This window comes from Styela clava, chromosome 6 (genome assembly GCF_964204865.1).
Source record: "Styela clava chromosome 6, kaStyClav1.hap1.2, whole genome shotgun sequence".
Taxonomy (NCBI): domain Eukaryota; kingdom Metazoa; phylum Chordata; class Ascidiacea; order Stolidobranchia; family Styelidae; genus Styela; species Styela clava.
The window spans coordinates 9453363-9525451 of NC_135255.1; the positions used below are offsets into that span (position 1 = coordinate 9453363).

At 34.3% G+C, this 72089-nt stretch overlaps 4 protein-coding genes and 2 long non-coding RNA genes across 10 annotated transcripts in view; 4 read left to right on the top strand and 2 right to left on the bottom strand.

The window, feature by feature from the left end:
- Positions 1-4838: 4838 nt before the first annotated feature.
- LOC144424472 (uncharacterized) lies at positions 4839-8565 on the bottom strand. The gene is made up of 4 exons (XR_013476727.1): positions 7704-8565; positions 6816-7007; positions 5889-6047; positions 4839-4870 (listed from the first exon to the last, which is right to left on the bottom strand). It is a non-coding gene; the product is annotated as an uncharacterized LOC144424472 (long non-coding RNA).
- Positions 8566-13165: 4600 nt separating this feature from the next.
- On the top strand, positions 13166-20777 carry LOC120331690 (uncharacterized). The gene has a single exon (XM_039398815.2). The coding sequence runs from the start codon at positions 13286-13288 to the stop codon at positions 17333-17335; it is 4050 nt and encodes a 1349-aa protein (XP_039254749.2). The 5' UTR covers positions 13166-13285; the 3' UTR covers positions 17336-20777.
- Positions 20778-20905: 128 nt separating this feature from the next.
- On the top strand, positions 20906-43308 carry LOC120331720 (serine palmitoyltransferase 2-like). 3 transcript variants are annotated; one of them, XM_078113563.1, is made up of 12 exons: positions 20906-21046; positions 22090-22249; positions 22514-22690; positions 24483-24637; positions 26253-26401; positions 35451-35631; positions 38152-38295; positions 39157-39376; positions 39914-39991; positions 41291-41466; positions 42183-42312; positions 43019-43308. In XM_078113563.1, the coding sequence occupies exons 2-12, from the start codon at positions 22136-22138 to the stop codon at positions 43121-43123; spliced, it is 1629 nt and encodes a 542-aa protein (XP_077969689.1). In that variant the 5' UTR covers positions 20906-21046; positions 22090-22135; the 3' UTR covers positions 43124-43308. The 3 variants fall into 3 exon arrangements, with proteins under 3 accessions (XP_077969689.1, XP_077969691.1, XP_077969690.1); XM_078113564.1 differs by having other exon boundaries at positions 20909-21046; positions 22130-22249; XM_078113565.1 differs by lacking the exon at positions 22090-22249.
- Positions 43309-45457: 2149 nt separating this feature from the next.
- LOC120330937 (ATP synthase peripheral stalk subunit d, mitochondrial-like) lies at positions 45458-48430 on the bottom strand. The gene is made up of 2 exons (XM_039397928.2): positions 48107-48430; positions 45458-45804 (listed from the first exon to the last, which is right to left on the bottom strand). The coding sequence occupies exons 1-2, from the start codon at positions 48338-48340 to the stop codon at positions 45529-45531; spliced, it is 510 nt and encodes a 169-aa protein (XP_039253862.2). The 5' UTR covers positions 48341-48430; the 3' UTR covers positions 45458-45528.
- Positions 48431-56618: 8188 nt separating this feature from the next.
- Positions 56619-67528, top strand: LOC120330728 (VWFA and cache domain-containing protein 1-like). Its single transcript, XM_039397632.2, has 24 exons — positions 56619-56816; positions 57113-57175; positions 58472-58630; positions 58951-59162; positions 59517-59676; positions 59915-60056; positions 60595-60669; positions 60789-60971; positions 61052-61125; positions 61470-61608; positions 61809-61961; positions 62041-62158; positions 62343-62454; positions 62920-63088; positions 63286-63419; positions 63903-64081; positions 64337-64447; positions 64644-64742; positions 65183-65366; positions 65451-65603; positions 65748-65848; positions 66370-66530; positions 66661-66737; positions 67094-67528. Exons 1-23 carry the CDS (start codon positions 56631-56633, stop codon positions 66729-66731), a joined length of 3138 nt encoding a protein of 1045 aa, XP_039253566.2. The 5' UTR covers positions 56619-56630; the 3' UTR covers positions 66732-66737; positions 67094-67528.
- A 1652-nt stretch (positions 67529-69180) lies between these two features.
- The window catches only part of LOC120330730 (uncharacterized), a 5080-nt gene continuing 2171 nt past the window's right edge, over positions 69181-72089 (top strand). Inside the window, exons 1-3 of one of the 3 annotated variants that reach the window (XR_013476624.1) lie at positions 69181-71316; positions 71403-71561; positions 71892-72017. This is a non-coding gene — a long non-coding RNA (uncharacterized LOC120330730). The remainder of the gene's footprint in view (positions 71317-71402; positions 71562-71891; positions 72018-72089) is intronic. The other 2 variants (XR_013476625.1, XR_013476626.1) reach the window with 2 other exon arrangements.

A 72089-nucleotide genomic window follows, 5' to 3' on the forward strand; every position in this document is an offset into this window, starting at 1 on the left:
TTTGATGTTGTCTAGTCATGAAAATAACCATAAAAAATCTTTTGACATATTATTACATCACTAATGTCAATGAATTGACTGTTGTAGGGTTACCATATCTGAAAAAACATTGTGCTCAATGTTTAAGACATGGGAACTAAACCCTAGCACGGAATAAAGTACGTGTAAAGCTAAAAGTAGTGCAACCAGAATACCGATTACAAAATGCTGGCAATTCAGGTCATACGTGACATCACAATTATCTGAATGCAATCCGTGTTGCACAAAAATGCTAGAATGAGGCTCATCTCTGAAAAATGGGATTTCATGGGTGCGCAAAATCCGAAAACTCGAGGATTTGTAGAAGAGGTTCACTGTATTCGAAAATCCCTGACATTTAAGCACTTTTTAACCTTTTTCCCTGACGCAAATTTGACAGGGGAAAATATGGCGTATGGCAACCCTGGACTATTGTTAGGACTAGCGAAGTTGAATGACGTATTTGGCTAGGCTAAATTGCTAACTGGCATTCTATCTTTTGGGTCGGGAATATATGCTAACAATATAGGCATCATAAAAATAAATCGAATGCAAGACTGGGCTGGCGTATGCCTGATAACTAGATATTAGTGTTATAGCCTAACATTATAAATCCTGCGTTTTTTTCAGCCATTCTAAACAGTATTTCAAAAAATCATGCTTATCACATTCGGTAATCAATCAATTGGCATTTATTCGTAAGTTATTTTGTAAACACGAGTTTGAGAAAGAAAGCCGACCAATTCAAACAGATTTTAACTGGATATGGGAGGGAAAATACCACAATGCTTGCTTGATATGTCGGCAAGTTCTGTCGGTGACAAAAGACTATGATCTAAAACGGCGTTTTAGAATCTCGTGAGCAATGAGCATTTTACAAAGTTAAGGGATTTTGCTCTGAAAAGCTTATCGATGACCGAAGAAACTTAACATTTGCGGAAGCCCTCCCTTCGTTGTGAAAAGTTTGAAATCTTGAACTAAATGTAGATATAGAAAGACTTTTTGCACGTTTTAGTGAGTTTTTGCATGTTTTAGCTCCATAAATACCAAATAATGGTCAATATGTTTGCACAATAAAAGTGTTTGTTAGGTATTGCGCTGTTTTCCTATTCTTGGTCTTATTGTGGCCCGCGAACAATGCAAAAATAATTTTGTGTCCCCGAAGCGAACAGACAACCTTGGACCAACCCGATCTAGATCATTAGCGTGACTACATGTCCATCAAAACCAGTCCAGTGAACCGGTTCGATTCGGAAATGTCAAAGTAGTCTCGGAGACCACTTAGCGCCCTCGATTACATGTCCAAACTAACGAGATCAGAACAGTTTTAGATCTGTCGGACTAAAGCAAATGAGTCGTGATTTGCAAACACTGCATATATTTTATTTTCAATAAATCCATAAATTCAATACAAATGTTAAATAATTGAAGGTCAAATTTATATGCACGTCCTTGATTGAAGTTCTGTGAAGTTATTTGCAAAATATGATGAGGTTAGTTAGATCATTTTGGCCGTCCATTCAGCGTTCAACGGCACCTTATGTCACACGATCCATTAACAAAATATTACGACAGGCCTACAGTTACCAGTACAGTAGTCTACTGTGAACCAAATTTAAACATTTACAGTTTATCAATCGAACACTTTGTGTGAAGTGGGCTCATCATATGTAAATAGAAGCACTTTCATTATTTAATATCGTCCTTACTACTGCGACGTTACCGACACTGAAGCATTGAATTTGACCGGTATGTGAAGTTAGGGTACCGGTGACAGCTAGGATGAGGTATGGCTGTATGGTGAAATTCCATAAAATTTCTCAATGCAAACTGAAGTTTATCAACATATGTCGTATTGCGCTCAGTTCCTACCAATGATCTTTAGACATTAAGATTTGATTCTTTATTTCAAAACAACAACCCAGCATGCCGCACCGGGATCCCACCAGTACAGGTACCGGTATTTCAAATTTGGGTTCAACAGCGACGCAATAGATGCGGAAGAGATATAAATTAAACTTGCACCCTCTAGATAAATTTTCAATTTGTTGAAAAAAGCAACTCACTTACCAGAGAAGAAAAGGAAAACAACTTCCATACCCCTTCGATCAACGTACGTAACTGCGATTTCTCGAGTAGCAGGACGAAGCAACTGAGCAAGACCAGTGCAGCTAACTTCCAGACCTCCCCGATAGGTGGTCTGATGTTGTTGACCGATAGCACGGATTTGAATCGCAAGCGAACCACTGAAGCGTTAAGTAGTTCCCATATGTGGTCTGCTGGACCGGTCCCAGTGGACATATAATCAGATGAGGTATTAACGTGTTTCCCTGAAAATAGGACTGACTCTTATTTCAGTTTTATTCCGAAAAGTTACATTCGGGGATGTCCTATATTTTCATTCATCAAAAACAAAATTTCAAATATATATACAAAATATGAAACCGATATCCATTTTCCATTCAAATAACACATTTTTTCTTCAAATAACGGCAAAACATGGATTGCCAATCGTTCAAAACGTCTAGGAACAATTTCTTGCTATCGACTGGGGCAAACAATTTTGGCGTTTTTGACTAGGTCTCATTTTAAGGGGAGGGCTTATATTAAAATCATTTCTAAAATTCAGGCTAGGTCTTATTTTCGGGTCAACACGGCAATTGATATTACATATATATATATAATATATATTATTCGAATGGATGTTTTCCCGAAACTTGACAAAAACTGTATTTTGAGAAACCAATATTATGTTTCATCAAAATTTGATTAAATTTTTAATGATTCAATCATTGATGACTACATAAGGATTCAATACTAAAATTTAGGAACAAAAATCCATTTGGCATTGGAGTTATTTAGAAAACGGAAATTTATCGCGTTGTTGTTCTTCAAGGTGGAAAGAACTTCCTTCAATTCAGTCTAGCTAGGCTATGGCTAGCCTAAATTCATGCAACGGATGGATTTAAATTTGGCTAAACAAGGTTGCGTTGAATTGCGTTTAAATTTAAAAACCAAAACATGGAAACGAAAAAATTTTGTATTCAAAATATATTAATTCGATTCTAAAATCTCAGTACAAAAATTCCGTTTGGCATTGTAATTTATATGACACAAAAAAGACTTGCGTTGTTTGCGATTTGAAGTAATCAATCAATCAATTTTATTTGGTCTCTCTGATAGAAACAAAACACAAAACAACAACAAACGGACAAACAAAATACAGAGGACCTGGAGGACGGGCATAACTTAATATTTAAAATATCGGTCGGAGACCGAAGACTTATCGATCGGAACTGTGGTTTCGATTCATTACTCTATAGTGACACCGCGTGTCCAATAACTAATTAATTAATAACTCGCTAATTACACGAAGTTTCATCCAAAATAATAGGCTTCTGGTCCGAGATATGATGAATGCACATGCAAAATTTGGAGCAGACTCAACCACGCCTCCGTGAGATATCGCGTGCATCTAACAGACAGACAAACGAACAAATACCTATCAACATACTTACCGATCTAAAGATCGATAAGTAACAAGAGAGCTATGCTCAAGTATATGGGCACGTTTAAAGTAAATGAAAGTAATAGCCTTCTAAAGAAAATTTATATCTTTAAGCACTGAAAATTTCAGAGCAATTGGTCCAGTAATTAAAGACCGATTAGTTATTACCGTATCATTCTGCCATTGCAGCATAGCATAGGAACCATCGCTCATCTGTTCATCGTTGGCTCGAGTACCGTACCGGTACCGGTGGTGTACGATACGTACGTACTGCATAGACCAAGGATGCCCAACCCGCGGCCCGCCCGACTGTTTTTGGCGGCCCACCCCATAAAGTTGTAAGCAGACTTTTGATGTATTTACTATGTTCCATCAGGTTCCATATCAATATATAGGTTAAGTATGTTTCGTGGTTTTGGTGTGATTATTGATGTCATCTATCTGCATTCAAATGCCGGTTCTTATTATTACGTATGTGCCAAGTCTTGCTCCCTGGTTGACATCGACCGACGTCAGTTTTATTTTCTATTTTTCGCAGAACTGAGCGTTCTGTTCGGCGAACTCGAAAGATATTGTGCGATCATTGAGGACGAACGCTGAGCGGAATTATAGGAATGAATTTGGAGCCTAAATTTGCAAATTAATTTCATTCTGATTGTTTTCTTACGTGTCTGCTTTGATCCTCTTTTTCGCCAACGTAAAATAAAAAGTCAACAATATCTTTGATACTTGTCCCGGGACTCGTTCTCTTATGTTTTTTTTTTATCATATGTTTGGGTTAAATTAAATTTCGGAAATGTCGTCACTGCGTATCCGTCAATAATTCTAATGAAATTGACATTGCAGCATATTGGTCACGAATCAGTAGCCTATATATAGCCCAGATAGCACAACTACGTCGGAACAACCATGGCCGAACGTTGTTCGAACCACCGGCCCAATAATGGCGAACAACCATGTTCCAGCGAAGATTTGGCCGCTGGGCCAACGTCGGTCCTTTCGCTGTAATGCAACCGTGGCAAACGGTCGGGCCAACGTAGGCGATACGTTGTAACACAATCGTGAAATATGGCCGGTCCAACGTGGGCGATACGTTGTAACACAATCGTGACATATGGCCGGGCCTACGTAGGTGACACGTTGTAATACAATCGTGGCACATGGCCGGGCCAAGTTAGGCGATGTGTTGTACAGACAGGGTATGGATCTATACTACATAGAAATTTCCCACTAATCTAACATTATTTATATAATAAAAAACAAAAGATAACAAAATGTCTTTATTTCACAAATATGTATACATGTAATAAAATTAATCAGAGTTTGTTGCCAGATCATCCAGAGCTGAAAAATATAAAAATTCTGTGTTAAATTGCAGTATTAGCAAATTACAGCACCAGAGTTCAAAGCCTAGTCTAAATGACTGCATCCCAACAAATTTTCAGAGTAGGAATCTTAAGCCAAGTTTCTGCAGTCGCAAATGTGTGAGTGAAGCTTACATTGACAAGACAATAATAATTGAGAAATACAGAAATTCTTGATTCCGCAAGGGGGGGCGTAGACATTGTTTTGAGGGGAATATTTGTTGGAGGGAATAATGATGATTTGAGATTTTATCTGACTAAAATGTCTTCAAATATTCCTTGTTGAAATTCATCTATCTTATTAGAAACATCATGCACCATGATTAGTCTATTTGTTTAATTGATTTACAATAAATTTATTTGTAACTTCATCATTTGCTGTTGTGCTAGGGGGGGTACTGTAAGGGAGTGATGATACAAATAAGTTTGAAAACCACTGTTCGCCATTATGCACCAAACTCTGGCAACATTGGATTGGCAATTTGGCACTTGACTCTAACCATAATCAGCTTGGCGATATCTCCTTAATAAATATTTTTCTATACTGTTCACTTTTGTATACAAAATCTACATTCAATTTCTTTACTGTTCACAGTTGTTTACAAAATCATTATTCAATTTGACAATCATAATGATAAAAATGAATGGTGTGGCAACTGGCAAGTACATTTTGTTTACTACCAAACTTATCTAAATTTTCTCGCCTGTTTTTATTTTATTATATCTCTGTTGTTGTTGTGTGTGTGTAACTTAATTTAATTCATGAACACGATAGGCATCTTTTTGGCAAAACCTTATATTCTTTACGCTTCAATCTTAATTAAGGTTTTGTTTTCACTCCAGATTGTCAGATTCTATTTAATCAATTTTTGTTCATTTCCCTTATGAATTATCTTAAGCTGATTTAGAGTCAAAATGATCTTATACTTATAAAATAGAAGAGGGCAGAGCAGAGAAAGATGGTGGTACAATATGATAAACATATTACATACCGGTACCTTTAATAGCAGAAACTAAGGGCGTCCCACTCACTCCTTCGTATCCACCGCATCCTGCACAGTTGAAAGACCGGGCGAGTAAATTTGTTATAACTGAGCTCATGATTGTCCAATCCAGTCTTTCTTGGAGCAACCTCCGAGACTTGACAAATATCTTATCTGGAATGAGTAAATAAGCACAATTATAAGAATACATCTAATAAGGTTTCCATCCGTTGCAAAAGCTCTATGTTAATTATCGCGAGTATCTACTCTAAAATATACACATATGCGTTTTGTCCACATCCCATTTGTATAAAAGTGAACAATTTTAATATTGCAATCGGATCGTATTTAGACCTTTAAATAATCTTCCTTGAACACGATATGAAAATATGGGGCATATTGTATTTCATACATAAATTTGAAGCGCTTCATGCAGTCAAAAACAAAACGACAAAAAATAAAAGGCACTCAATAAGATGAGACCCAGCAAAGGTATTTTCACCTATTTTACTTTCATATTCTGTTTAGCTTTCGAATTAATTATGGAGTAATCTGCAATATTTTAACATTGTACTAAAACTAAACAAATATTCTGAATCTCAGAGATTTTTACATCGTGGTCTTCATACGATGGCATGTGTTACCGGTCAGCGAACTCTTTTAAATTAATTTTGCTTGCCCGCTGGCCGCAGGGGTAAAAAGGTTGGGAACTACTGAACTAAACAGTTAAGTACAACCACGTTACACCAACGCCCCGCCAACTTACAGTCGATTTTCAGCAGAATGATTAAATAGAATAAATTGATTTTTAATGTTTTCTCGTTGTGGGGTCGCAAGTATCTGCAGTCTGTGATTTTACAAAAATTGGGGTCGCGGAAAAAAAAGTTTGGGAACCACCGCCGTAAAGTGTATTTAATCAGCCTATAAAAGTATTCAACTTACGAGCCATTTTTTCATCCTTGAATGTATTCTGGATCAAAATGTAATCAGACAATGAATTTCATCAATTCCTGTATGTCCGAGTCCACACTATAATCAGTGGAAAGTTGCAGATGCCGTAGCTTGTAGCATAAGAGTTTCTACCGCCTGTCCCAACAATTTTTTCATGGACTGGATTGGAGCATGGCTTGATCTCTGAAAATCAAGTTAGTATTACACAATATATAGTACATGATTGTCTTTCAGATGATAAACGTGAACGAATGGCCTATACTAATTACCAGAATATAAATTTTTCATTAATATTAATTACCGTATTTTCCGGCGAATAAGACGAGGCCTGTTTTTAAGCCTGAAAAAATAGGTTTTCGCATACAACCGGCCGATAAGTCGGGGTAGTGAAATCGCATCAACGTCGGGAATCTCAAGTTACCATGCAATGCCTTTCGAGCGGTCGCCGCGTTTGCGCATTGGTTAAAATAGCCTATAATGACTTTTTTTTGTAGCGTAATATTCAGTCCATATATGATAATGCAAATATGATAATCACAGCATTGAAATTTCAGATTCACAGCACAAGAATGTCGATTTATTTAAACTAACCTGATGAGGACGTGGGGGATGCTATCGCCGAAGGTATTTTATTGTCCGGATTCAATAATAAGGCGACAAAAAAATGAAAATGATCATACTCGCCTAATAAGACGACCCCCCCCCCAAAAATCAGGCCAAAAATTTGGGTCTAGAAAAGCGACTTATTCGCCGGAAAATACGGTATTAACCACATGATGTTGTACTAGGTAATTATTCAACCGATATATCTAGCTATTGTGCAATATTTTATGGCACAGATATGCAAGGAGCAACTATCAAACTATAAAACAAAAACACCTGTTTTGGGCATTGTCCGCATTGAAACATTGAGATGCTTGAAATGACACAGTATATGATTGCGTGAAAGAGGGAATTGAAGCAGGTGAATTTTCCAGTCCATTGTCATAGGGCCTATTATAAAAATGGTATATATCATTAAACTTACAATGGTAATATTGACACTTGACAGAATATCTAATCGGTAATAATTATTTAGAATAACCGGAAAAAAATGGATATTACACAAAATATGTCCAAATATTTGTAAAGGATGTGTCGTACAATACTTCATGTTTTTAGAGTCGCTTGGCATTGCACAGTTGCATGCACATTTGGCAGTCATTGTACAGAGATGGGCTTCCCCCCAATCGCCCGAATCTTTTTTGCTAGCGGTCTACTTTCCAATTCACTTTAAAATATAATAACATTTAATTAAGGTTGGTTGGGTAAGCTTACATAGCATACATACTGAAAATAAATCATATTAATATATATGATTACCCAATATAATTCTATTGAATTTTAAAACAAAATAGATATTATTCAAAAATCAGTAATTTTTTCTCAACAAAGCTGAAAATATGAACTAGAGCAGGGTTGGGCAAAGTTCTCGGACCACGTGCAAAAATTTTGCGCACCTAGACTGGCGGGCCATGTCGCATTTCGCATGTGTGGCGTAAAAAGTTATACTTTAGAAACAAAATTTTATTTAAAGTGTTACAAAAACAAAAAGGGAAAACAATAATCCTTGAGCTATTTTTTACCCAAAAACATCAAATTTTAGTTTCAGTTTGATTGTGGCAATAGTTAAAACATATTTTAGATTTCAGCCAATTGAGATCTGTATTTAGATTTGTTGAAATTCATCAGACAGAAGGTTCACAAATGTACAACTATTCAGATTACTGGATTAAGTCGTTCAATGGGTTGGATTTGGGCTGCGGAAATATTTGCACTTAGACAAATAAAGTAAATATAAAAAATCATACCGGTATCCAGGGATGAAGGACCAATACCGGTATCGGTACTCGATTACGAATACTGGTAAATAAGAGATGGCAACCTCAGAAAGTTTAACAAAAAAATGCCAAAAGCCAAAGTACCGGTACGGTACCTCATCTCGTTCTGTCGTTACCGGTACCTACGGTGTCCAGGGATGAATATGTAACTTTTACCGGTATGTACCATAGTCCATAGGTACCGGTACTCGATAACGAATACTGGTAAATGAGAGATGGCAACCTAAGAAAGTTTAACAAAAAAATGCCAAAAGACCAAGTACGGTACAGTACCGGACCTCATCTCGTTCTGTCGTTACGGTACCGGTACCGGTACGGTACCTACGGTGTCCACTGTCCAGGGATAAATATGTAACTTTTACCGGTATGGTACGGTACCCCTATCACGTCACCCTTATGAACCGTGACCTGACAACGCACTTAGGGTACCGGTACCATGAGATTAACTTACACGGTTACAACTAGGCTATCTCTACTTTCGCCATTCTAGTATGAAAGCATTAAAAGTTCAATGTCACTGTCCCATACACGGCAAAAACCTCGTAACAGGCTATCGATTACGAGTACCGCCAAAATGAATGGCGACCTCATGTGCTATATTCGAATCGCGCGCCCATTTCTTCGCATAATGGCGTGTTTCGTTGAAGGCCAATCATGGCCTTACCATGGTAAATGGTTGTAAAACCGCGTACAACGGTTGCCGGCGGATTATAACGTTGGCCCAACGTAGTTGTGCTATCTTAAAAACCAAAACATGGAAACGAAAAAATTTTGTATTCAAAATATATTAATTCGATTCTAAAATCTCAGTACAAAAATTCCGTTTGGCATTGTAATTTATATGACACAAAAAAGACTTGCGTTGTTTGCGATTTGAAGTAATCAATCAATCAATTTTATTTGGTCTCTCTGATAGAAACAAAACACAAAACAACAACAAACGGACAAACAAAATACAGAGGACCTGGAGGACGGGCATAACTTAATATTTAAAATATCGGTCGGAGACCGAAGACTTATCGATCGGAACTGTGGTTTCGATTCATTACTCTATAGTGACACCGCGTGTCCAATAACTAATTAATTAATAACTCGCTAATTACACGAAGTTTCATCCAAAATAATAGGCTTCTGGTCCGAGATATGATGAATGCACATGCAAAATTTGGAGCAGACTCAACCACGCCTCCGTGAGATATCGCGTGCATCTAACAGACAGACAAACGAACAAATACCTATCAACATACTTACCGATCTAAAGATCGATAAGTAACAAGAGAGCTATGCTCAAGTATATGGGCACGTTTAAAGTAAATGAAAGTAATAGCCTTCTAAAGAAAATTTATATCTTTAAGCACTGAAAATTTCAGAGCAATTGGTCCAGTAATTAAAGACCGATTAGTTATTACCGTATCATTCTGCCATTGCAGCATAGCATAGGAACCATCGCTCATCTGTTCATCGTTGGCTCGAGTACCGTACCGGTACCGGTGGTGTACGATACGTACGTACTGCATAGACCAAGGATGCCCAACCCGCGGCCCGCCCGACTGTTTTTGGCGGCCCACCCCATAAAGTTGTAAGCAGACTTTTGATGTATTTACTATGTTCCATCAGGTTCCATATCAATATATAGGTTAAGTATGTTTCGTGGTTTTGGTGTGATTATTGATGTCATCTATCTGCATTCAAATGCCGGTTCTTATTATTACGTATGTGCCAAGTCTTGCTCCCTGGTTGACATCGACCGACGTCAGTTTTATTTTCTATTTTTCGCAGAACTGAGCGTTCTGTTCGGCGAACTCGAAAGATATTGTGCGATCATTGAGGACGAACGCTGAGCGGAATTATAGGAATGAATTTGGAGCCTAAATTTGCAAATTAATTTCATTCTGATTGTTTTCTTACGTGTCTGCTTTGATCCTCTTTTTCGCCAACGTAAAATAAAAAGTCAACAATATCTTTGATACTTGTCCCGGGACTCGTTCTCTTATGTTTTTTTTTATCATATGTTTGGGTTAAATTAAATTTCGGAAATGTCGTCACTGCGTATCCGTCAATAATTCTAATGAAATTGACATTGCAGCATATTGGTCACGAATCAGTAGCCTATATATAGGGTATTTGTCCAGAAATCTTCGTAATATTACTTTATTAAATATTTGTATGGGTGTCAAGTTTTACGAAACGGCCAACTTAAACTTGATATTCTCGCGACATTTGCCCACATTATGCTCATTTAAACATTGAGACAGTATCATAGCTACTGAAAATGAATGAATAAAAACACTATATGATGCAAAGATAACACTCAATTCAACGTGATTTGTGTGCTCTCGTGTGGTCATCAAAGAACCACAATTGTCATGTCCACGCCTCGTGTTACCAGATATTCGAATAGTAAACTGCTATTCTAATATTCGACTTGATATTCGAATAATTTGCCATCCCCACTCAGTAACCAGAAAGCAATTATTAAATTGATTGATTTGATGTTAATAAAATTGCTTTTTATTTATTATCTAAATCACCTACACCGAAATCAGGGCTTAGCTGGTATTAATGATTGGTATAAAGTTGAACATTTGCGGCCCGCAACGAATTTCGTAACTTGAGATCGCCCGCAAAACGAAAAAGGTTGGGCAGGCCTGGCATAGACTCACCAACGACATACCGTATAAGTAACAATTACTATATGTCATTTGACTCACTGACTGACTGACCGCCGGCAAGGATTTCAGAGGGGTTGGCAATCTAGTACCGGTACGGTACGGTACCGTATAACTCAGCCCAGTCTGATTGTTTTGACTCCTTCATTCCTGTTTAACTGTTTCAGTGTTTGTAGGTAACAGGTTTTTGCGTTTGTTCCTGCAGCTACGGTATCAGATTCAAGGTTTTTTCCGTTTTTATCAGTTTGTACAGTTATACAACAAACTGACAAACCCAGCAACCCAAATTGCAGAATTGTGACTCGGTTTACTTACATCTTCCCAAATTCAGGAATTCCTTAATTCAGAAGTTACTATAATTTTATAACCCCTGAACCCTGTTTGCCTGTACCGGTGAACTATCATACCGGTATCAAGATTATGTTTATTATTATGTTTAACGTTACATGAAGCTGTGCAGTGTCATGAGTGTATTTTATGTTGTGTTGTCTCCCTGTCTCTATTTATAGATGTTGTTTCGTCTTACAAACGCCTTTGAACAAACAGTTTTGTATGGTATACTTCATCCTTACCCCTGTTACAGTGTTACCACACCCACCCACTGTCTTTGCACAACTCTCTGTACTGCTGTATAAAGTACCAGACCATATTATATTATACTGTTATATGTATTTGACATATTGTATTTTATGCTTATCATAAGGCAGTAAGGGGTGTATGCCGCACATTCGTGTGTTTTAGGTCAGGATGGTATTGTGCGATCTTCAGTATTGATAATTACTAATTCCCTGAATTCTTTTATATTGATTCTACGAGACGAATAAACATACATAGCCTACATACATATATCTGTATATACAGACATAGGCCAGCTAGACTGTACCGGTACTGCATTACTGCATTAGGAGCTTCTGGCTACAGGGCTATGCTACTCATTCCAATATTAAATCTACTGGTATTTATAATTGTTTACTCCGAAGTTAGTGTTTATAGACTATAGCATTCAATCGGTAGTACTACTTACTGAATACAGCGCGAAACACCGCAAACTGGCAAAGAGCGCAAAACAGAGGGAAACAGCGCAAAACAGTGGGGAAACAGCGCGAAAGATCGCAAAACAGACGGAAACAGTGTGAAGCAGAAAAAAATTTTGCAATGAGTTCGGGGCACCTTGTTTTGAGTTGGAGTACCACGGCAGCAAATTAAAAACACAAACCAACGTATGTAGCCAGTAATGCTGTAATGGCAAGTCTGCCCCTGCTGGTGACACATTTTGGGTACCATAATTTAGAACATTTTCCATATGGATATGGTTGGCTTTAGGGTTAGGGTTAGGTAAAAAAGGGACCTCCAGAAGTATGTGCACCAAGATGGCGCACAACCTGAAAATAGTATGTGTGTGTGTGTGTGTAGCAGATTCAGGTTGTGCGACATATTGCTGCACATACTTCTGGAGCACCAAAAAGGTAGATAAAATTTCGCATGATGACCTATAATCCGGTACATAACCTTGTAAATATAACGGGAATAGTGCCATAAAACCATGGCGAGAGGCGCCGTGGTTCTTTCGTGGCAGGAGGTGGTAATGACTGCGTCTCCCGTTTTGCGTTTTTTCCCTCTGTTTTGCGCTGGTTTCCTTCTGTTTCGCGCTGTTTTCCTCTGTTTTGCGCTGTTTCGCGCTATTTTGCGCTGTTTCGCGCTGTAATCAGTAAGTAGTAAGACCCGCGTTCAATTACTGAATTATTTTGTCATGAATTGTTGTGCCATTGTTATCTAACTTAGCATTTGATTTTATAATATGCAGCACTGCAGCAGTCACAAACTTGTTTTTTTATAGACTAGATATTATATCAAAGTAGTTTGTTCATTATATGGTCATGAATGCATATGCATCACAATAACATAATTAGAGATGGCAACCATTGAGCTTACACCGGAGTTGATATTCGAGCGAAGAGATGATGTAACTACGCCAGGCTCTGAATTATGGAATTCGACTGGTACCACCCCTCGTGCAAAAGCTAAGCCCAGAAACCAGGGTCGTGGTTATCACTCGCTTGGTTCTGCTACTCTTCCAACTCGTGGAAGAAAGGGTGGTAAAAATGGTTCAGAATACGGTGTTATGATCAGTATTAAGGATATAAAGGGCCATCCTTTTGTAGTTTTAGAAGACAAGGATAAACAAAAACACATGGTTCAAGCTCCTGATGGGGAAACTCATAATCCTGCTCTATTGTCTCCCGCGAGACTCAATGGATACACACCAGATGCTGAATATGATGATTCACTACTGAGTTCATCTTCTTATCCAACTTCTTCTGTTACAAGCGGTTTAAAGCGAGAATCTACCCCTTCCCCAGTACCACGAAATTTTTCAAAGGGTCCCGGCCGACATTTTGGCAGATCAAAAATACCTGCTAGTGCAAGTAATCGTTCACGGAGTCTTTCACCTGGAAAAGCTGCACTGGAGCGAAGAGCTAACAGAACGAGAAGTGTTTCACCACCTCGTAGAGAGCGAACATCAATTAGTAATGAAAGATTAAGACCTGTCACAAGTCTTATTGGATATTTTGAATCTGGATCTCCGACTCCCGACCCATCTACTATGGCTAAGCCAGCCAAAGTTAATCTGGTTGGGTCCTCTCGTATTCGAGATGCCGCTAAAAAAGTAAATGCAGAAAGAATGACTTCACCTACAAGCACAGCATCATCGAGTATTAGTTCTATTGTCGATGTCTCAGCTAGATCACAGAAAACAAATTTGACAGTGACAACAGTGGATAGTCCAACCAAAGTTGGTAATAAGAAACCAGAGGGAAGGTATTTTGCTATTACGTCACCAGGTCCTGTGACACCTAAATCATCATTTACGCTTCCACGAAAAACGAGTGGACCTCCTGCCAAACAACCTGAATATTTAACGCTGCAAGCTCGGAAAGCGGTGTTTGAAAATAAATCTGATGGGAGAGCACCAACACCCAAAGCCCTTAATGAAGCAAAAGTCATTGCCAAACCCCAGGAAATGAAGCAACAAACACCGAAGAAGCCTATTTCACCGAAACATGAAGCAAATAGGAACCAGCAAGAAGACAAGGAAGTTGTTGAAGAAAGTCCTATTGTTCCAACTCATGTCAGTAAAGCTAAATTTGTAGGACCAAGCCAAATGCTACTCAATAAAACAAGGCGCAGAAGGAAGGCAAAAAAATTGTCAACTGCTCATAGTGAAAGTGAGTATAGCGAATCTGAATTTTCTGATGCGGAATCACTCAAACTTGGAGAAGATGCATTTAAAGATGATGATGACGAGGAGGATCAAGATGATAACAAAATTGATAGCGAAGTTTCAGAGTTAACACTTGTTTTAAATAAATTGCCAGATGATGAGGAATATATAAAACAACTCGGCCATAGAAAAACCCCTAGTATCAGGTTTGAAAAAATAATCAGTGAAGATGTCACTAAAAAAGAAGAACAGATGATGTCTCCTTCTGAACTTGAAAAGCACCGTCACTTAGTACATGACTTGCAAGATGAACTTCGACTGTCGAAAAAGCAAATTCGAGAATTAGAAGAAGAAGTCCGTGAACTAAGCGATAAGCTTATTGTTGTTCAACAGGATCTGGATGTCAGAAACTCTGAAAATGGATTGTTACAAAAAGAAGTGAATTTGCTGAAAAAAGATTTAGAAGAAGCATTGTCATCTGATGAAGAAGAAAAGCAATCTGTCATGAGCCTTGAACGAATGCTAAAAGCTGCTCGAAGAGAGAAATCTACCTTGGAAGATACAATTACTCTATTGGAATCGCAAAAAACAACCCTCAAGTCCCAACTTCAAGATGCTCGGCGTGAAAGAGAAGATGGAGAAGTGCAAATGAGGTCGTTACGACTAGAAATTGAGAGAGAGAAAGGAAAAATGAGAGAGCATGAAAGAGATGTTGAAAGTGTTAAAAAGGAACTGGCAAGATCAAAACGACAAACTGATGCCCAAATTCATGACATGGAACATCAGTTATCAAAAGCTGAAAAGAAGTCTCACGATCTTCAAATCGAAAACTCATCACTTGAAAAACAGTTGTACGATTTGAAACACGAAAAAATGGCGAGCATGAATGAAGATAAACATGTAAATGAAGCAATGACGCAGTTAGAAGAGTCAAAGTTAAAAGCATTGCAAGAACTTGAAGCTGCTCATGCAGAAGTAGATGCAAAAGCTAGAGCGTTACGGGAAGCCGATCGCAAAAACAATAAACTGCAAGAGGAATTGAGACGCATGGATCAGGAGATGGAAGAAGAATTGAAAGAAAGAGAGACAACTTTGGAAGATGCTCGTCAAATCGAGCAAAAATATCGTGGTCTTATGGCACAATCGCAAGTTTCTAATCGTGATATTGAAATGATGAAAAAAGAATTGGACGAGGCAGTAACGAAGGCAAAAGATGCAGAACGAAAGATAGATGATTTGCAAAATAGTCTCGATGAGAAAGAAGCTCTTCTATCTTCTGCTGAAAAGAAAAATAAATCTCTAAATAAGCAGATAGATGAAAATTCTTTTGCAAGAACGCAACTAAGTCAAGACCTTCACAATTTGAACAAAGAGAATCAAAAGCTAAGAGAGGATATAGCGGATCTTAAAAAACGACTCAAAAGAACAGAAATTGAATCGATGGCAAGCAAAGACGCTTTGGAGGATCTCAGAAAAGATTTACGACAAGCGACAGATGATGCAGATAAAGAACGCTATAAGGTATCAGAGATCGATCATGATGCTCAAGATATGAAGGAGGATTTTGATCGTGTCAAGTCTGATAGGGACCAAAAAGATCAAGCTTTGAAAAATGCTAGAGAAGCTATCGCCAAAATTGAATCTCAAATGAAGGAATATGAAGAGACTCGATCCAAAACTCAAAAAGAGAAACTTCTCATTGAGACTGATAGAGACGAAGCCAAGAAAGAAATGGTTAGACTTCAGAGTGAAGTTGAATCTCACAGCGAAGAAATAGACAATGCAAATCAGTTAATAAAAGATCTGCAAGAAAGATTGGCTACTGATAGAAAATTCTCTCAAGGGGATATGGACAAAATAGATGAACTTCAAAAAGAAATTCAAAAACTTCAAGAAGCACTCGACGAGAAAACGCAACAAGTGTTTGCCGCAGAAGAAACGATTTACAGACAGAAAGAAGTGATTGAAGAGATGAGTTCCATTCAGCAATCTGCGGAAAAATCAGCGCTTTCAGAAATGGAAAAATTTATGGCAGAAACGGAGAAACAATTTAAAGACATTAATAAACAACTTGAACAGAAAGTCGACGAAATTAAAAAGCTTGAAAAAGAGAAAAAGGACCTGGAAGAAGATTTAGAAGAACTTGAACAACAACATCCCCATCTTGAGGATGATAGGGAGAAAGAGGAAGCTCTTGTTAATTTGAGTCAAAAATTGCAAGAAGAGGAGGAGGATAAAAAACATATTCTCTCTAAATATCATCTGGCACAAGATAAAGTTGGCAACCTTCAAAATGAACTTGAGATTGAAAAAAGTCGAGTACAAATTTTATTGGAAGACAAAACAAAACATAAGGAAGAGACTGACCATCTGCAATTAACAATTGAAGAACTTGAAGACAAATTAGAACAAGAAGCAAAAGAACTTTCTAATATCACTTCCCATCACCTGAAAACTGAAATGAAATTACGGGACGTTCTTGAGCAAGCAGAAGATGAAACAGACAAAGCCATTAGAGAGAAAGAAATTCTGTCCATGCGAACGGAGGAACTGGAAAAACAGGTGGAAGAAGCGGAATTGACGGCACAAAGAGCAGAAGATAGCAAACGGGAAACAGAGCATGAATTACAGCAACAATTAGAAGCAAATTATAAGTTGCAACAGACTCTAGCTGCCCTGGGAATAGGCCATTCGCCAAGTGGGTCAGATGGAAAAGGTAGTTTACTAACTTCGATCTGATAGTTTATCATGTATTGTTTGAAATTACTAAAATTTGTTTACACTATTTTGGGTTAAAAATGCGAGATTCTGAAGACAAAAGGGCGAGTACTGGAGAATTTTTTTTTATCTAATAATATTGAAAAAAAGTGATTTTTAGATAACATGCGCTCCCACATGAAACAGAAAGGATAAAATTTGACACCCACCCTTTGACCGCAGTATACATCAAAGAGTAACAAATTCTAGAAGATGAAAATAATTATACTTTACGAGAGATTATGAATAAAAAAGTACCCTTTCCTTTTTGTTGAAAATAATTTTTCAGGTTTCGCCCTTTTAGGCTGAAGCTCTCAGATTCTAAAACTATTCGAATGGATTTTTAGCTTCATCGATAATTGAAAAAATTATACTCAAATACTGGTAATATATTAGACTGCATGGATTTTTTTAATTATATAATTCTTTATCTTAAAACACATCAAGTTTTTATAATTTCAAATGATTTCCCATCTCGGTGCTTTTTATTTTCAATACTTGCCACTAACAATACCTTTATGTGAATATTCAACCAAAACATATATTAACACGAATATATCAGTTACCTCAATGTACTATGTCAATGCGAGCAAGTGCCGAAAGAAAATATTAGATATCATTTCTGCTATTTGAACCTAAAAGTAAATTGTTACATCATAATTCTGCTTTTGAAAATTATGCTGCACATTAGTTGTCTGAATGCTGATTTACTTGAATCTACCATTGTGATGTTTATATATTACGAGTTACGACAGTCATTTTTGTTTCTTTTGGGTGGGTCGTTAGAAATCCTATAATTTTTTGAAATCAGTTTACATGTTTGGTAATTGAGTGGTGAAGTTTTTATTATAGTTCCACCTACTTTATTTTGTTTGTATAACAAAAATATGTTTGTATTTTTTGGAAACAGTGTTGGCAGTCAAAGTCAATATTCAGTCATATATGTGATAAAGTACATTGCTCAGAAATTGCTAGAAAGCGGAATATTCTCATTTCCACCCAAAATTGTGACTACATCATGAATTCAAATAATCTTGTAATTTTATCTATTTAAGCATGAAACTCCTCTGATCAATTTTTATCGTTTTATGCAGTAGCTTTACAGCAATTGGGCCAAAATATTTGGCAATTCTTTTCTTTTTTATTTCATATAACTTACACAATTTAATCATGCTGTATTGATTTTGTATATCTAAAATTCACTTATTTTATTTTCATCATTGTTTATCATATGCGCACACACTCCCTCCATTTTTTTTTTCATTTTTTATCATGTGCCGTGCCATATCAGTTTTTATTCATTTTGTGTATCTTATTATCTATCGGTACTAAGGATATTTTAGATAATTTCATCAGCCATAGTAGTATAAATGGTGCATAGTAATTCAATTTTTGTTGTAATTGAGACAAGGTCCTATAGGATGTACAGTAAATCGAGAAGAACTTGATACACAAAGTATAAAATTTCTTGAAAGTGTGTGATAATTTCACTTCCCAATGGCTATTATTTATGTAATTGAACCCCTAGTTAATACTGAGCAATACAAGCCCGTTATTTATGAAATAGTTTTCCATTTTTATAAATATATATTAGCCTGTGTTCTTTCAAAGTAAACTACTTTGCTTTGTGATGTATGGTAATCGAAATTTTTTGCAATTACATTTCAAGCTCTTCTTTACTGTCACTATCCTTTTACGGCCTTATGTGGCATTGTATTTTTATGTTGTGATTTCACAGTATTCCGTCTCTTTCATTCAACTAAGGTGTATTATTTGTGGTTTTGGTACGCTGGCTTCTATATTGTGTTATGGCTGTTTTCAATCGAAAATTTTTCTTTAGATCTGGAATGACAACGCATGAAACGTTAATAAACAATATAATATAGTTTATGAATGGATCATGCTTTGTTAATCTTGACCATTAAATTGGAAAATTTCCAGTTGTGATGTGATGAATCTACCCATTGTGCCTTGTAATTTATCATAATTGACAAGCAAATGCTGTACTTTTGTAAAAAAAAAATATTACAATTTTATTCTTGCACTGAAGCTTTTTTGTATTAAGAATTTTCATGTATCCTGACTATGTTCTGTAATTTTTGTTTTTGTGAAAAATATTAGGATTTTAATTTATCCCTACAACAAGAATTTTCATGCCTACGCTTCCAGATTTATGCTCAAATGGTATAGAGATCAATACCTTCTTTGATATTATTGAGTTTTTATAGTATTATTTATGCTATGTTGTATAAAAATCGACCTATCCAATCAGTGACCAATCAATCAAAATTCATATAAATTTTGTATCATATTTTTTATATTTTCCTCATATATTAAACAACTCTAACCCTGACCTAACATTTTTTATTCTTTGGAAATTTAAAATGTTCGTTTTTTAAAATAAAAATTTACTATTAGGCCCTATATGATTTTGACAGAATAGGACTAGGGCGGTGGCCTAGTGGCTAAAGCATTATACTTAACTATAAAGACATGGTAGAGTAAAATTCCAGGTTCAAATCCCATGTCACCCAGGGTGCAATAAATTGGGTAAGCAGATGCTGAATCGGAAATAATTCGTCTCCTCCAAAATAAAGCAGCTGCTTCTGCAGAGCCTTGTTCAGGGCAAAATGCATTTGATTACTCCATGCCATAATATATTGTAGCAATCCTGTTAGAACTATACATCTTTAAATGGGGTTATTTTCCATGTGCCCCTCTTGTTATATTAAGCTATTTTATTTGAATCTGCATTGTGCTATGTTTCACCTCCATATTTTTACTAGTTTATGAAGTTTATTTTCGGTACAAGTTATCTCTAATGTTTTTAAATGATTCCAAACTGTCTCCCTTAAAAAATACTGCCAATTTTTATTGTTTTGGTTACAGGTGTTGTATGATCATGAAAATCTTATTTGACCATGGCAGAGGTTCCCAAACTTTTCGAATATATTTACACTTTGCGATACATAATCATGATGAATTGAAAATAAAATTGACTTTGTTAACAATGAATTAGACAATGTTTCATAATATAGACATATTTCATTTATGCTATATGATCGTTCTCGTGCACATTGGCGAATTTTAACCTAATTTATTAATGTTCGATTTCAATTGTGAAACTTCCATTTCAATGTTGATTTCAATTGATTTGTTATTTTCAAGTTAAGTTCTGAACGTAGGCGGATGAGGAGTATTTTTTTTTTGAATAGAACATTATTTTGTGACGTACGGTTTGGGAACCACTGGACTTATCATCAACTGACTGGAATCCATGCTTTTATTGTAATGAAATATTTTTTGATTTTATTTCGTTTGTATATTATCTACTCACGAGGCTGCTATTGTCTGATCTTATATTATCATTCACAAACTGCTAATCTTGAATTTTATATTTTTTGAAATTTGTTTTACTAACAGATATTTAATACTAAACAATGAAATTGTCCGCAACACTGAATTGTGAATTCAATGGAATAATTTGACAGTGGGAAGTATTCAAATGTGGAACTCATCTCAGTATTTCAATATAATTCAAGATTTCCTCATATGGATATGAAAAGGATAGCCTATACTTAGCCATGTAGATCTCTCAGATGTCAAATATGTTCAGAATGGAAGAAGTTAAGCTAGAAATGAATTTGTCTGATTATTTGTGAAACTGCGGTTGGAACCAAATGCTCGGGTCAAGTATGTAGATGAAGTATTGCACTCTGGGAAATTTGGCATGACACTGCATGTTTGATAACTAACACTTTGACTGCTTTTAAAATTGTATGATCCTAAAAAAATGATACTAAAAATCTAAAATGCATAACAATATATAACAATGTTTCTTCGGATAGTGATTAACTTTCGAATTTTTAGTTTTTAAGAAAATTTAATTCGATTTTTATGTGTGCTACTTGTGAATCTTGCATTGATTTTTTTTAATTTTTTTGTGTCCAATTTCAATTGTCATAATATTGATTTTTTCACTTTCAATTGTCATAATCTTGCATTGACGCTATAATTTTTTTCTTTGATTTGAAGGTACCCATATAATGTTTACACAGCACTTTTAGAACAATTCTTGTAATTTTCTATGTCTACTCTTGCGCATTTTTTCTATGCATTTGTGGATATCTATTTTGAGTCTTGTTTTGCTTATGTTTTCTCTATTCTACCTATATCTTATATTTCTGACTTGGTTATCTATATTCTATTATTCTTTCATATTTTGTATTTACGTTTGTTGGTGCTTATAATTCACTACAATTTAATTTTATTAGTTTTGTTTGCTCTCATTAAACTTGCAACTTTATTGAATAGTTTGATATTCACTGTAAAATAATTTGCATGACCATTCACTCTGATGTGTGATAACTTAACACAGTTTATTTGGTAAATGACTAATGAACAAACTTACAACTTTTGACTATGTCAGGAACTTATGTTATATCAGTTTTCTGGATAATGTTTGTTTCTGAACACTTGACGATTGGAACAGTAAACACACAAAATCCATAGGCTAATGGATGTTTTCATATTCTATTTTATATATTGAAGATTATATATCCTTTTTTTCTGAGAGCATGTTTTTATTCTGAATTTTTTGTTAATTGGTGAATCTTTTAAAAAATTCTCATTATAATATTTGTTACTAGCCTAATTAATATTGCTTTTAGTTAATCTATCTTTTTTCTGTGTCTATATACGAATGCAAAGTTGTAAATATTACGGTATTATTACAGTTAACTGCTTATTGTCCAATTTCAATGATTTTCTTCAAAGAATCAAATGGATTTGGCTGCCGCTGGTGATGTTTGTTGGAACTGTCATGCAATACAGAAAAATACAATGAAAAATAATAAAAAATCAAAAAAGTTTGAAGAAAATTCTAAAAACAAAAAAGTAAATACACAATATACTTCAAATTCCCAAATTTTCCAAATACTTTTAAATCAGCACTCATAATCGATATCTAAAAAAGAAATTTTCTTCAGGTACATTTCAATTTTTATGTTTGTTAGCATGCCACATTACGTTGTCCAACCGACTATAACAAGTTTCTTAGTTAGGGAACTTAATTGAAAACATAGTGACATTATGCAACTTAATGCAGCACAATCCAAAAATATATAAAACGAAGCAGCTTATTGGAGATCTTATTTTCAGGAAAAGAACGGAACACCACATCCGTTTATTGAAGATCATGAGAAGCCATCCATATTTATTGCAATGCTATCTCATATCAGCTACGGTATCATGACATTATTTGGGTTTCTTCGAGATTTTATGAGAAAGCATGGATTGGAAAAAACTATTGGTGCCATGGAGAGCAATGATATGAAGGTATGATATTGACTATTTATTATAAGAAGGTGGGAAATTTCCGATCATGATGTTATGTTATCACAACTGACCCCTTGGACTAGATTGTGAATAATTTCTCTATTGATTCATTCATTATTCAGTGGTGGATCGATTATTACTTTTGATAGTTTATTTGACTTGTGGATAATCTTATGCTAATAATTCGTGACTTTCCCGTTTGGATAAGGTGACTGAGATCATGGCACTTCACATTACTGATCTTTAAAATGTTTATTTTTTTAAGAATTGTGTTTGCTTTAACTGTTATAGTTTAAGAGTAACTCTCAAATTGATTGGAAAGCTATCCATCCCACCCTAATATAAACTATACCTGCTACAGTATGTCCCATTTAGGCAAACACGATATGTTGACTGTAAATTTAGATACTTGTTCTCAAGTTTATAATATTATGTAAATTTGCTTTGAGGTAAAGCGATAATAAGGTTCAGATTGTGCACCCATACTTGTATGATCATATCTTATTAATCGTTATATGAATCAATAGGGATTTTTTTATGTATACTTGTATATGTTATAGAGCAAATCACAATACATGCTAAATTTTATGAAATAAAATATGCTTTTTCATACAACATATTTATATGCTTTCTGCTCCTAACAAGGATCTACACAAGCAGCCTCTTATATGTAAAGAGCTACTTCATTTTTGGGACCGTAAACTTTCCAATTTGGCTTTAGATACCCAATTTGGTACAGATTATATAATTTTTCTTATATTAAGTTTAAATCTTGCGCATTTGGAACACAGTAATTTTTAAATATTTCAAATGTCAGCTTAACATTTTATCTGATTTAAATTTATGAGCTTGGATTTACTAGTCTCTATTTGTGGTAAATTTGAGGATTGTATTTTCTTCAAATAGCTTTTTTATACTCACCAATATATAACCTTAATTATGTGCTTGAGTGGTCTACATTCTCTTTACATTGCATGACAAAGTGTGTCGGTATGCCAATAAACCATGATTGTATTTGTTTAATCGTCTGAAGTAAACATGTTGTTTGTACATGTGGGTGTAATAAGTTCCATTCCAATGGAAATTTTGAATTTCTTGGGTGGCCATTTAGGCCAGGTTTTGTACTGGTATAAAATGTATTGGGTTGATACAACTTGATAGACAGCCTCATTGGTATCATTTTAGTTCAAATCCTTCGATAGAATATAAAAATTTATCAAAATCACAAATGGAATATTTACACCTTCCGGTATACATAAAAAATTGGACAATTTTCCAGTCATTATCAGAGTGAAATTACTGATCTATTCAGTCAAAAATTGTGCAATTTGACCATCTTTCTATTATGGTACTAATTGGTACTTATCCTTTTATGCTTATGCACTGGTGGAAGCATATACATATAATGCAAGGATATATATAATGCAAGAGCAAAAATAACTACCGTATTCTGAGTGATTCAGGAGTTTTGCTTGAATCTTCAGAAAAATTTTTTTTTTTAAATTTTAGCCTTTTACGAATTTGGTTCTCAGACTAATATGCAATGTCTTATCAATGTTTCAAAGTGTATGTTTCTTGGTTGCATAGTGCATTACGCTCTCTTTCTCTCCCTCTCTTGCTCAAAAATTAAGCATATCTCGACCTCTAAATTTTAATCTCTCACCAATTCTGTTTATGTCCAAATACAAGGGACCCACCCAATTTTCAAAATTCATATTTTTTAGTTGGTAGTGCATTTTATTACTTCAAAAAGCATTTTTTGTATTATGCAACTGTTTATCTATTTTTTCAGGACTTCGTTCCACTCTATGCAAGCTTTGAGAGTTTTTATACCAGAAATATTTATATCAGAATGAGAGATTGTATGAGTAGACCCATATGCAGTGTTCCTGGTGCTACGATTAACATTGCTAAAAGAACTTATCGAAACTCAGGATGGAATATTGAGTAAGTTATAGAAGATAACCATGAACACTTCATTTTTGGCAAATTTGAAAATAATTCACCAAAGAACTGTATGGAGTAGATTTCCAATCTTGTGAATATATTTACCAGGCTGAATACAATAACTACATAATACCATATTGGTTATTTTAGCTTAGTGATTGGCACACCTTTTCAAGTGTTCAGAATACGCTTGCAATCGCACCTATGGTAGCTGTGGTTCGAATCTTGAGGGAATACTTATGTATAATTTAATTGCTGGACACCTCGCCAACTTAGAGCAGATCATGTAACTGATTTCCTCCACCATCAATGGACAATCTTTTGGTCCATGCATCGGAAACAAACAACCATTCCTGTACTCGACATAGAGTGGTAACGCGATCCAAGATTTCACCACACCACACCCACATTAAACCTATTGCTATTATAAAAGTGCCACCTAAATTACGTAATTCTTAGTAACAAGAAACACCTTTATTGTTTAGAATTGGGAATTAATTTGAAATTTTAACAAGTTTGTTGATTTCATTATCCATGACCTAAATTTGCATTTTTTAATAAAAAATCTTAATCAATATTGGCCCAAATACATTGTCTATTATAATTTGTTTTATTATTATTTTATTGCATCCATTCACATTCATGTGTGAAATTGAGAGATAGCTTACATTCTTGTCTGTAATAGTTTTTGTCTTCAGGGTATCGTTAAAACTTTTATGATCTTTTAATTGCATGTTCAACATTTAATGTTTTTTATTATAACTTAGTATGGTTTGTATATCACTGTAATTTGTTTCCCTAATAATTATATCCAAAGCTATCATTTGCTGTTTTACGAAAATATGATTTAGTATCATCATAACATGAAAGTACATCTATAGTCATGGTTAAATATTACTTCTGACATCATAATGATAATAATAATTCTGAACTGAAATTTGAATATTTGAATAGATTGATTTTGCACTAAAGCTAGGATAATTTTTTGAGAATTTCAGATTATATGAAATAAAATCCTGTCAATGGTAAAAAATTTGGGAATTTGAAAAATGATAAAAAAAAGAATTCTGTTATCATATATGTGTAGAATTTGTATCATACTGTTTTTATACCACAAGGAGTTAACGAAGTAGTACTCTGGTAGTGGGAGTCCAGTAAATGGCAGTAATTCAACATTCCTTTTTGCAATAGTTTAGAGCTAAATTTAGTCACATTTAAAAGGCACACATCATGTCAAAATGTTGATATTCATTTCAATTAATACAATTATTATGTTTTTATGAATTCTATCTCCTCTAAATCCTCCACTCATTGTATTAGAAAATTTTAAAATAAATCAAACTCGGTTGGCTGTGATGTCTCAAGACAAAAAAGTATTGAGTTATGTTGAAGTCAATATATAGCACAATCAATAATCATGTTTGTTTTCCTAGTCTCTCTAGTTGTTGTCTAGTCTCCCATCTCTCTCTAGTTGTTGCCTGTAAATTCACTCATATAACAATCTTCTTTATTTGCTTCATAAGGAATTTCATTAAAAAAATATAATATACTGTTATGCTCATTTAAAAAATACAAGTAAGTATACATTGTTAATATTACCACATTTTCATTTTAGTCTTACAGGAGAAATTCAGAAAGATGTCGTCAATCTGGGTTCATATAATTATCTTGGATTTGCTGAAAATACAGGAGCATGTTCTGAAGATGCAGTTGAAAGCATTAGGAAATATGGTGCTGGTGTTTGCAGCTCAAGAAAAGAAGTAGGTCAGTACCAATCAATTTTGGCTGTTGCAGGATTAGAATTACAGGGATGTCAAAATTGAGTAGTCAAATACGATCAAATGTTGTTTTTAGCTTTAACAGAATATCGTATATTATTCAATATATCAGTATAAATTCTGTGGTGTTTGTTGATTCTCTATTTTAACTCGGAAAAGAGTAAGCTATAAATTCCAATCATATCACACATGCCACATTGTGTTTTATATATATTTGCTTCACTATGATAACAGCTTATTATTATGTCTATATTTATATGAAATCGAAAATATTGGTATTTTTATAAAATTTTCTATATTTACAGTGAGATTATGTTTCATGCGGTATCTTCCATTAAAATTTAGCATATTTTGATGAAAAATAGCTCAGAATGTGAATTATAGTAGCCTATGATTTGAGAATAAGCTGTATATTCATAATCTAGTTTTTGAATATATGCACAGATGGCCTATGGACATTCCTTTCTAATCAAGCAAAGAATATCGAGGGTTTCAAGTCACAAAAGGCAAATGTTAAAATTATAAAAATAAGAATTGCTGGAAATATTAAAATATGTGCTATTAAGTTGGTATCGAATCATTGTTTAAAGCAAAATTCAGCAAAATATTCTAATTACAAGTTACAGGGACAACTATTTTCTCAAAACAGCTTATTCAATTTTCAGGTTGATAGTCACTGGTTACTGGTTCATTATGTATGTAAAATTGTTGTATTCATTATCAGAATTGAATTTTATTGTGATGTTTAAATTGAATTGATAGTTGATTACATCCAAATTAGTTATGTTGATATACCACAATAACCACATCCTTTTTAGGAATATTTCGAAATGTTTTAAAAAAATACTATTTCGGGTAAATAAAATCTGGCAGTCAGACCAAAAAAGAACTCAGTTATGTTCTGATAAATTAAGAAAATAGTATGCAGAAATCGAATCAGTGTTTATATTATGAATATTAAATTGTCAAATTTTTTCGATCAAATTGTGGGTTTTTGTAATATACATATATGTATAAACTACTCATGGTAATTTGTTTTTCAATAATATAACAATTAATAATTTAAACCTACATTTTGATACAGTAAAAACATTTCACTTTGTACAGTAGATATAAGAATAAAGCATCTCATTTTTTAGCATGACTCACAAATCACAAATAATTACAGTGTTGGTGCAAACGTGCAATGCTTTTGCACCTATAATTTTCAGCATACTACGTGCGATAGAAATATCCCTGAGGCACTTGATATTTTCACTCCAGCCTTAGATAAATAAATTTGCTGTCAATCGGAAACGGTTACCATATACATGACCACAAGCATGTGCAATCAAATAGCTTTATCGTAAAAACTTACTCAAGCGTGATGTTTGCGGAATGTTGCTAAACAGATTGGTTGGCTTAAAACATAATGAGACATAATCGTGGGTCAACCCGCAAGTGAAACGTTTGGGAAATTGGGTTGGTGAACACACAAATTATAGACTTTATTAAATCACATGGGCTTGCTTTGATACTGTACCTTTATAGCAGTGTTTCTTGAATTGTGTGGTTCACCTGAAAATCCTAATATTTGGTTTTTTAGCTAAAACATAAAAATTATTGATTTTATGTATGAAAAGTCTGCTGTGTATTTCTGCATAAACTTAGCAGGATCTATTTTGCCATGCCATGATTTTAAAAACACACCTTTCTCATTAGTGCAACTTTGAAATATTTTCTGATAAAATAATAATTATGAAATATTGATTGTTTTGGTCTTTTGGGGCCACAAAAACACTATAAATTTCAAGCTTGTATTTGAGCATATTCTTAGGTTGTGGATTTCACAAAATTTAATTTTTTAAAAAATTTGGGTTGATACCGCTGCCTCTATAAAACAATGATTGTGTATGACATATGTTACTATTCTGTCTAATTAATCAATCAAATATTCAACTACACTTTCCATTGACTTTTATTTGTTACTTCAAGTTTTCGTCTTGAAGATGTCATTGACGGAATCAATACATTTATGCTTCAATGCACATTAACGTATCAGACGCTCTTTATTTCAGCGAACCATCTCAGTAATGGAATGTAAAATATTTTAAGGAGCTATTATTAATATGATGGAGTGACATTGCGTAGTGGGTCTGTCCGCCTTTTCTCAAATATTATTTCTAATCAACAAAACGTTGCTAATGGATTTTAGATCAATGAAAGTACCAATGTGAAGGATAACATGAATATAATCATTTAAATTTTCATTGAAATAAAATTTTTCTCAAAAAAATAATATAAATGGGAACACAGCGAGCAACAATATCATAATTTGTGTCCTATTTGAAATAGTTTTTGAGTAATAGCCTATATTATCTTCCGTTGATGGACTTTTGTTCACGGTTTTTCTATGTGAGCCGATCTCAATGCTGTATAATCCCAGTTCCCAATTTAATAAATGGGAACACTGTTTTCTCGACACATGCATAATCTGCTAAGCAACAATTTTACAATTCTAGTCCCATTTGAGTTACTTTACCGCTGTGATTTAGGACTTATCTTTTTTTCAATCTATTGACTTTTTTGTCACTCATGGTGTGTGTAAACCAACCTGAAGGCTGATTTGATTTTTTTTTCGAAACGCCCCATTGTTTATTTAAATCAAGATTGAATATATAAAAGTCAATGATTCGGAAAGAAAATTCCTTTTACATTTATGTATTCACAGTAAATCTTGAGTAAATTTCATTTCACTTTTTTTCGAATATTTATTTCAAATTTAGGGTTGTGCAATTTAAACTTTAAACCGCCCAGTTTGAAAGATCACCCTCTCAGTTTTCAAACCTGCTGGCTAATTATATGATTTATTGCTCTGCAGGACTATTGTAGTTATTTATAGCTTTTAGGATTATGTCAAATTAAGTTAGTTACTTGCTGTGAACAGCTTAATTTATCAGTGGATCATACTTGATTCAAGGTATGTTTTCTTATGAACATGATGTCATGTTTACAATTTCTCATCAATCCTATAGTTTTGAAAAATTCTACAAATATGTGACTGTATTTGGCTGTTTCAATTTTTAATGTTGTAGAATTCAAGGTGCCTACTTTTTGAATGTTGACGCCATTGGAAAGGTCATAAATGAATAATCTTCAGTATTTGTAATACATTCTGAAATAACATTTTCAAATATTGAATATATTTAAAATTGAGTCATGTAAAACAGATAAAATGGCATAAATCAATATACATTTATGGGAACTGAATGAAAATGGTGAATGCGGGGATTTTGAAATAGGCAATGCCTATTTTTTTTGTCAAGTCTATGTTTTTGTCCTTGCAAAATCAGATATTATCAAAAGCTCAAAATGACAATTTTTTAAAATAAAATATTCTAAATTATGTAGTCCTGAAATCATAAATTTACTTTTTCGAATATTAACCCGTTGAAATGTTTTCTAATATTAATTTATTTTGTACATCTTAAGTTGGACCATATTCAATATTGTATTACCAAAGTATAGTGTAGTAAATCAGCACAATTTTCTTGATTGGTTAAAATTTGATAACTGTTTTTCCTGAATAAAATTGAAAATGCATATATTGGCGGGATAAAGATTTATCTGATAGAAATTTGGAAGTATTGGTATTTTGAAATGCCTATATTTACTTGAAATCAAATACTCTAAAATAGCGCTATTCAAAAAAAAATTTTAACGTGATTAGCTGTCATTTTGTAAATTAAAGATTTTTTTCTTTTCTGTGATTCCTGTAATCTAGTTTCTGAGAAACTTTTTAAAAACAAAAAAAGTTTTGAAAACTATGAGAATTCAAAGTACAGGGACCAGGATATTTTGAACTTCCAGAGAGAACATAACTTCTATGCAAGCGTCCTAGATTACTTTTGGGTTTGGGTAAAATAAATCATACACTAACAGGAGTTCAAATGTTCAATAAATTTTCTACAATTTCAGATTCAGAAATTTGTGTGTATTGTTTTTGGAGTCACGCTGATATAGCATTATTATGGAAACAGTTCATTCACAGGAAAGCGTCCTACATGACCAACAATTTATACCACGATGCCAAATCTGATTTCGTGGTTTATTTTAATCACATTATATGTAATGTTTTGCAAAAATTGTTGGAATAGGCTAATAAAGTACCTAAGTTTCATGGTAATTGATTGGATGCGCAAACTCTTCTGAAGCTTTATTTTTGTATGCTGTACAATATAGAAAATAATGTACCGTAGTTCGAATAGGGTAACTACAATTCGTCCTCAAAATGGTCTTTATTAAAGTTGTCATTCGGTGTTTTGTTTCCTTTCTGGATCACAGGATTTATAGTCTGATTCATGTTCACTCAACTGTGATAGGAGTAGATTGTTGGCAAGCACTTTTGTATCTCACGTATCTACTGATTCTGTTTGGAAGATAGCCTACTATTTGTAAAATAAATCATTTTATTTTTTATCAAAGATTTATGGACAAAGTAGACCGATTTGGCCAATGATTATGTTTTTCTGTACAAAAATATTGTTTAAAAAGCAAATGATTTTCATGGTTAATCTTTGTGGCATTTGGAATCAAGCACAAAATTCATTACAAAGTATGTCAGTATTACGGTAATAAAATAGCATATGACAACTTGTTTTCATTCATTATCATATATCCTCATTACCGTAATACAGTGTTCACTATTAGCGCACTTTTTTGCGAAAATTGCGAAGCACTTTCGCAACTTTTTTTATGGACTGCGAAATAGCACTTTTTTCCGATTTTGAAGAGAAATAGCACTTTTTTCTGATTTCGAATGGAATAAAAATTCAAAGTTAACAAATATTTTCGAGTATTAAGTTGACAAATAAGTAACATACTAGTACTTTTGTAACTCAATTCTGCATATAATAACGATATTTACCGGAATTCTAACCTATGAGATGCAGACATAGGAGATAAAGCTTTTGCATTAACGGCAAAATTCTTGTTTATAATATGATTATTATACAAGCACAACGATTCCGCTTCTCCCGCAAAAAACGCTCCCGGTGATTGAAACCAGATGTTGGAATAATACGCAGTGGGTTTCTTTGAACGAGAGTGGTCATGTGACTATCAATGATATCGATGAATTCAAAATGACTATAAAAGTGTTACGTCTTATAGTCACTTTGGATGAATTGTGACCAAACTGCACGATTTTCAAATCAGACGAAACTTTTAGCAGCATGTCACAGATTTGCAAAATCACCAAATACACAAAATACCATCAAGTGCCATTTTATTGTAATCACAATGTTGAAAGGACGTGGCATTTTCCGGAATTTTGCGATATTCACACAACTATTTCTCATTGATATGCGAGGTTGGGTGGGCAAAATTCAATATTTTTTTGAATCGAATATTTTTAAGGAATAAACGTAGTGGAAACATTAAAAAATCGGCAACAAAGCCTTTTTACTGAAATTACTGGTTAATTCCGTTGTAATCGCTAATTGTTCTTGTCACCGATCGTTTTGGCGGCGATATCCAGGTTTTGGGTAATCTATATTCCCGCCCTCTCTTTTTTACAAATATGAATTCTTGTGGGTCGGCGGACATCGAAGTTTTATATTTCGGGTTTACCCGTTCGTTCACATCGGCAACAGCTGTTGAAGACATTGAGGACTCAAATTAACATTTGCGTTGGCTTTAATTAAGATTTGTAAATTTACCGTCCTAATTTTATGCGAATGGTAATATTATTGTCCATACCGTGATGCAGATATTTATTAAGACGATAATTAACTTTCTCATGTATTTCTATGGTGATAAACTTCGCAAGTCTGAAATTGTGCCAATCCTGAATGTTGATTTAAAATAGTGATTGAATAATTCGGCAATAAAGGCATTTCTGCGTGGTCATAAGACGAGATGACGTTAATGAACAGCACTTCTTTTACAGGATATTTTACGTATGCGACTTAATGCTAAAAAGATTGGGCTCGAGTGATTTTTTTTTCGAGTGCCTAATAGAGGTCAGGCGCTAATTGTAACTAATTCCGTCAAGTTTCAACGTGTTTTCAACAAAACAATACCCCGGCGATAATTATAGCTGAAATGTTACCGAGCAATTTACAATTTTATTTATGGAATTTGCAAATTCACCAGTTTCTTGACGATTTTGATATTGTCACGCCCTAATTATTAGTGCAAAAAATACTCCCCTTCTTCCGCGGCGGTTTGACGGGTTCTTTGTTCCATTCTTCAGGAAGTTCTGACACGGGGGATATAGAATACTGAATCCGGATGGTTGAATCCCTGTCCACGTACTGGTGATTTTCCGTTTTGAAATGCGTGAAACATTCTCTATTTTAAATTAAATGACGTTTCGCGGGCTAGAGTTCTCCCCGAAAATGATGTGTTCCAGACGTTAGTTAGACTATAGATAAAACATTAGATTAATAATTTTCGAGACGCTCCGTTTTCGAAAATACAAAGTTATATCGCAAAAAATGTGTTATGATACATTTGGAATGAAACATTATTTACGGTTAATTCAGATCATATTTTACACTTCATGACACCCGGTATCCGAAATTACAGTTGTATCTCGAAAAATGTGTTTTGTTACATTTAAAATAAAACCTTTTTGCAATTAATTTAGATCAAATTTTACCTTTCCCGGCAACCCGTTTCCGAAAATACAAAGTTATATCACAAAAAATGCGTTTTGTTACATTTATTTTGCATTCCCAATAAAATACATATTATCCTTAATTATGGTCGTCGATGAATCTGTTCCTGTCGTTCAAGCTCGACACACGTTTGGACGAGTGTGGGGCGGTTTTTTGGTCGACGATAAATTAAAAAGTTGCCACACGTTATTTGTATAACGATAATAACTGAAATTAAGATTTTATAATAGAAGTGAATTTGTCTCAAGATGGTATTTTACGATTCCTGCCCACAGAAATTAAACACGCTGACAGGCTTGGTTATAATTGATATTCGTTTAATTTATTTTACACTATTAATAAACGCGCCACACCAATTGCGACCATATAAATTGCAGTCGCATCGGTATGGACTGTATGTTTTTGGCGCTCTCACATTAATAATAATTTTCAACAAAACAATATCCCGACCGTCATTAAAGCTGAATTCGTTACCGAATAATTCACAATTTTATTTACGGAATTTGCAATTTCAAGATCTCACTTGACGATTTTGATGATGTCATGCCCTAATTATTACTGCTTAAATGCCTCAAAATACAACAAATGTAATCATTTTGGACGATAACAGGCGCAACAATTCGTAAACAAGCCGTTATAACGAAACTCGCGATTGATTTTACCTCTCTCTTGTTTACAATTTTAACATCCCGCCTGCCATGTATGGTCGAATAAAATGTTCACATATTCGAAACATGACTTGGCCAAGGATGGAAGGGATCACTAAAGAGCTAATAGAAAGTACATACGCGAGGGTATGATATTAATATCGAGAATATTTGTGAGCATATCACAGGACGGAAATATTTTGCACCCGGCTGTTTGTTGGCAGAACAACGATACCCTAAAGGTAATGGATCCAATACAGGGAAGTATTTATTTATCATCTCACTTGCGAACATCGAGGTTTTGGCGGAATTGTACGATCATGTTGTCTTTCTTAAATAATAACTTTTTCAATAAATGTTCATTTTTCTTTTGCGTCTTTATTATATGTCGGGTTTTCATTTATTTCAAATTCGAAATTGTCCGAAATACTCCAACAGGTGTATAAGTACAATAATAATAGTACTTACCAGGGAAGTTTAATACACACGATGTGTAAAGGGCGTCGTAACTCCCGTTTATTAGTTATAATTTTTTTTACATTCTGCTTAAAAAACAACACACGTAACTCTCGCGACCAAATCTTTTTGTTTTGTATGGCATCGTCTTGGCGACGAATTTATTGCCGACTGAATTTTAATTGTGTTTTAGGATAAGTTATTTTCTGTTTGTTGGTTTCTAAACTTCACAAACTTGGGTAGCAATTACTATTAATGTGAAATTTGTGCATATGAACGATTGAATATCGCGACTGGATGTCCGATATCTGATAATGCGTTATTCTCTTTCAACATTAATTTTCAGGATATCAGGGGGGGGGTTATTTTGCACCGGATTTGTACAAACGATCTACCCTGTAACTAATATGGTTTCCAGCCTGCCTCGTGTCTGTTAGATGGAAGGAGTAACAAATGTGAAGTCTTTGCTGTTTACGCGAGTAAGCAACTGACACAGTGATACATTGCATGAAAGTTTTGTAGGGGCAGGTGTTAGCAGATGTCATTTCGTTGCCGATGAATTCGCTTGTTTTAATTAAACATGAATTCCTTGAAGGGAACTCGGAAAAGACTTCTCTTTAATTCATAATATTAACCGGAGGAGCGCTTTTTCAAGTATCTAGGCCGTTTTTAATGGGTTATATGAAAGGCTAGGGCACCTAACTTGTTAAAATTGGCAAAAGCACTTTCGCACTTTTTTTTCCGACTGCGAAGCACTTTCGCACTCATAATTTGCTTAGAGTTAACACTGCCGTAATACCAATTTTTAAGATTGGCCGAAATAATAAGGCCAGTCATAGAATGATTGTTTTCTATTTTAAGACTTAAAGGTAGATTTTACATGAATGATCTTTTGCACAACTTTCAGTGGAATCAGTTTTTATAAGAATATCTTACTTGACTTTATTAACAGTTGTGTGAAAAAACATACATGTGAATGGAATTTTGTGGTATTCACAAAATTCATGTGAGGTATCTGTGTTGGGAGTTCCACTATAGAACATAGAATCTTATTATTGGTATATCTCTTTATACAAAGTATTCATAAAGGCTATTCGTTTTTCGAGCATTGTTTGGTGAAGAGTTACTATAATTTGAAAGGCCTGCCATTGCTTACCCACATTCTTACACCTTGGGTGAGGTGGCAGGCAATTCTGATATGAAAACGTTAAAAATTTTCTTGGGTGTCTGCTTTAGGTGAATCTATAAATATGCTTCTTTTGTTTTTTAGGAAATCTTGTTCTCCATGAGGAACTTGAAGAAGTTGTTGCAAATTATCTTGGAGTTGAATCCTGTCTTGCATTCGGAATGGGTTTCGCTACAAATTCAATGAATATTCCTTGTCTTGTTGACAAAGGTTGTTTGATTCTCAGTGATGAATTGAATCATGCTTCATTAGTATTGGGTTGCAGGTAAGATAAATCTTTATTGAGATTTATAAGTAGATATTTTTGTCAGATTCACTGTTGACTATTTGCCTTGGGTGCTATGGGGCAGTGGTTAAAGTGTTTGACTTAATTGTGGTGACATTGCAGATTCACAGGTTCAAACTCCATGCCCCCCACCCCACTCAGAGTGTAATAAATTGGGGCAATGCAGAAGTTGCAGAACCGAGAAGATTTTGCTTTTTCAAAGTAGCTGCGTTTGCAGAGCTTTGTTCAAAGACATACAGGTGTTCAAATACGTCATTAAGATAAAAAAAAAATTAAAAAACAAGTTGCACATTTCTACTTCATGCCTACTTGCACATTTCATAGTCTTTGTGCATTCTGCATTGTCAAAAAATTAAAACGTCTTCATTTATTTGACTCTTCCATTAATTGCTTTTGCCAGTAATCCTTCGATTGAAGCACATTTCATAATTTTTATGCATTCTGCATTGTTAAAAAATTGAAACATCTGCAATCTGCATTTATTTGACTCTTTCATTAATTGCTTTTGCCAGTAATCCTTCGATTGAAATATCATTGCAGGCTCTCAGTCTCAGTCTTTCAAGTCTCCATCATAGCAATTAATGAATATGTTGTTCCTAGTATGTGTGTTTTTTGTGCCTCCCAGTTTTAGAAATCGGTAAAGGCTCAAAACCTTTCTTTCAACTTTCAGCAGACTTGCCTAAAAAAATTCCTATGCATTGAAATCCTCGACAAAGAGATCAAATGAAGAATATGCAACATGCATTTTCAAATCCAGTTGGGATAATTATGTGCAAGAGAGTTGCTGGACTCCTCACCGCCGTAGGGTGGTTCACGTAACCCAGGGGTTCTCAAACTTTTGGTGTTGCGGAGCCCTTAAAAAGGTTGACTATTATTCACGGAGCCTCAGAATAATGTTAAAATTGATACTTTCCGATTAATATTCCTGAGTAAGTTAAACGTACTTTACTCAATTTATATACTAAACCCTTTTAATAAGGTTAATACAAGTCATAAATAAATCTAAATTTCAAAGATAAGTTGTATTATACTGAAGCTGTAAATTTGGCACATGACAAACATATTAATAAATTAGGGGTTGAATCTTTTCCCCTCTTGACATTTTTGGAAGACCCAAAAGACTTAAACCTCAAACATCTTTACGCAGGTGTTTATTCTCCCTGAATCAAAATTTCCTTCGTCATATACATGTATTGTTCCACAATGACGACGATAATTGCTTTTTTGTTCTCGTGGGGAAATATGAGTTCAATGTGAAAAACATGTAACCATATTATAATCATCGCCGACCAAATGCTAAAAATAATAGTTAATAAAGAGGTAAATCGGCAATTCAAATTTCTTGCTTAAAAAGCGGCATTCTAAAATATTAGAACCAAACTCAAAATGGAAGATAGCACTATAAGTTTTGTTTCAGCAGACTCACGTGAGAAAAAAACGCTCTTATAGATATTGTAAATCACAAAATTTGGTGTTATGTTAGGTTTTCTTCGGTTATGCATCGTAGTAACTGCGAAATTGAAACACAGTCAATTATTTATGCGCGCGATGTACCATTTTTCCATTCTGAAACTACCGACGGAGCCGCATGCGCTAAAATAAATTTCAATCACTCGTATTTTTCCAAGACCTTGTGATTTTTCAAACGGCGATATCTTGCTCAAAAATAATATCGAGTGCGAAAGAAAAAATCAAGTTTAACAAATCCCAAGATCGCAAAAATACGACTCCAATTTATTTGTAGTTGGCAGTTTATGTTATTTTAGAATAGTATTTTTTCATTTTAGTAATCCTAACACTAACAGTAATCTCGAATCGAACGTGAGTAACGATGAGCACAATTAAATTATTACGATAAGATACTTCAAATGCTCGCATCGGACATGAATTGAATATTTTACGCAACAGAAATCTCGTTATCCGTTTTTTTTTTAATCGCCAAGAATGTTACGCGTAAATTTCCGATTCCAATTTTTAACCTCCTCCCTCTTAAGAATCCTGGCTGCGCTCCTGCTTATAAATATTGTCATTTTTTAATTCCGCCACTTTGCCATATTTCTAAGCTATATTGTTGTCAAATTTTATTAAAGCTGTTACTGCTTCTAGGAATAGTTTTAAATGAGCCAAGTCGGTATTTTAAAAAGTAATAGAATAGCTCGCGGAGCCCCTGGGTTTATCTCGCGGAGCCCTGGGGCTCCGTACGGAGCACTTTGAGAACCTATGACGTAACCCCTGGTTGGTTCCCTCAACCATCACATCCATGCATCTGAATATAAATAACTGGCCGACTATTCGCATGCTCAACATGGACTGTTAACCGGATGCGAGGCCTTGGTCTGCCATATCATTTAGCCGTCTTATGGACTTTCCTCTCCCCGGGATGAATTCGTAAATCTTTTCCTTCTTTGGTAGGCAAGCTTCTTGTATGTTCGATTCTTTGTCAACTATTTCATAACTTTCACTTTTAAAATATTTAAAACTTATTCTTGTTCATTTAAGACTTTCTGGAGCAACCATAAATGTGTTTAAACACAATGACATGGAAGATTTAGAAATGAAATTGAGAAATGCAATTGTAGTTGGACAGCCTCGTAAACACATACCATGGAGAAAAATATTGATCATAGTCGAAGGAATTTATAGGTAAAGTAGAAGGCAAGATAGGCTTCGAACTATTTTTATTCAAAATATACTCATAGAATAGGAACAACTTCAACAACACTTTTGGGAGCCTATTCGTTAAAGTGTTAGACTTAACTATGCTGGCCTCTTTGGTTGTAATCTTTGATTCAAATCCCATGCCCATCGCGATTATCCAGGGTGTAAAATGGCTCATAACCAAGTTTATTGAACCTTCCCAGATATGACAAAACTAGTTTGAACTGGTCAAAACTGGTCCTCTAGAATAAATCTTTCTTATAAATAATTAGAATTCATCTATATGGATCCATGTCATCAAATCATTGTTGTGACTGATTTTTTGAAATTGGACAATTTTAAACTCAAACTTAAGCAACTCCGTTTATCTTGGTTCTCAAAAAACATTTCTTATTCAAGATACTGTTGGATATCATCCAAACCAAATACCAAGTGCCATCCCTTTTAAATCGAGAATAACATAGTCTCTTTTCACAAAATAGCACATATATTTGTCATCTTTCGTCAGGTCATAGTCTACAGCGAATCACTGTTTGATTAAGTTATTATCTTATTTTGACTGAAGAAATTAGACTATGGTCTAACGAAAGGTCACAAATATACTTGCTATTTGATGGAAAGAGATTTTGTTATTTTATTCATCACTCTAATGCTATGTCGTTCAAGCATTCTTGTAGCAACATCCCAAGTAGGAAATAGACAAGGAGAAAGGACCTGCAGTTCAATACACAGTATTCCAGTACCCTATTGTATTAACGAAAAAATTTCAATGCAAATAATTTTTTCCATTAATATAATGCATATTTTCTTGTATCATTAATAGGCAGTAATTTTCATATATTTCAGCATGGAAGGTTCTATAATCAATCTACCAGGAGTCGTTGAATTAAAAAAAAAATACAAAGCATATGTTTACTTGGACGAAGCACACAGTATCGGAGCAATAGGAAAGAGTGGTCGAGGTGTCACAGAGTATTATGGTGTTGATCCAAATGATGTTGATATTATGATGGGAACTTTTACCAAGAGTTTTGGAGCGGCTGGTGGCTATATTGGAGGAAGAAAAGTAAGATATTTGTGTTTTCAGGCTCAATTTTGTTTAATTGGATATTGGAAAAAAAGCCAGTATAGCGGCTTTGTCAGTTGAACAAAGTTAAATGCTCTCAATTTTTTTATGACATATTTCATGCCTTTCGCTTCGAACATGGCTCTACATAAGCTCTACGTAAGTAACTGTTTTATTTTTGAAAAGCCCGGAAACTTTTCAGTTTGTCATTGCCAATTCAACTTAATACATCATGACTTAGGCGGTGGCGTAGGATTTGCACCAGAAATTTCAACCTGTCAATCCAATAAAGTTACACTTTAATACTTTAACTAATGTCGAGGCTACTGCAGACTTAATGATTGATTGGTTTATTAGGTTTAATACTGAGTGCATTTTGTCCCAACTTTGAAAACATTTGAATATTTGACATATCAAATTAAAATTAGTTTATCATTACCCTATGGTAGGGGAACATGTTGTATTATTTTTCGTTCTGTACATTACTGATAACCATCAACATCAGTTTGACTTTGTGAATGCATTTTTTTTTTCCAGACAATCATAGAACATCTGAAAAGTCATTCTCATTCAGCTTGTTATGCGTCATCTATGGCACCTCCAGTGGCTCAGCAGGTATAAAATTATGATTGTTATCTTAATAGAAATAACATGATCTTATTCCACAAAGTGACAAGTATATTTGTGAGCTTACGTTAGATCATAGTCTAACACAAAACAAGATATCACATAAAACAAGTTCAAATAATGATAGCTCACATACGTGTGTAGCAGCCAAAAGTGTATTCAGCCTCGTGCCCATTATGTGACAACTTTGATAATTATTCTTTGAGGGAAATTAAAAAATTGAATTCTAAAATTGCTTTAAACGGTTTTAATTAATAAGATTTCAGATTTCAAACAAAAAAATTTTCACAATAATGCTTCAAATTCATTCTCATATTGTTCTGCGTATAAAGGTGAAATAACTTTGTTTGATATCTCGTTGATAATAGACAAGCCACGTCCATTGAGACACTGAGTATATAAATAAAGCCTTTTACAATGATATTTAACACGTATATACTGTGCGACTATTTGTCGTACTATTTACATTAGAACAAAAATTTGTCATGAAATGTGAAACTGATGACACATAAAAGAGTGTAAAGAAAATATGATAAACCAAAACTAATATTTATTCTATAAATAAAATGAAAGCCAAAGTAAATTCTTGATTCCATTATACCAAAATAAATGTAGTACACGCCTCTAGTCAAACATTGGTCGGGCAGTGTCTCAAAAGAAAGTGGTGTCAATGTGCTGAATTTCAATGATAATAAATGTCTGAAATAAAATAGTTTTCAATTGATAGCTGCTAATTTAAATTGCCAGTAAAAGATTTCTCATCTCGAGTGAAAAGTATTGTATAGTTTTTTCACTGGTTGACTAACTCAATGTTTATTAAAAACCGTATTATGACTTTATTTATACAAAATGTGGGATAATAAATCTTTGCCAAACTGAGAATTTAGCTTTTCTGTGTGTTTTGAAACCGAGAAATCGATATACTTCCAATTTTGATTTTATTATTATTTTATTAGACATGAAATGGACCTGCAGATCATTTTGCCACTAAATTTTCGTCCTTGTTGGGATTGTGAAAAAAATCACATTTTTTGGAAATAATGAAAAACACAATTTCACATTTTGATTACATAAAAATCCAAAGAAAATGCTGGAAGACTTTTATATTTTTTCATAAGGGACCTAATATTTACCTAATATTTCTCCTCAAATTTCTGTCATGTAATGTAATAATAGCATTCGAAACAATTCTTTTTTCAATTGGCTGGTATTATGTTGCCATATTGGTCAATCATTTCATCTTGTGAGCTATATATTTGAGCATTGCATTTAAATTTTTCATCGCAGATCATATCTTGTTTATTGAAAATGGATGACCCAAACAATGGACACAAAAGGATTTTAAGACTAGATCAGAATTCAAAATTGTTTCGTGAAGGACTCAAAGAACGTGGATTCATAGTTTGTGGAAACAATGACTCTCCAGTTGTTCCAATGATGGTTTATATGCCAGCTAAGCTGAGGTGTGTTTTGGAGTTTTTTTTAACTGATGGCGAAAATCCAGTGTTTTACAATCTCGGCCCTTTTTGTGAGCCATTAAGTGATGGCCACCAGCAAAGGTCTTCAACTAGGTAGCACTGCAGAGGCCTTCTCACTGGTTTCATAAAGCCCAAGTTTTATTATATCGATATTCACCGGTTGACGTAAAAATTAGTGTTTCTTACTTTTGTTGAAGACCTTGTCGCGTTTGATTGAGTTATTTGGTACATTGTAGCAGGAGCTTACACATGTTGAGAGTATCCTTATCACAAGGGTTTGAGAACAGCTCGCCTAAACTTTTTCATTTTTGACTTCAGTGCTGTCTTTGGTTAATTTCCTGTTTTTATAGACGTCTCTCTGAGTCGAGGCTGTGGAGTTTAAAACTCCAGGGTTCAAATTTTGAATGATCAGAATTACTACAAAATTTACTACAAAAACTAAAAAAAAATTGATTTTCCCTCTTTTTGTTAATAATATTTTTTCAAGGGAATTTGCTCAAAGCAAGGTACACTCAATCGGAAACAAAAAAACACTTTCTCTGAGCAGAGTCATGGGCGACTACTATCATGCCAAGAGAGGATGAAGAATGATGGTGTAGAATTGTGTGTTAATAAATATTGACTGATTCTAGGCAAAGCAGTTTTATCAATACGATCCGAAAAACATTTTATCGCTTTACTAATTTGCCATTTATTTTTAGTCCATTCAGTCGTGAGATGTTGGACAGGGGGTTTGCTATAGTTGTTGCTGGGTTTCCTGCCGTTCCTCTCACTGAGTCGAGAGTCAGATTTTGCATCTCTGCTGCTCATACTGAGAAACAAATCCGAGAGGTTTGTGTTGTATGTTTGATTCAATATACCGAAACACATTTACTCAAATAGGGCGGAATAGGATTTTCATATTTAATTTATTTAACTAAAGCCAATAAGTCAACTTAATCATATTGTGATAAGTAAAAATAACATGATCTCTTTCATCGAATTTATACAATATACTTACTATTTCGTTGAAAGAGATCATGTTATTTTTACTTATCACTTTAGTACTATCTCTTTCAAGCATCCTTGTGGTGAGTACCACATACCTACCCGAAGTAGAAAGTAAACAAGGAGAAAGGACCTGCAGTTCAATACACAATATCCAAGTTCCCTTTATCATTATGCTTGTTTTTAATGATGTGTTATCTTCGAAAACGAAAATGGGAAACAAAAATACATTATTCAGTATTTTCAATTTGATTAAAGTCATTCAGAAAGACCCAGACAACTCCATTAAATCATAGATGTGGACTTTGACGTGTATTTATTCATATTCTCGATGGGTCTTCATTTCAAGATTCCAAGAGTTGAATTTTTGTATTCGGGAATCAGTAGTTTTTGACTCACTTTCAACAGACAAAAGAATGTTTGCATTTTCCCAAAGTTGGAATTTCGCTCAGCTGGAATCGGAGTTAAAATATTTGTGTCTGAGCCGTCTTTCTTTTTACTGCACAATAAATTATATATCTATTTTCAGTATTCTTTATTCATTCTACAGGCTTTAGATGCCATTGGTGAAATTGGTGATGGGCTTGGATTGAAGTATTCAAAAAATAAGCTTGCAAGAAAAATGGTAACAGTTGAGAAACTGAGGATTTGTTAAAGTGATGAAAATTTGTTCCTTTTTCACCTATTTATTGCATGAATGTTTCCTGCCATGTCTTGCTTTTTAATATATAACCTCTCGTCTTCAATACTGCATTATTTCACTGTTTATTTGTTATCCTTTTGGTGGTAATATTCAAATAGGTTTGATAATATATTATTGTTGTTTCCATACAATCCGAAGTATATGTGATGATTTGAATCTGGGCATTTACTTTAAGCTATGCCACCCCTTTAAAAAGGGGACATGTGTGAGCTGAATATTAGACAGTAGATCAGGGGTCGGCAACAATTTGTCGCTCGAGAAACTGGAGGAAACAACTAGGGGGAAAACTTTATTCATTGTTACAAGGAACTTGCAACAACCTAAGTGAAGCTCAGCAATTCCATAAATTAGTTGAAAATTTGGTAAAAATTATATCTTGCCTAATTGAAATATTGAACTGCAGAAAGTGTAGGACACAACTTGAAGTTTTTAAAATTGCATTAGAAGGTACATTTACGGCTCAAAATAATTGTTTTTTCTTCAGCGGAATAATTGATGATTTTCTTCAGTTTTATAACATAAACTTTCATGCTATTTAGGTTACCTTAAAATGTATTTGTTCAACCAAAGTATGTGTTAAGTTTTACCTCTGATATCTGTGCTTAATATAAATATTGCACTATTGGCAACACTGGGCAAAACAGAGCTGATGGGAATTTGCCTTTTGTTGTCACTCCTTGACCTTTATTTTAAATATCTGATATATTTTAATAACTATTTGCCTCAAAAAACTGAGACACCACTTTGGGGATAGAGCCCAATAATTTGGCAGTTGATAGTTGCTTGTTCTTTCGCAGCATTGCAAGAGATCTCGTCACTCCGTGACGTCACGGAGTATGCCATTTTTGGAAAATATTATTTTTCTGTACGTGAAGTACTATGATATTGGGTTTGAACTGCAAATTCTTCCGCTTTGCCCTCTACTTACTTTGGATCTTACCCACAACTTTTTTAAAACTATCGATGACCAAAATATTTGACCTAACATGTGCCGGTTTTGAACAATATGAACGAACTTATTGCAGACTACAATTGAAAAAATATGTAATCTGTTGGAATGGCAGAATAAATATGGCAAAATGCATTGTTTTGCAATATAATTCGACATTTTTGTAAAACGCGTAAGTGAATTCAAATAATTCACAAACAATATTAAATCTCAAGTTTTAACATCGACATCTGGATTTTATTTTATATCCATTTATCGGGTTAACCGATAGGATGAAATGTAAAAGAAATATGATATGTTTGTCAAAAAACTGCTACTGCTAATATGTGTGCTTTGCAAGCAGATGCAAGTACTACCTAACAAGAGAGACTTCAACGCAAAAGAAAATGCTTTTCTATGGTTAATAAATTAGATATCCAAATAACAAAAATCATCGCATGGTGCAGAGATTCCTAAACTGAATTGCATTAACGGATCCTCCAGATTCTGTATTTTGAATTGCCCATTCTTTGTCAAGTCACTGCAATAAGATTCCAGATATATAGGAGTGGAATAGTTATGTCTGTTTCATGTTGTCTGTGCAACATAGCTTTTTACTTAACTATATAGATTATTAAAGTTAGTGCACTCGTTTAGCATATTAATATGAGGGAGACACGAGCAGAAATACAAAATATATCATGTTTGCCAATTTTTTGTTTAAATGTTTTGTAATTTTAAACAAATAACCAATTTTGAACTAATACAACTAATTGTTCAACATTCTTAATACCATTTTAATGATAAAGAATTTTTGTCATTCCGTGACGTCACGGAGTGACATGCGACTAGTTAGGTTAGGCCGTATAATTGGGCTGCTTCCTGAAAAAAGTTTGTTGTACAATAAATTTTGCATAAGTGTAGAAATTAATATTTCTAGAATACAGAGACAAGTTATTATAATTGGTATGTCATGAAGCTTTTGACGAAATTTGGTTGATATATCGCAGTCATTTTATGCCTTCAACTTTTTGTCACTCCGTGACATCACTTGTTTTGTCTCGTCGTTTGAAAAATATTTGGTTGAAAGTGAAATATGGTAAATACATCAGTGTTAATGCTACCAATTGGCATTCTAAAAATAGCAAACCAACAAGACCTTTATATAGTGAAATTTCACTCCGTGACATTTATGGAATTGCTGAGCTGTGGTTCATGGACAGAGAAGATTGTGAAAGAATAAAGCTACCAGAAGTTTCGGACGAATTGTATTAATACCGCACCCTCCAATACCGCACCCTCCTCATGCAGAATAAATACTTGGTTCGTCTGATTACCATGCCAAAGCAAACCGTATATACATTTTATTATTTATTTTCTAACACATTTAGTGGAACACATGCCAAAAAAGTGATGAACTATAGAATATCTAGCTATACTGTTCATAGAACTTCGACAAGTCGTTGGGGTGACGATGTGGCCAATATGGATATTTTTGGTAATCTGGTCTTCTTTGAGGGAAGTGCTCGTAGATGTCATCTATGGTTAATTGCTCAACAGCTGGGAGGGAAAGTAGCCGATCAAGATTCACTCTGATATTATTTATTTTTGCATCCAATTCTTCATTGAACTTAGTGACTGCTGCAATATCTGCTTTCGCTTTTTCGTTCAGCTGAGCAGATTTGTTGTCGACTGGCTGTGGTACCTGAAATAAAGTGAAAAGAATTTAATTTAGATTAAGAAATTAAATATTGTTTTTGGTAATGGTATTAAATCAGGCTTACTATAATTGATAAAACACAGAAAAGTAGGTTGTGCACAAACAAATGCTACACAATTCTTTCATACAATATCAGAGTTTACTCCATTTTAATAAATCGACACTTTCATTTTTCTGATGATTGGATGTCTCAGATTAACATAATGTATCAGTTATGACATTTTCTCCTAAAATCAATTTCAGTTGCTCACCATATAAACTAGTGTTGAATATTTTGTTATTTTTACAGGGGTAATTATGACTATAACTTTAGTTATACGGGAGCAGTAGCTGTGGATTTTAATAAAACACAATCGTGAAGTGTAAGGGTATCAATCCACTAAATGTCTTAGACTTTAGTACAAATGCACAGTATAATATTCACATAATACCTTTTTCATACTTTTATTATTTTTGTTTGATTTTAAATTATTAACCAAGGCAACAGAATTATTATTCTTACATTATGTAAGGAATGGTGGCTCGAAAACTGCTTCATCATAATTAGCATTAAAAAGTTTTTGCCATAGGATAAGATTTACATCACACCACTGATTACTCTGGTACGTTTGCAAGTACGAATTCAAAGAAGATAAGTATGTGCAACAGAATTGGTGGACTCCTTGTCATTGTAAAGTGGGCCATATAACTGCCAGTTGCAGCTTCTTCCACCATTCAGGCAACTAAGTGATAGTACAATAACTATGGCCCCCAATTTTCAGCTCCATATTTATTTCAGTTCTTTGCTTTATGGCATCAATAACCAAGTGCAGTTTTAAGTATTCTATGGCGTCTGCAGCTGCCGCAAAACCATGGCGGTATTTCCATATCATGGCCGCTACGGCCAAACCTATGGCAATTGACTTTTTAGCTGCCACAAACCAATGTCGAGCTGCCGTTACCGTGGCAGCAAATTGAAAACCAGGTTGGCAGGTGGGCCGTAAGGACAGGGCTGTCCCTTAGGGTGACAAATATTGGGTAAGTTGGAACGTTTTTCTTATGGATACAGTCTTGATGGATTTAGGGTTTAAGTAGATATAGCCTAATTCCGCATGATCAATTAGAATTTGGTACATTAGTTTGTGAATATGCCGTTAATACTGATTACTGAATACAGAATAGCGCTATAAAACCATGGCAAGAGCTGCCGCGGTTCGTTCGTGGCAGGAGCTGTCATGAAGTGGTAAGAACTGCGCCTCTCAATAACTGAATATTGGAATGAGGTTATTCAAGTCTGCAAGTTGATGAATGCAAAACTGCCATGGTTGCCAACTGGGTATAGCACCCTAGTAAAATCCCCATTTCATATAAAATAAATTTGTAGTCTACATGCAGTTGACAAAAATCTGTAATGCACGGTCTTACTACTTACTGAATACAGCGCGAAACACCGCAAAGAGCGCAAAACAGCGCGAAACAGTGTGGAAACAGCGCGAAAGAGCGCAAAACAGATGGAAACAGTGTGAGGCAGAAAAAAATTTTGCAATGAGTTCGGGGCACCTTGTTTTGAGTTGGAGTACCACGGCAGCAAATTAAAAACACAAACCAACGTATGTAGCCAGTAATGCTGTAATGGCAGGTCTGCCCCTGCTGGTGACAAATTTTGGGTACCATAATTTAGAACATTTTCCATATGGATATGGTTGGCTTTAGGGTTAGGGTTAGTTAAAAAGGGACCTCCAGAAGTATGTGCACCAAGATGGCGCACAACCTGAAAATAGTATGTGTGTGTGTGTGTAGCGGATTCAGGTTGTGCGACATATTGCTGCACATACTTCTGGAGCACCAAAAAGGTAGATAAAATTTCGCATGATGACCTATAATCCGGTACATAACCTTGTAAATATGCCGGAAATAGCGCCATAAAACCATAGCGAGAGGCGCGGTGGTTCTTTCGTGGCAGGAGGTGGTAATGACTGTGTCCCCTGTTTTGCGCTGTTTCCCTCTGTTTTGCGCTGGTTTCCTATTGTTTCGCGCTGTTTTCCTCTGTTTTGCGGTGTTTCGCGCTATTTTGCGCTGTTTCGCGCTCTTTTGCACTGTTTCGCGCTCTTTTACGCTGTTTCGCGCTCTTTGCGGTGTTTCGCGCTGTATTCAGTAAGTAGTAAGACCCTCTGTAATGCATTTAAAACGAAAAATGATAGCCAATGCAATAGAATTGCCAGATTGCTGATGGCCGGATGCAGGGTCTGCATTTTGATTCAGAACCATACAAAACCAGCAGCGGAGTAGATTGTGTAATAACACGTACCTTGAAAGATTCAAACTTTTGCTTGAAATCAGCTACCAACGCTTGGTCAGTAACTACATTCTGATAATGATCCCAATTGATAGATGCATCCTGTTCTTTTGCTTTTAAATTAGCGGCCACGATAGCATCAGTCTTGTTTTTAAAAGCTAATATTCTAGGTCTAGTTTGAGCGGTTGTACGTTCCAAAAGTTGACTCCAGTTAACTACTTTCACAGCAGCTTGTTTCGACGCCATTTTAACATAAACGAAACGACAAACGAATGAATGGCAAACGCTACAACTGACTGCCTTGACCGCTACAAGAGACGAAGGATAAGATCGTGACCCCACAGTCAACCACAAGATGGCGGATCAACAAAATCTCGCTACCTGGGTATATTTTCTTTTTATTTACACATTTACATTGGTATATAAAAATATTTCATACATATATTCACTACAAATACAATTTTAGAAGGGTTTGGAAATTAACGCCATGGGGTTTTTAACAGGCAAAATTTAATTTATGACTACTAAAGCAACTTTAATAGACGATGTTAATATGACTATAGAGCAGTGATTCTCGAACTAGGGTTTGAGAGCCGCATGCGGCTCTCAACAACCTTTCCTGCGGCTCTTGTTGATGCTTTAAAAATCAAGTACTTTCAAAAAAAAATTTCATTGAAAACTAATCATTGACTTGAAATTAAAATACGGAAGTCTATTAGTTAGTCGAATGGATTCCCCCACGTTTATTTGCGTATCGTTGACTAATCTACAAGATGCAGCAGTGAGCGTTTTCGAGGCCACTCGGACACTTTTCACTTGGGAAGATTTTAGACATGGTTGTAATCATTGGCTTGCTTTCGTGGATTTAGAGTTTTTGTCGCATTTGCAAATATTATGTATAAATCAAATAACTCAATGATTATTTTTTTCCAGAGCGTTTTAATTTTGTTCCAGTAATCCAGTAAAATAGTCCAGAAATATCTTGCGATCATCTCAAGCAGCTACTGCACCTTGCATCCTCCCCGATTTCGACCCGCTTTGACAAACTTATTAGAAATTAGAACCCAATTAAATGGCTGTTAGTCTAGGGTGGGCAAAATCGAATCTTTTTTCGAATCGAATAATTTGAAAAGTTTTAACGAATACCGAATAATGAATATTTTTTATAAATAACAGTGAGGTCTATACTTCATTTGGAAATTAATAGAAACATTGAAAAGTCGGCAATAAAGCGTTTTATTACTGGTTAATGGTTAATTTCGTCATAATCGCTGATTGTCTTTGTCACCGCGATCGTTAGGTGGCGATATCCTAAAGTTGGTATTCTATATTCTCGCCCTTTCTCGTTTTTTGCAAGAATAAGGGGTCACCGGATATCGAAGTTTTATATTTCTAGCATACCCTCACGTTTACATCAGCGACAGCTGTTAAATACATTAAAGGCTGATGTCAAAACCAAATTAATTTTATTCTGAGTTTTTTCCTCTGTCTTGGTTTTGATCTTCCTTATAACCGCTTGTAAATTAACCGTACCTGTTTAAAATGAACGGTAACCGAGATGCAGATATTTATTAAAATGATAACTTGAGTTTCTCATGCTTTTCTATGGTGTTCGTGATATTTTAGTATTAGATAGATAAGCCTAGCAAATTTACGATTGCGTGAATCCTGAATGTTGATTTGAAATAGAGATTAAAAAATTGGCAACAAAGACCTTTTTAGGCCTTTGTGCCTAATAGAGGGTCAGACGCTAATTATAACTAATTCCTTCAAGTTTTAACGTTTTTTCTTCAACAAAACAATAACCCGACGGTTATTATAGCTAAATTACTTACTGAGTAATGCTCAATTTTTGTTACAGAATTTGCAAATTCAGCACTTCACCTAATGAATTTGATTATGTCATGCTTTAAGGCTTAAGCATTACTGCCAAAATGCTTTAAAATTTAACAATTGTAATCATTTTCGATGATAATAGACGCAACAAATCGCGAACGAGTCAGTGTGCATTGTTACAACGAAATTCACGATTGATTTTACGTTCTACTCTTGGCTCAACGGCCATCCTGGTCGAGTAAAATGTTTACTAATTTGAAACATTACTTGGCCAAGGATGGAAGGGATCACTAAATAGCTAATACAAAGTGCTTTGAATGGAGTAGGACATGACATTTCTTATCTGGTTACAACTTAATAAGTGTTTTTCATACAAGTAACTCATACCAGCTTTTGGAAAAACTTTCGGTCATTTTTAAATCCATGCTATTTATATAACTAGAGTTTTCTAACGACCTAAAATCGCCTTTTTCACAATGAAACGCCGAAAGGTAATTTCAACATTTAATTTTAATCAACTTTATGTTCGGTAAAGTAAGAAATGACTAATGACAGGTCACCAGGAATGCGGATTTTAAAATCTGAGAAATTGATTTTATATACCTAATCTAGTCTGACGTTTCTGACGGTGCACGTCACGTGGTACCGGATATTCGAATAAAAAAATGTCCTTCGAATATTTTATTACTCGAGGGCCTAGTTATTACTAGAGATGTACCGATGTATCGGTATCGGGTATCGGTATCGGCAATATCGGCCATTTTTTCAGTATCGGCCATGTATCGGTATCGGTTGAATTAAGGCCGATATTTCCGATATATTTATCTTTTTGATATGGTCCAGAATGTTTTAAAAGATAAGTTGGAATACTACTTTTTAATTTATTTTTTGTCTGGAGAGATCGTGCGCTATGAGACATACATGTCCCAACCCCCGCGAAAGAATAGGATTCACGTGTTTTTAGCTATTTATCAGCCAAACTAGTTCAACTAATTTGGCTATTTTTGCTGTCAATTTTTTATATTGACATTTTTAATATTACATAGTAATTATGAAGAAATATATCAACACAGCACATAACGAAAAGCAACTAGGCGCCCAGTTTTAAATCATACAGTGGAATTGGGGTCCTTATTAACGGCACAAGGACTTTTGGCACGGCTATAAATGCTGACTGTTTGTCGTCAAGTACGAATGTCATTTAGTCCGTCGACATCGATAAACTAAATTTCGAAATTCAAAATTTATGATAGCAATTGTAAAATATTTTATATTATAAAATAGTAAAGTAAAAAAACATCCTCGACGGTTATAGGTAGGCCTTCTTTTTGTCGGTGCTGTTTGATATTCTTTCAATTTGGCTTTGACCCATTGCGTCGACGATTACGATTAGCCACGAAAAAAAAATATTATTAAAATGCTTTTAATTTGAACGTAGGACGGCGGCGCTAGAATGTGTGAGTGATATTCGATATTCTTTTAAACTCGAATAACGATATTCGAAGGTCGCGATATTCATATCAAGTTCAACTTGGACATCCCGGCTTATGAGTTTCAATTGAACACCGAGATTACTAGCCTTACTGTACAATGTATCTTAATCAGTTGAAGCAAACACCAAACATCAATTTCATATTATGTGATATATCTTTTTTTTCGATCTGAAATAATGTGTACCATGAACAACGCTCAAAGACCATTGTTTTAACCCGTCTGCCCTACACAGCACACCTAATTAAGTAATAATTACATAGTATCGGTATCGGAATATCGGCCTTTTTGTAGTATCGGCGTATCGGTATCGGTATCGGCGTTTTTAGCTGGTATCGGATCGGTATCGGTATCGACGACAAAAGTGGTATCGGTACATCTCTAGTTATTACAGTCACTTCTAGTTACGATGACTTAGTATTTTAAATACGCGCTTAAGGTTTGTTGCTTTTTCAACTCGCGTTGTTTGTGTGCGGCTCTTGATAACTTTGAGGTTTGAAATGCGGCTCTGGGACTAAAAAAGTTTGAGAACCACTGCTATAGAGGGTCAACTCTGTGATATGATAAATGAGCGGTCTATTTGTAACATGATTTTTGATAGTTGCTGACTATATAAACAATCACTCCAGTTATTACTGCAGATTCAAAATTATTTAAATCATCAATCATAAAAAATATTTACAAATGGAGTTGGAATCTTTTTTGCAAAAGTTTGGCTGATTGAAAAAATGCAGAAAAATTGTGCTAGCCTACACCAAAGTACTAACAGGACAGCGTGTGCCGGAATGATATATATCAGTGGTTCCCAACCTTTCTATCTTGACGGACCGATAAAATTAAATTAAATGTAATCGCGGACCGGCAAAAAAATGAAATGACCGGAACGGATAATATATTGCAATTTCGTGTGCTTAATATGATTCCAGACTAAAAAGACACACTTGAAAACATTGAAATGGGTGAAACACAAAATAATAAGATCTATTTTCGTAATAAAATGCCGCACTGGGCACCCATTATGCGTAAAAAAAGGCACGCATAAAACATCTCACATAAAAAAAACATGTCAAATCATGTACAAACACAATTAACTCCAGTGAGAAATTTGCTACTGTTTCGTTTCCAATATAGAATTGCAAACGAAGCCTCAAATGAGTTTCTGTAACATGTAGCTCTGTAGCCGCGTGCAGCCGATTAATTTACTTCGTTTTAATTAAAGTCAGTAAAGAAAATGTTTTTTCGCATAACGCAGTAACTAGTTTAATACGGACAACAGTTTGATTGCTCGATTACTCAGCGGTGGGTATTCGTAATCAAGATATATCCAAAGTTGTGACGGTGATTCTTTCTTATATCTGGACTGTGAAGTAGAATCACAATTCTAATCACAATCAAGATTTTCCTTTTTATCGGGTTCATCATATTAATTCCTATGCAGTTGATCGACGCCTCAAACGAAATGTATTTATATTACAATAACAGGGTCGTCGGTAACTTGGCACCAGACTAAAAATCCTACTGTGTCTGCTCAAAATATTGAAAAAGATCTCTGCAACCCATGCTTTTTGAGTGTCTCATGACCACCTGTAAGGTGGCAACAAGTTCATATCGTCACGCTAATAACCGAATTGCGTGAGTCAATTTTGGCGATTTTGAGTTTTTTATAAAATAGGTATTTATGTAATGCTGCGCACCTGTCTGTTAACACAGATTTTGATTTAGGAATTCCGAAGCCCATAAAAATGGAGATTTAGTATGACATGCACATTTGTGCAATTGTTTCGTCATAATGAATTATCATTGTTACGCATCACTATTGTGACGTCACAAAGGTAATATAAAATCGCCGAGATATTTTCGAGTTTTTGCATCTCGGATTCTAGCTTAGCGCGTATTAATTTGAATTTATACTACAGTATAGGAATGAGTGTACTTGTGATATTCACTCTCCGAGTCCAATTCACCTTGGTTGGCTTTTATATTGGGTGCATTGCTGTTTTATTCTTTATATATATTTAATCTTAGTCTTATTTCGGTGGATGTGCAGAACGTGTTATATTGACGAAATATATATTTTTAAACATGAAAAATAATGTAATTGAAACTGATTAGCTATTTTGGGAATTAGACATTGTAGATACTGAGAATTACATTCGTTTTTGGAATGTTTAGTTTTCAGGACTGGTGCATATAGTAAAGTTGCAAAATTGCGTATGTCCCCAAGTCATAGACACATTTCTGCCTAAGTCACAGTGCGCCAATATGACGTCACTTAACTGCGTCATACAAATTAACTTAAATCCGGCTATGATCAAACAATTGAACCATAATAAATTATTGACTCTCAATGGCATAACAATATCATTAGGAAGTTTTTTACGTTTTTCTCAAAACTGCTAAAAATGACTTACGCAATTCGGTTATTAGCGTGACGATATGTAATATGTGCTTTGTCTTGATGCGAGTAATGGACCTTGTAGATGAGAATCTTCAAACCATCGACCACAATTTCTATGAAGGCTGCATTTGAGTTGTGATATTCATATTATTTAGGATTCGTTGCTGTGATATTGCTTTCTATCAATAGATATCTGACCATACGTTCCAAGGAGTAAGGACGAAATGAACATCCTGAAGTCATGTTGCAACCACAAGCATTTCGTTATTACTGCCGCAAGTGCTTAAAGCACAACTTAGTATCAAATAGATATAAACATGTCGCACCCCGAACGACTAACAATCTGATAGACAGAAGCTAATCTCAATATACAAGCAAAATACCATTTTCGTGAGTTATTATCCCAAGTCAAACTTCAGTTGGTGTATATATTTTTGGACATTTTTTTTATCAATCGATAGAATGAAAATCTATACCTTCAAAGTTCCATAACTACAATACAGTCATAAACACCTCTTTTTTGCACAGATTGCTAACAAATTTGAAAAAATGCTTTGCAAATGCATACGGAAATTTTGGGATAAAAATACCAGACTGTTAAAATTGAAAGAAGTGGTAGAACAATCTATTTCCGATACAACTATCATGCAAGAATGCTGCAAACTAAATAGAAGTGAACTGACAATGCACGACAGATTTGAGCAACCGGCATGTTTTGAACAAATCTACTAATACAGTATATATATATTTTTTTCGTCGGAATGTCATTGCTTGGTGAACAATTTTTAGACTTTGTGAAGGTGAAACAGGAACATTAACAAGATATCCAAGCAAGTTGAAAAAAAATAACTGTCACTTTTTGGCCCTATAATCTGGTACTTTTTTTAACCAAATGTGGGCACACTTGTTCTTAAACAAAATATGTAGCGTACTACGCAGACATGCCTTTTCGAAGTTTCATGGTTTTAATCAACATCTCGTGATCAAAGAACCCCGCGGTTAGTGAATTCTATAAATCTTGGAGAGATTTAAACTGAATTGAAAGGTGTGACCTATCTTAATTTTACTGAAACTATATTATGTAATGCGTCTCACAATTAAATGCTGTAATTCTTAAATTATTATTTCAGCTGTGAATGCAGGTGGATCTGCTGCTTCGCTTTAACTCGGCCGCTGGCTGTTATTCGTATGAGCATGCTAATGAGGCATGGTATTGTAGGTTTAATAACATATTCTACTGGTATATGAAAGTAATAACATACGGGCTAATGAAACTATAAAATTTATATTAATAGCTGGACAAGGTATCTTTGCTTGACATGAAAGTCTATTTGTATCTTACTTGTTGAGATTTTGATATAAATATTTTTGCAATCAAGCAATAAACTATATTTATCATGCACAATTATCTTTTTTTTTAATTTCCCTCAAAATTTCAATAAACCAATTTTCTTTATTTGACTGCATTATTATAGGTTTAAATTTTATTCAATTATTTATCAGTGAATTTAGATGAGTTTTCCAAACAAGCCTCACAAAGTATAATTGAGATTAATGTAACAGCTTTGGGGTTTTATGTATTCGTCAAACAACGTCGATATATTTATCAGTTATTATGGCACCACTTTTGTATAGTTTTCATAAGTTTAAATAGAATAATAAATTTGTTTTTACGAGTTAGCTACGAGCTATTTTTTCACGCATAAAATGCTGGTTTGATTTGAAAATAAGGAGCTCCAGAAGTATGCGCACCAAGATGTCGAACAACCTGAATCCTAACCGGTACATACATAATATGTTCAGGTTGTGCGCGATCTTGGCGCGCATACTTCTGGAGGTCCGAAAATAATATCTTTTTATAATGAAACCTGTTGAATGGACGACTGAGACATTTCAAAAAATATGAAATGAAGTTGTGTTATGAACGTAAATAAATAACATTTTTTAAACTTTTTGGGATTTCTGCATCTCTTAGTTCTGGAGTCGGACTGTTATTTCCCTAAAACGCAATTTACTTAGTACTCCCGAAGTATGTGTACCAGGTTAGAGTTAGGCCATAATAAATGAATATATCCTTACCGCCATATTGGTACACATACTTCTGGAGCGCCATTTACTTCTCTTGTCTAATTTCAACATACTCTGGTTTTTAAACGAAAAGAACCGTTTTGAACCCATTCGAGTTTTAATACCTTAGTCTCAAGCAGGAAACGCTCTCCCTGGTTTACTGGGTTCTTTAGGGTGGAGTATATCAGTATGATATTATATTTGTAAATGTTTGAATGATTTGCTGATGTGGAATTTATTAAATCTAACCAAATCTAAAATATGAGGCATTTTTGAGAGGTGGACTCAAGTGAACATATCTGGGTTCCACTGGTTAAATTATTGCGCATTGACTGAAATTGCGATTCTATAAAATTTCGAAGATAAAAAAACGATAAAAAACATTACAATAGGCGGTGCACGTTCTGTCCACGCAAATGATCAACTATATTTAATCGCTCCAAGGCAGTTTGGTTCGGGATTTTAAATTATTTAAATAAAATAATAAAGATGATAGGTACGTCTTAAATCTAAGTTCAACCTTTAAAATTTTTTTTCAACGAAAAACGTTATTTAACAGCGTAAACGGCCTGATTAAATCATAAAACAATAATAATAAAATCAAGTTTTACTTTACTTAACTTATGAGTTAAAAAAGGGGCGAAACGCATGTATCTCTTGTAATGCATGTGGTATAAAAAGACTTTCCCGGACATCGGTCTCAAACTAACTAAAAAATCTTGTGCCGAAAAGAGACAAGTGTATATGGACTATTGTACCAAGAAAACCATAATGATGAAAGCTTTCATCGTCTGGCTTTGCCTATTCGCAATAGGAGATGCAGGTACGATCAAAGAAACTAACGAAGAAATAGTGTTGGATGCTGCTGAAAGTATGAGCAGAAATATCGAAGATGTTTTAGCGACCACACTTGGGTATGATAATTTCCAGGTGAGTGAGGTTTGGCATAAATTTTCTACCAGTGTTACGGAGTTGACGGAGTATTTTTGCTTCCCAATATTTTTGAAATAGGCTGGTCACAGACATATTCTGTTCAGAATGTGCAGGCCCGTCACTGTTTATCAGCACAGTAGACTACTACTCAATTTTGTATCAATTTGAAACACATGCAAATACCAATGACTTCGCCAGTGTTTATAATAATTCAATATCAACTTTATCAAAATAAAATATATTAATTACTAGATTTAAAAAACTCAAATTTTCCACTTCATCTTTTTTTGCAGAAACATTATGACAGTCTTTCATTTACGTCTAACACAAAAGACGGAGATGTGGTGTTACACAAGGTATTTACTTTTTTTGAGACTAATGTATTATCACATTGAATTATTTACGTTTTTTATTGTGTATCATTCAGTAGACATTCAGTCTCTGGCACATTCTGGTGGCAAACAAGTCCATTATCGCATATTTATAATGCAAAAAAAGTAATATAGTGTATTGCATTTCTGTGCAATGGAAATTAATTCCGGTATTTTGCAATATATAAAAAAAATTGACCGGAATAAAAATTAATCGGAAATATTTAGGTAGCTTTGACCTTTTTTTTAACAGCGTCGATTTTCACCGCTTAAAATTAGTGTCAACATTTATGTAGGTTTTAGTAATATAGCTACACTTTTCTGTTACTTATCATTCAATTTTTGTTCATGGATCGCCATTCTGATTTAGGTAAAAAGCACAAAAATGCTCAATTTCAGTATTGCAGCAAAACTTCAGCTGTCCATATATACAGAAGACACCCAATATCTTCGACGAATAAAGCTGTTCAAATAAAATATCTAAATCTTCCCACTTGTAGCGTTATTGGAATTATTGCTTGGAGAAAAAATGCGATTTATCTCTCCCTAATCTAGTTAGAATGGCCTGCCCAACGGCGATACTGAGATATCGTATCACAATATTTATAGGTGTTTTAACCTGTACATTAAATGAAGATAAATAAAACGTGATCAAATATTTAGCTTTATAGCATACACGTGCATCAATATTTGTCTGATGCGAAATTTTACGGAAAAGGCATTTATTAAAACTCTAGAAATTATTTACGATTTTTCCTGGCCTAATCTAGTTACTATGACCTACCCAACGGCGATACTGAGAACTCGTATCACGATATCTACAACTATATCTTTCGGTTTATTAACCTGTGCATTAATTGAAGATAAATAAAACATGTTTCAATATTTAGCTTTATAGCATACACGTGCATCAATATTTATTTGATGCAAAATTCCACGGAAAAGGCATTTATTAAAACACTAGAAATTATATAAACAATACTTTCTGTTGCCCGATAATGCTTAACGTAAAGACACAAAAGATGTGTTTAGGTATTTGAACGAATCTAAGCAAAAATAATCTCGTGTGTTTCTGTTGAACATTTTATTGCATTTCATTTGTAAAGTGACCAATATGCAGAGCCAACTTCTTTGAATACTCGTTGCAAAAGAACGTCTTGCTTAATGAAAGTGTTTAGACTGATCCAGATTTTGTTGAAATGTTTTGACGAGTTTAAGTATGAACGATACTACCACAAAAATAAATTATTTGTGCACAAATCTTTAATTTTGTTCTCACAGTTGGCCAACAGATTCGGAGGAGTGTTTATGGACAGAAACACCAGACTGTTAAAATTGAAAGATGTCGTAGAACAATCTATTTCCGATACAACTACCATGTTAGAATGCTGCAAAATGAATGTCAGTGAACTGACAATGGACGACAGATTTAAGCAACCGGTATTTGACAATTTGTATCTTACAAATGTAAATAGGTGTGGCTAGATTGGAAACCAACTAAGTTGGCAACTGTCAACTTGGCATGTTGGCTAAAACCCAATGTCATCAGGCTCATACATAATAAATTGAATGGACTAGAAAACAGTTAGTTCTAATGAGAAAACCCCATTTTAGTAATTTAGAAATTGAAATTATTGTGTTTATTTAAAACTTTTCATTTTTTTCAAATAAATTATTCTAATGAATTAAATCAATATATATATATATATATTGCGTGGTCATCAACAGAGAGGTATCAATACGATATTTTGAACGTTTAGGTCGAGATGTCAAGCTCATGCTATCAAAAATCTATCAGTACCAAAAGAATGAGTGGGTCATTGAAACCTGGAAAATTTGAGGAAGTTGCCGAAAAAAATATACGAGACTCGCCTTCATTAAAATGGCAATATTTTGGCAGTGAAACAGGAATAATGACAACATACCCTAAGGCAATGAAAAAAGATTGTGATTCGTATGATCCAAGAGTGAGGTGAATGTTTGTCGAAGTTCAAATCGTTGGCTTTCTGGCGCCTTGTCAAAAACTTCATAATCGACTTAATGTAATTCTGTACCTATTCACAGATTTGTTTCTGCTTTGATTTTTTCTCTATAGTGATTGACAGCAACAGCAGATAAAAAAGAAATTATATCAGAATGACTCACTTTTCCGTTTTTTTTCGACCTATTAGGTCGGCTTGTTTATTTATTGTTTTAAAAACAGGTTCAACACGTTACCTGCACACAGATGTCCGTAGTTTCGATTTTGATAGTCAATGAGCATTTCACATCAACTTTCGCGTTGTCTTATTAATAAAATTCATTATATATCATAATAAAATTACAGACCATGGTACGTGAAAGCAAATGTTCCGGAGCCAAAGGATGTTGTGATTCTAATTGATAAAAGTAACTCAATGGGATCCCTATACAGTGGAAAAACATTGTTAGATATTGCAAAAGAAGCATCGCAAATTGTTGTCAACACACTGAATCCACGTGACAGGGTAATTTTTGATGGTATAACTTTTTTACAATCCCAATGCGGTATTATTATAAACTGATATAAATAGCATATGGTAATATATGTCAGATCTAGCTTTGGTTTTTAACAAACGAAAAGTTCATATTAATGAAACTGGATTAATATAAGAGAGCGATATCCTTGTCAATTAGCAGGGGATATTTATTATTGATTTGTACTGCAAAAAGTCTAATGATCAATGTGCAATTTTCAATTTCAAGGTGGCTGTAATTGGATTTTCTGATAATCTTTCATTGATGGGAAACGAGCCAGATGAAAGTTGCTTTGAAAATCAACTCGCTGTAGCAACTCATGAAAATACTCACGAAATCAATGAATTTATCGATGAAATAAGTTTGGGAGGTGTGCATATATATTATTGAGTACCGTATATAGATGAATTTTTATCATTAAATAAAGGCAATTTTAACGAATTAACATATATATTTATCAAAGTTTTCTTGACGAAAAAAGCTCACGATATGATTTCCGTAAAAAAAGAGGCTATGCGGTTGTTATTTGTTTTTACCATATTATTAGCCTTTATAGATGAAGTTTTGTAAATAATAGTAGAGTAGTGTCCTATTATATAATAATTGCGTGTTATCTCATAATAAATTTTGAGGGTTTTAAACGGATTTATTTTAATCTTGAATTCATCATAAACATTGAATTATCTTCTTGAAAGATCTGAAGTAAATTAACAAGTTGGTGTCAAATTGAGCATGTGGCACCTATCTACTTTAAAAGATGTAAGCGGCGACAACTATAAAAACTCATAATTTCTCAATTCAAATTTAAGTCCAAGTCGAATCCGACACGAAAGAAAACCGGATATACCGAAAAACAGTGAGGTATGTGGGTGCTATAAATATTTATCAGTCATTTTCTATTATCACAGGTTCTACAATGTACGGAATGGCGTTGTCTAAGGCGTTTGATTACTTTGAAAATACAGAATCGTTGGCTGGACGTGGTAAATACATTCTTTTATTCAAAAGTCCTAATATGTGTAAAAACTTAGATTATAACTATAAACTAAAAACACAACTAAAGACACGTTAACACTTTCAATGCATATTGAATTTGTTTCAGAACGAGTCATAATATTATTTTCGGATGGAATTCCAACTGATAAATCAGCACAAATGACTGAATCATACCAAGCTCTGGAAGATAATGACAAGACAAATGAATATATTTTAAACATTCTTAAAGAACGAAATGGAAAACTGGATAAAATGGCAATGGTGATGACATATGGTCTCGGAAATTTAAGTATGTAGACCTTTGATACTGCTTTCCTTACTCAATAAGAGTGCAATATTTGAACATCTATATATATTGAACATTTCCAGAAAAATCTATTTTGGAAGACATGGCAAATGGAAAAGGTGACTTATACGATTTTGAAAAAAGTGAAACTACAGAGGTATGAATGAATAATATATTAACGGTTTTTAAAATTGCCAAGGCTGTGAAGGCAGGGAAAATTACATTCGGCTGAAGGAAAAAAAATTGAGTCCTGTTCCGGTTCCGAACAATCAAAATCCTAGGCGTATGAGGGCCCTCTTTATCATTATTAAATCCCAAAATACCAACTTCAACAAGTCAGAATCTCGAATACGACGAGTTTAAAAGTCTTTGAAATTGAATTTGGGAACGTTCATCATTCAAGTCGAATAGGCTACTATTGATTGACGAACGACGGAGGACTTTTTCTATATATATAGTTTATCCATTGGTACAGCACAACGATAACACTATTTCTTTCAGCCAGGAGAATACACGTACGTAGAGAATCCATCAAATCTGAGACAAGAAATGGTTTCTTACTATAATCACTTTGCAAAAAACACTCCTGTCGTAGAAGAGCCTATTTGGTCACATGTATATCTGGACGTGTTTGGCTTAGGTACGTAATGATAAAGAGATGGAATATTTTTATACATGTGTTGACGTGACTTAACTTTTTTTAATATATAACATCATATGTACTGGAGAAGGGCATGGTTTGCTATAAAAAAGTATAAATATGTTTCATAATAAAAATAAATGGAGGTACAGTTGTATATATACTATACGCATTAATAAATATATAAATATATTATACAGGTCTGGTGATGACTGGCACTCTACCAATCAATGATAAAGAAGGCAATATTCTTGGAGTGGTCGGAGTCGATATGACTATTAATGATTTGATTTATGGATCGTTTTTCTTCAGACCTTCCGATTTATCATATGTTTTTATTATCGATCCTCAAGGCAAGTGCAGTAATTCTATAATCTGACTCTAATTTTTGTTATAGAAGATAAATTAAAATTAAATTCACTTACTTTCTAGGTTATGTGCTGTATCATCCTTTATTTGTTTATCCCGATGACAATGAAGTCAAACAAACGGATATTTTAGCGTTCGAAACTGATTCAAACATGATCGATGTCATTGCAAGCATGAAGAGGTGATTTTCAAATTCTATATATAATTGAAATTCAAGAGTAAGGAAGTATCAAACTAATTAAAATTAATAAAATGCACAGAGCCAAATTCCTGCATTAAATATCATATAACGCTCTCGTATATCCTTAATATCCTTAAGTGTATCGTATATCCATAACCAACTCTTGTTAACTTTCTATGGAAAGTGGCGAAACCGGATCAAAAGCTTTCAAATCGCATCGAGTAGTTCCAGCTGGTGGGGACAGACTTCATGGAATGAAAACAGTTTCTGTTACAACAAACGCACACTGGAAAAAAGTAATTAATTATAAATACTTTAGTTCTTATCGTTTGATTAGTGGGTGAAATACCCGGAAGGGACGGCAGAGAACGATGTGGCATTCTCGAAAGTGACAGAATTATCGCGAAACCGAAATTAATTCTACAAAAGATAATTGTGATATATTTTTTTCATTCCCAGCATCCTATATAATAGAAAACGGGATTTCAGTTGTGACAAAAGTAATAAACGAAGAAATAGCATTTCCATAATTAAACGGGATGATTTGAATTGTAGGCGACCTGACCAAAATGTCTCCAAATACCGAAACACTTGTTCAAGATAAACAAGCTCGACTATCTCACTAAAAAAAATACCAAGAACATCTTGTTCAATCGATTTGTTTTTACCTTTAAGTTTATTCTTATCGTCGATGTTAAAGTGCTGTACTGTGAACGGCGTCGATACATAAGAGCATTTACATTCTTTTCTTTCTTCATCAGATACCCAATAGTGACTTCAGGCTTTGTGTCATATTATCAGTCGAAAACCAAGAATCAACTTTGCAAACTGTAGAACCAAAAGAAGGCGAAACCTTTTTACATCACCGCCTGGATGTTGTTAAACCAAAGACTCCATGCCAGTGTTTTTGCGACAACCCATGTGCAAAGAGTAAGTTTGTCAATTCACATCGAAACGGTCGGTTTTGACAGATTTTTATAAAAAGCATAATTTCAAAAAACATGCGTTCCTGTTATAAAAATTACTAAAATACCTTACTTTTTCCCAAACTTCTACATATCACACTTATTCGTCCCAGAGAAATAATACTTATTACAGCATTATTAGAACCGTTCTGTTAACTTTAGACGAATCAGTGGTATTTTTGGGGCCACGAGCATTTGTAGTGTTGGATCATCATTTGGAAAGAAAAGAGACTTCTGAACTTATAAACTCGATCGATGAATATATGATGACTGGAGAAGGATACAACCCATTTAGAGTAAGTATTCTAATTGAGTTCATTTGACTTGAAATTACATTAATAGGAGAGTTTATTCACATTCACATTTTGCAACCTGTGTCAGCAATAAAACAAATGACGAGCCATCATATAATTCGTTGATCAAGACATCATATCGAAGAATGTGTTAGGTTCGTTATATATACATAGTGTTAAAAAAAATTTTTTCGTTATTGCAACGTTAAAAAAGTAACTCTTAAAAAGCGCAAGTCGTGAAATGTTTAAATGGCATTTCACCGTAATTCAACACTGTTAAAAAGTGTCAGTCGTGAAATGTTTTAGGTACCATCTTACCTTCTGTTAATTTTGCGTCATTTTTTTAACACCATGTATAAGTTTATACTGTACTTGACTGGTAGATTCATGGGGGCTCACTCCCAAATTATAAAACAATTCAATTTGGTTACTCGAGAAGATGATGGTAATTATTTGATATTGATTAAAATTTATACTTTAAATCAGCCTGGAATTCGTGATGATGTCTGGGCTACAAGACCAGCAGAAAAATATTGGCAAGCTAATTCAGATACGGAATACGAGAGATACACGTTTTGGAAATATATAGCAACATCTAGCGGAATAGTTCGGTTTTTCCCTGGCGCTGTTTTTCCGAAAGATTTTGATGCCATTGATCGCCCATGGTGAGGAAAATGCGAAAATGTTTTACCCTATGAAGTGTACTGTTATTACTCACAAAGAGCACGTGACTACAAAAATCATAATAAAAGGATAAAACATTGCTTTTTTTGAATGCAAACTTTTTCCTTGCCTATTCTCAGCGTGCAAACTTTTTCAGACATAGTCCGGGGTCGATTTTTATATCCCCCGATAATTCGAATAAGTATGAAAAACATGAATAAATATATATGAATGAACGTTATATATTTCTTGTGTAGGTACCGAAATGCCATAGCCCACGAAGGAAAATCGACAATTACACGACCTTACAAAGACGCAATTGCCAAAGAGTTTCTTTTTACAATAAGTAAAGCAATATATGGTGGAGAGTAAGTTTACCTTCATTTATTTCATATTCTGCTTGACGTTAATTACAATTCATGTATTAATGAATTTGGGATGCAATATTTTATGAGAAAGAATATCTATGAATGTTAGAAGATTACTACGTGATTGTTTTCCTCACTCAATAGTTAGTATTCATTTACTTTTCTTCTATTTTAACTGGTATTTCAAACACTCCAGACAAAAAGACGAAGTGAACTCTGTTATGGGAATTGATCTTAGAGTTGAATTCATTGGAATGCTGATGAAGAAGAATTTTCCTGGATGGTTCAGCTCTGGGCAAGTATTACATTAAACTTAACGTACATAATGCTTTTAAAAATTCGGAATAAGCTTTTCAATTTTTTAGCTGAGGAAATTATTATCAATCAAATATTAAAATTCTTCTTTTACTGTAGCGCTGTCTCATATATATATATATATATATATGTATTCTTTTTTCAATAAAGTATAGTTACGGATGTACTCGAGAAAAAGACTTTGTTCAGTGAGCGTTTCCTGTAAAGTTATTTACCAGACACCTTACGTTTGACAACTCCAGTTTATTATAGCCTGCTAGCTGCTACCACCTATTTATTTAGCGACTGATATTATTGCTCGACTAACCTCATTATGGTTTCGTCCCTTCGAACTCGAAAAGACGAGATAATGTTGTACAGATGAATTTGTGCATCGCGATGATCAATGCTGTTATTTATCTATTTTTATATAAATTTCAGACTCACCCTCATCGATTCAACTGGTTTTGTATTGTTCGGTGAAAAACTCGATCTTGAGTCAGCTTTACCAACTCATATCACTCAGACAGAACCATCCATTTCTGATTCTTTGATTGCAAATAATATAATGACTCAAACTGAATGTGTTATAGTCGAAGAAACAGCTATCCAACACACATACAAAGTGAGTAAAACGAATCTAATTTTCACGATCTGATGCAAGATCCAATTTTCTTAATAATAATAATATATTTTATTCAAACGTTAGATTCAAGGCACCAAGTTCTTCAGGGGAAAAACCACGGGAGGTTGCATATTTGAATTTGTACCAATACCAAGAACGAACTTGTATGCCATTCACCGCCAAGGACCATGCTGGCCAACATCCACATCTTGCGTTTGCTCGAGTGTCGATTCAACGGTTTGTAAATTTTATTACCCATATTTTGTTTGTACACAGGTGAATCCTATTGAGCTTTAATGCTGCCATTTCAATACAATTGAGTGCGTTAAATTCATCAGTGTGCAGTAGTCTAATATGAATGTAGCCTTGTTCATGTTTCAGAATCGGAAATGCATCAGCGGTGGTCCCGGAAGATGTGAATGTCCGTGCACAACTCCATTCGAACAGTATAATACCTGCACCAACAAATATGATTTTACTGGGTGAGTAGCCATTATTGTAGCCATTAGCAACTTTAACGTTCGTATACGCTTAACGCCAAGATAGACAGGCAGAAATGCAACGAAGGTACCTTATCGACAACCCCAACAAAGTGACTTACTACAAAGGAAAACGTTCGCATGAGTAGCCAAGCGAATTATGACGCAATAAAATTCCACCGTAAACTTTGAGCATACTTTCTTCAAATAGGATGATAAATACGAATGTTTTTAAACAACTACGTTTTCATACATTTGCCTTTGTAACACACCCGATGACGTCATAGCTCAAAATAAAAACGAATCCCATAAAGCTCACAGGAATATTTGAAATTAAGAAAAGTAATAGCCTTCTAGAAAAAATTTCATCTTAAACAGCTGAAAATTTCAAAGCAATTGGTCCAGTAATCGAAGAGAAAAGCGACTTTTTAAAAACGTGTCAAAGAACAAGAACTACATAATATTGAAACGATCGTTATGTCCACTGACGTGTCCAATAATAAAAAAGTAACATTAAATTACAGAGTGAATAGCGTGGCGTGTACTCCTCCGCCAAGAACATTCATGTCAGTGTCATCTAGCGATTCAACCGGACTTCCACAATGCAGTAAATATATTATTGTCGGAGAAGAGGGGGATGATGAATACAAGAACCCGGATGAAAAATCAGGAATTTCGACTGAAGGTGATTAAGCTATGCCTTCGAAAATTATCATCTTGTGCACGCTTTTAACAAAATTCTGCTTCGTATTTGTAAATATTTTCCCATATTTTGTAAATTTAATCATAGCTCAATATTTAAATTTTCATTTCAGCCGTTGCTGCCGGTGGATCCGCTGCTGTCGTTTTGGCTTTGTTGCTGGCTGCTATTCGTATGCGCATGTAGATGCAGGTATGTTACTTGCTATTAAAACTCACATTTGTCAATGAAATTACGGTGGGGTAGGAGAAAAACTATTCGACTCAAAGCCAGTTAGAAATTCCACGCCAGATTAGAAACATTTGAACTTTGAGTTCAGCTACAGATTCCGGTAAATAAGTATGAGTACCATAATTTTAATTTTGAGAAACCTTACTACATTTCTGTTGAAAATTTCGACTTCGGAAAAAACTAAAATGCTACTCACAATATCAAGAAAAAATACAGAATCCAATTGCATAGCCTTGGTCAGAGAGTACTTTCATCGTTCAAGTGCTTTGATACGGTGATTATATAGATTTTACGTATTAATTTATTAAATTTTTCAGTTGTTAATTGAGGCATCAACAATTGAGATAATTTCAACGTAATCAACTTTAATACACATCCATGGAAGAAAACAAATGTATAAATATATTTCAATAGCGATCAGAAAAAAATATAATCCTTTTACATCGTCTTGGATTGTTGCAATTTTCCAATGAAAATTTTATTTCAGATACGGAATGATTTTCGTAATAAACTAAACTACTTTGTGACCTAATTAAAAACATATGAGAAAAAGGAGTAATTTCTTTGTTTATCTATGATTTTCCACCTTACTGAAATAAATGGAATTTTTCTGAAATATAGCGGTTGTTAGTAATACCGTCACACGAAATGTTGCATTCACAACTTATGGTTCATGTTACAAAAAATCACAATTGTAATTTAATAAATATTGTTCTGTTGGCGTAAAAGGAAATAAAATTGATAAAAATATATGTTTTATGACTTTGCTGAGTGAGTGTTTACCCGAGAGCAGAGATAGTCATTTTCTCATTTATTTGCTAAAAACAAGTATCCAATCGATGCCATAATAGTTTTTAACTGTGTTTACAAGCAGTCGCAGTTGGCCATGTTTCCATGCCATCACACACGCATCAAAATGCTATTTACATTCTCAAAACACAACGAGAAAAAGGAAGATTTATTTCATATTTGAGCGTTATACATATGAATAAGCGTAAACTACACAATATTTTCCATACCCATCGTTCATCTACAAATTAGAAAATATTTACGAGAAAATGATAAGAAATGGGAGTATTCAGGGATGGTAAAAATAATGGGTTGTTTTGGAAAATCTCGTAAGTTATATTGTCTTCTCAACTCAGAGCCAAAGCACCGATAAATTAAATCACACAAAAAGTTTTTTGTGGCAGATTTTTTTTATAGTATTCATGCGTGTCTCAATGCAAATTTTGTCCACAAAATTAGTTATCCCGGTAACTATAACCATACGAACAAATTCCAAGCTAGTTTGTTACAATGATTTGCAAATATTTAATATTATGTGAAATTAAATTCGTGTCATTTTATTTTATTTCCAAGCAGAATTATTCTTCTATTTTTTTTTAAATTTCTGTGGGATTGGGGTGGGCTTTATACACAGAACTGGATTTGTTGACATATCCAGTCCCGTGTAAGGTTTACAGCAATTTTATTTCTGTATCAATTTGTGTTAAAACTACATTGGCTTAATATAGTAATATAACTCCTTCAGTTACAGACGTACAATCCGATCCGGTATTTCTTCTTCAAATTTAGGACATCTTTGCTTTAGCCAACGTTTATATTTTGTTCTGTGCTGCTTTGTTTTTGAAAGATTTGTATTTTTGTGCCAATGTACGTATAAATATTTTGTTTGTTGTCGCTATTAGTGTTTAAAAAAATACTGGAACGAACCGACAAATAAGAGTATAATGGCTTGCTTATTTTAATGCAAATATCACTGACACCTTCACTCTGCAAGCTGTATTACAGATTACAGTTAATATTCCCTCTAGTATTTTGGCATGGAGTAGGCAATAAATATTGTAGAAAAAATTATAGACTTTGATGTAGTTTTCTACAACAATATGTGACTATAGGAAATTTTATTAACAACATAAATTGCTCTATTAAATCTAAATTTTTTGTATCGATTCTAATCGCAAATGGCATTTGAGTACTGTGAAATTTTACATTGTCCGTTCTGTTGTCTCCCGTTGTCAGTACTTTGGAGTTATTTAATTTGTCACTTGAGCAGAAAACATCCAACATCCAATCTATCAGATTTTTGATGATAAATATAGAAATAACGTTAATTAGTAGTAAGAATTAAAAGTGGTAATCTGCATAGGCGAAATTACAGTATCGCGCGAATCAAGACTTTAATAGACATAACGATCGCTTCAATATTATGTTGTTGTTATTGGACACGTAGTGGACATAACGATCGTTTTGCATTTTATGCTGGCACTCTTCTTATTGTTATTATTCTTCATCTCCATCATTATAAAACCGCTTTTCTCTTCGAATACTGGACCAATTGCTTCGAAATTTTCAGTGGTTAAAGTTTGATTTTTTCTCCAGAAGGCTATTACTGGCTCTGTGAGATTTTTTGTTTGCTATGACGTCACCGAACGTTCTGCGGACGCATGATCACGTGCCATCGAACGTCGGCGTGAGGGCGGATTCTGAAAATCGTTGCTCAAAAATTGTAAGTTTTTTTTAGGTTACCTGTGATGCTAAAGGTACGGAAAACCGTACTGCACTGATTCGCTTGGTGTGGATATATTTGTAGACTGTGGTATTTGCTGTTATAATACCGTGATAAATCGAATTAGTTGGTTTTGCAAAGAAGAAGCGTCTGGCAGATACGGTACTGCGGTAAGTTAATAAGATATATATATTAGGAACTGACCTCATAACAAAATTGAAATTGTATTGGACACCCTGTATTGTTTCAATAGTTTCCATTTCATGAGAAAAGCAAAAAATATTGTTACATTTAAGTGTCATTTTTAGATATTATATGTGTGTCTATTCAATTACAAACATGAAGTGAAGTTCTGTAGAGTGTACTGTAGAGTCTGTAGAGTGTAGACCATGTCAACAGACGTCGCATAAGATCATTTTCGATTATAATTACCCAAAGGAGAAAAGCCCCGTAAACGTCACTAACGTCCTAATATGAATCCTAAAACAAAACACAAATAGAATAACAACAAACAAATAGTTGTATTGATAAAGTTTCCATGGAATGTGGTTTAATCAGACAATCTTCTCAGTTGCATCCCAAATAAATCTACGTTCTTTATTTCCACTAGTAAACAACAATCATTGGTCACTTATCAGAGTGATAATGAGATTACAGTATCTTTGTTTCTTTATTAAAAATGACAAGTCCCTCTCCTTGTATTTCTTTTTTATACTGCCTTTTTTCTTCCCTTTTGACGTTTAAAAAATATATCGCGCGCGGGCCACATTTCAGTTCAGGGTGTGGAAGCGTGAGGTCGTTTCTGCGCTGGTGTGATCCAGATAAACAGTTATTTAGCCAGCGAATGCCTGGATATAACAGTGTTTTACTTGTCAACAGTGTTTCTACAAGATTATTAATGTACTGTCGCCTAAAATGTAGCGCACATTCGGTTATGAACAAAGCTGAAGTTTATAAATTTATGAATAGTAATTTTATGAGTAAGTACGTAGAATTCAAAAACTAAAAATTTTCTTTGATTCAGAGTGTTTCAGTCATATTCAGAATTCTAGTTGTGATTTTGAGTGTTAAAGATAATTATAGTTTCTGTAATCTTATATTTTCATGTTACGCAAATTTATTCAACTTGTTTTGTTTTCATTTTGCTCGAGCACCTCGTTTCTAATTGAGATCAGAATACCGATCTGCAAAACTATTTACCTTTGTTAGGCCATTTTGCGCCTCCTGGAACTTAAATTCCTTGGCTGTTTTTCGGTGCTCACGAATTATTCGTACCAAGATAGCGCACAACCTGAACATAGAATGTTTACCAGGTTCGGGTTGTTCAGGTTGTGCGTCATCTTGGTACGAATACTTCCGGAGCGCCGTTTTTTCTTCTGGGTTGTGCTTGTTCGATACGAAGATGCTGCTGTGAAAATAAAGTTTTGGTTCTCAAAGATAACAGAAGTGCTGAGTGGCTACATTTGCAAATGTTTTGATTCTAACGCGACCGGTGTTTCCCCCACATTTTGCCGTATTTTTATAATCCCTTGACACAACTAATCTGTACATTGCTTCAAATATTTAGCAGGATCTGCGATGGATGACCATTTTTGTCACGACTTTCGTGCTCACATTTATATTCATTTCAGCATTGTGTTCTAGTTCTTTTTTGTTATCTATATACTGCGTTTGCATGTTTTTGCAACGTTATTCTTCATGAATCAAGTCTTGCTTTCTGGTCAAATTTGCTGAAAATTGTAATCCGGGTTGAAGTGTTATTGTTTATAATTTTCCTACTTCGCTCAGTAACTCTGTATCATCGTCCTTCGAAATTTTTAGGTAAACTATTATTTTTAAATAACGGGATCAAAAGGATGAACCTATCGACATAATTAGGGTATTGACACGGTTGATGGTGGAGTGACGACTGATTGATGTTTGATTATGAAGCCTTATAATTTTTAATATAATTACAGGGCTTTGCGAAAAAGGAAGATATTGTTACTGCTAGTGGACTAATGACGATTAGTCGATGTAAATGGAAAGGTCTAAAAATGTTACAAAATATAAAGTTTTTATCACAACTTGATTATAGAGCAAACGTCTTATAGTTTTTTTTTATCTGATTACAGGGCTTTGCGAAGGTAGAAGATATTGTTACTGCTGATGGTCGTGTGACGATTGATCGATGTAATGGACACGTGGGGGTTGCGTATTTTTTTGTATTTCATGAAAAATATACTCATTGGAAGAAATGGCGTAAATCAACCTGAAGAATAATTTCCTAAACTGTTAGTTCGTGTTTGTACAATGTGCACTTTTGAATAATAACAGCGCTTAACTAACGACAAAATTTTGAAGTAAATTTCGCATTTTTACATCATTGTTTAGCTTTAATTTGAACGATCGTGACCTTAATTTGTTCTACATAAGCAAGGTTATGATTTTGTTATTATACCAATGTAATTGTGTAAAAATACAACATCAAATATTTCTTTCTACGAACTTGTTATAGTTCTGTTAACTTCTTACTCACTATCTTGTTGCGTGTTACAGTTGTAAACGCTGACAAACAATACTATACTGCTGTTATATTTACACTAAATGCTTCTTTTATATAGAATGCATACGAATACAAGATGAGATTTTGAAGTATCAAGAGAGCAATGCACAACTATATGGAGACGCAACTTGCCCGTAGTTTCTCTGAAAATCATCATGTAAGAGTCTCGCGATATCTGTATTTGGTGAGTTTTTTTTAGGTGTATCTATTCCACTGCGTGTTGGGTCGTGCCGAACAGACATTAACTACTAAAGCT

Coding starts and splice junctions, on each gene's coding strand:
- LOC120330937 (XM_039397928.2), bottom strand. CDS start 48,340: ATGGCGTCGAAACAAGCTGCTGTGAAAGTAGTTAACTGGAGTCAACTT. Junction 45,805..48,106: donor AAAAGTTTGAATCTTTCAAG/GTACGTGTTATT, acceptor ACTTTATTTCAG/GTACCACAGCCAGTCGACAA.
- LOC120331690 (XM_039398815.2), top strand. CDS start 13,286: ATGGCAACCATTGAGCTTACACCGGAGTTGATATTCGAGCGAAGAGAT.
- LOC120331720 (XM_078113563.1), top strand. CDS start 22,136: ATGGATTTGGCTGCCGCTGGTGATGTTTGTTGGAACTGTCATGCAATA. Junction 24,638..26,252: donor AACTCAGGATGGAATATTGA/GTAAGTTATAGA, acceptor TTTTCATTTTAG/TCTTACAGGAGAAATTCAGA. Junction 42,313..43,018: donor CTGAGAAACAAATCCGAGAG/GTTTGTGTTGTA, acceptor TTCATTCTACAG/GCTTTAGATGCCATTGGTGA.
- LOC120330728 (XM_039397632.2), top strand. CDS start 56,631: ATGGACTATTGTACCAAGAAAACCATAATGATGAAAGCTTTCATCGTC. Junction 62,159..62,342: donor GTCATTGCAAGCATGAAGAG/GTGATTTTCAAA, acceptor TTCTATGGAAAG/TGGCGAAACCGGATCAAAAG. Junction 66,531..66,660: donor ATCAGGAATTTCGACTGAAG/GTGATTAAGCTA, acceptor TTTTCATTTCAG/CCGTTGCTGCCGGTGGATCC.